This window comes from Callithrix jacchus, chromosome X (assembly GCF_049354715.1).
Source record: "Callithrix jacchus isolate 240 chromosome X, calJac240_pri, whole genome shotgun sequence".
NCBI classification, from domain to species: Eukaryota; Metazoa; Chordata; class Mammalia; order Primates; family Cebidae; genus Callithrix; species Callithrix jacchus.
This window is the reverse complement of record NC_133524.1, coordinates 53,000,457-53,072,545: the sequence shown is the minus strand read 5'-3', so window position 1 is coordinate 53,072,545 and position 72,089 is coordinate 53,000,457. Positions and strand designations below refer to the sequence as shown.

Here is a 72,089-nt window from a genome sequence, read left to right as displayed (position 1 = left end):
ATGGCTTTGACACAACTTCTGTCTGTATCTGATAGTGTTTCAGTTTTGCAGTCAGGCTTCTGGGGTCTGAACTACCTTCCAAAGAAAGTCTGCATTTGAACTCTGTTTCTCAAGGGGCAGTAATGCTCTTTTTATTATCAAAAGTAAAATATTGTGTAATACAGAAAGCACCTAATTTTGAATCTTAATGGATAACATACCTCCTTCTGGCATTTTGTATTGCTCTGATTTTGGTACACTCTTTCCCTCTACATCAGGACCAACTCTGCATTCATCCTCAGTCTTTGACTGAGACAACTCCTGGAGATCAGGTTCCAGGCCAGGCACTAAAAAATATGAAGGATACAGATTGGATCACCCAAACAAGAATGATAAATAAGGAAATAAACCTATTCATTTCCTCAGTGTTATGAAATAAAAGCCTGTAGGCTACTGTGGTAATAAATGTGATGCAAAGATGTCCCGCCTTTGCCTTCCTGTATTATGGTATCTTATCTTAAATGACAATCTGAAGATAAATCACACCACACCTACATTTCCCATACTTTACCATTGTTTATTATAAACACATAGCGACCTAGGAAATCTGAAGTAATTCAGCTACCTAGGAAACCTGAAGACTGCCCCATGGATAGCATTCTAATTAAAACTTAAATGTAACTTTCTGAAGGAGTACATCAGTGTATTGGTGGTCCTATGAGAAATCTTATAGTCATGACACTCATCCCCTGTTGAGGTACCTTGAAAATGTTGGGATTAAACTTAAAGTAATGTTTAGGTCCAAATGCCCTATGTGTGACTTTCCAAACATAAACGTCATTAAGAAAATGTAAGAAATACAACAGCAAATACTGTCTTCCAACGAGAGTATGGTAACTGAAGTGCAGAGAAATTAACGGGCATTGTTGATAGTCATATTCTAGAACTCCTTTGGCAAGGAATTGCTAAAATAATCCATGGCCCAAATTCTGTCTGTCTTCATTTTGAAAACACTATCTATTGAAGAAACAATTTGTTTCATGATAATCTAATCAGACTTTGAGTTTTCTAATTATAAAAATAGTTAAATGACTTTTAAAAGCCCCTTCAAAATCCTACTAATACAGTTACCTGTATGCCAGTGTACTGAATTATTCATCTTTTACCAAACACACCATCAAAAAATACACATCAAAGGAAACAGTGGCTGTCATTCATTGGCCTCTTTTCTGGGGTTGCTATCCTGCTTCACTGAACTGCATTTAGTCCTCAGCCAATACTGACATATGTTAAAGTACAGACACATTTGAGTATTAAGCATTTTTAAGCAAAATCATTCACATTTTCTAACATAGATGGTGGGAAGAATGTAAACCTTGGCACAAAATATAAATTCTTTCTCCATGAGTCAAGTGTTCTTGGTAAGTCTCAATCTCTGAGCCTCAGTTTTCTTATTCATTTATTTATTTAGAGATGTAGTCTCACTCTGTCTCCCAGGCTGGAATACAGTGGTGTGATCTCACCTCACTGTGACCTCCTCCACCTGGGCTCAAGAGATTCTCCTGTCTCAGCAGGCTTAGCTGGGATTACAGACATGTGCCATAATGCCCAGATACATTTTGGATGTTTAGTAGAGATGGGTTTTCACCTTATTGGCCAGGCTGTTCTCAGACATTTGACCTCAGGTGGTCTGTCTGCCTCGGCCTCCCGGAATGCTGGGATTACGTGTGAGACACTGTGCCTGGCCGCAGTTTTCTTATTTACAAAATGAGGTTAACATCCCTTTGCAAATGGGCTTTATTCAGGGTGTTATAAGGTAGGGTGATTTGGCACACCACATACTATTAAAGGGTGCTTACAACACTTACAACACTGGACATATGTCTGAGAAGATCACACTGCAACATCCTAGAAGATCAAATTAAATTTCTGCAATAATGTACATTTTTATACAACCAATTAAATGGTTTCATCTGATTTAGGAAGGAGTGTATTTTCAAGCATACGAAATACATCTTGAAGAAAAAGAGAAGATTCTTCACACCCAGGGACTGCAGGAAGCTGCAAACTATACCCATCACGTTTCTAGCCAACTCTCAATAAATGTTTTAGATTCTTTCCCAATGTTTTCTTTCCTCCTGTTACTGGTCATGGCATAAGGCATGATGCACACATAGGCCTCCTCCCCCCATATACATTCTTTCTTACCCTTCCAAGCACCTTGAATCTCAGCTACACCCTGATCTTCTTCACTCTTCTGACCAGGTGTATGATCGTGACTTTCAGCTGGTGTTTCTTCTCGTTGAGGCTTTGGCACACTGGGTTCCTGGGAAAAGGGGTGTGTGTGTGTGTGTGTGTGTGTGTGTGTGCAGATAAAATAATTTCTTATCAATAATGTGAATATGCACATTACATAGATACTTCTGATCATACGCATGTTTAAAGACATGCTCCAACACTATCCCAATACTATTCCACATATTTATTCTTCATAAAGTCACTCTTCCCATAGAGAGATAACTCTAAGACTGTTACCCTCAGTGGCTTCGGAAACCATTTTAATTTACGTTGAGTTGAATGTGTACAATGTGCTATACATAAGCATGAGGAGGAAATCACTAGTTAAATCTGGGAAACACAAGATCACACATCCGGACAAAACTAGTATGTAGTCCTCTGGGTTACTCTTTCCTTCATGAACTGCCATGATCACTTCTTATCAACATGGGAGAACTTTATCAGTATATCTAAACTAATTCTACAACACAACAACAACAACAACAAAATTCTGCTAGTAGAAAACATCAAATGTTAAGTCACTCACGTCAGGCCTGGTCAGCTGAACAAGTCGCACATGTCGCATTGGTCTATGTTTTCTTTCTCTCCCACTCATACTTCACTCTGCAAATAGAACAGTGTGCACTTTAGGAGGCCGAAGCAGATGGACGACCTGACGTCAGGAGTTCAAGGCCAGTCTGGCCAACATGGTCAAACCCTGTCTCTACTAAAAATACAAAAACAGCCAGGCTTGCTGGAAGCTGCCTGTAATCCCAGCTAGTAGGGAGTCAGAGGCAGGAGAATCACTTGAACTCCGGAGGCGAGGGTTGCAGGCAGCCAAGATTGCGCCATTGCATTCCAGCCTGGGCAATAAGAGCAAAACTCTGTCTTAAAAAAATCAAACCAAACCAAACCAAAACAAAAACAAAAAAACCCCTGAATACTGTGATTGGAAAAACGCACGTGAGAGGATACTATATTTGAGCACTTCCAAGGCCATATGTTAACTTGCAATTTTAAAAAATTTGGTAATACATTGAAAAGTCAGTCAGAGGGCATGTATGAGTGTGTATGCCTTCTGAATCGAATACTTGCACAACCAGCTAAGCTTATCAAGCTAGCTGAGCTTAGGGCTCACGGTAAGAGACACACGGCATTTCCAATGAGGGTTCGTTTCATAACTGGTCTCTTTTTAGTGAGACAATTAAGAAAATACAGCTTGAGAATTAAAATTTAAGTGCCCACAGCTTTTGTCACACAGGCATTTGCTAGGCCCATTTCCCTTCCAAAATGAAGTTTTGTTGGAATGGTAAGCCCCACCCATCCACTCGAACTTCCAAGATGGAGTTGAGAAGTTGCCACACAGTTGTGGGGGGTCCTCACCGGGCTGGCACCTCTGAAGTTCGCTATACAAACCCTGGGGCTGCGAACACCAGCCCAGAGTGTTCCCGCTTTCCAGGCCCCTTCCTTACCACCCACGCCATCGCAGCCCTGATCCCCCTTGAGGAGTATGGAATCTGTCCTCTGGAAGGGGTTCCAGGCGTTTCTGAGACTTGGATACTGCCAACAGAAGCCCAGCATCGCCACAGCTTCACCTAACTGCCGCCCCCCGGCCCCTGCCGCCCACTCCAAGGCCCTTCTTCTTGGTACTTTCTGACTCCCACAACACAAGAAGGCCCATAGCCATGGAGCCGCATGAGAAGGACGACAGCCTCAAGGCCCTTCTCCCTTGGAGTCACCGACCAAGAGGCACGACCCTCGGAAGCCTGCTGTCACCTCCTCACCCTCACTCACACTTCAGCTTCCAGTGGGATGGGCCCGTGGGCCTAACCCGCTGAGTCCACTGTACATATCGCCCCGGTATAGGCCTATCTTGATCTTCCTTGCCAATTCATATTTCATAATGCAAATGGAAAGCTGCGATTCGGAAAATGCACTTGACAGGGTAGGTATATCTGACCACTTCCATAGTGAAATGCCAACTTGCAATTTTTACAAAACATTTGGTAATACTTTGGAAGTAAGTCTCGGGGCAAGTGAGTGTGTGTGCCTTCTGAATCGAATGCGTGCACACTCCCTTAAATTGGTCAAGCTACCTAAGCAATGTCTTAAGGCTCCTGGCCAATGACACAGGGTTATTTCCGATGAGGTTGGTTTCACAACTGGACTCTTCATAGTGGAGATCTTTAAAAAATACAGCTGGTGAATTAAAACTGCAGTGACCATGGCTTTTGTTACACACCCATCTGATAAGCCCATTTCCCACCTAAAATCAAGTTTTGTTGGAACGCATGGTCCCACTCATTCAAACCTCCACTGCAGAACTGAGACATCGAGACGAAGCCCTGGGCGCTCCTCACTGGACACCTGTGCCAAGCGTTCGATATACCTGTGAGCTCCCGTCTCTAACCCACTGCGTTCAAGAACCTCTCCTTACCTCCCACCCAGCCCTTTCCCAAGTCCTTACGAAGGAGTCTGGAATATGTCCTCTCTCTGGGGTTCCAAGCCCTTTCAAGACGTGGATACCTCCAACAGCACCCCTAGCACTCTCCCCGTCTTCACTTGACCCTGCAACTCCACAGCACAACTTCCTCCCTCATTCGGAACCCTCTACAAGGCCCAAGATGGTGCCCTGGCATGAGGAGGACTATCACCTCAAGATTCTTTACGTGGGAGGCCATGGACCACGCTGTCCCATGCCCTGGAAAGCCACAAGCTCCTCCTCACACTCACTCACACTTCCACTCCTGTGAGGACTGGTCTGCAGACCTACCTGTTGAGTATCAGCAGTGGGAGAAAGGGTCTGAACTGCAGTAAAGTAACCCTCACACCCTCACAGCTCCACGACGTTCACCACATGGTGAAGGGGCCGATGGGAAGACGCCCAGTGAACATGCCCACTGAGGCAGGTGGGCGCACCAACAGCATGCACAGTGAAGTTGGTGCCCGCCTTGTGGGCTGTGGCCCCACCTCCTTGCCACACCTGGCTGTGGCCCGCCTACTGCACCCCACGTGCACCTAGCAGTTCTGCGCCCTGTCCCAGGTCCCCACTGAGGACTTCAGGATGTGCCCTCTCTGGGTGGTTTCCTGTGCCTCTGGGACTCAAATACCACAAAGAGTTTCCCCTTCAAAACTCACTCTATGTTCATGACACCCTCTTCTGCTCTATGGACCTGCTACCTTCCCTGTCCAGGACCCCCACTACAGCAAGGACAATGCTGCATCTTGGCCTGCTAGGAGAAAGACAGGGACAGCAAGGTCCTTTCCCCTAGGAGGCCGTGGATGGCGCCCACGGGCTCCTCCTCACACTCTCCCACACTTCAACTCTGGGAGGACTGATCTGCGAACCTACTGGCTGAGTCCTAGTGGGCACTGCAGAAGGAAGTCACTGCGTCTCCTTGCACAACTCTGCAGAGACAGAAGGCAGACAGACAAAGTGCATGCCCACAAAGGGACTTGTGCAGCAAGGGGCATGCACACTGAGGCACATGCAGGTCTGGCCAGGATTTTCCCTCTGTTCCCTCACCGAATCCCCGCTTGTTTATAGTAGAAAGAAAGGGATGTGAGAGACTTTTTTTTGTCTTTTGCCCACCTATTCATGGATTCAGAAACGTTGAGAACAGAGAGTTGTATGTCACCCTTAGTAGGGGGTGTGTCTTAGAAAGGCCTTTTGTGACAGAAATAAAGAATCTTATGTCTATATTTACACATGCTTTTTTCTCAGGGTGTTTTTCTGTTGCCCATGGTGGAGGGCTGTGGCATGACCATGCTTCACTGCAGCCTCCATCTCTTGGACTCAAGCAATCCTCCTCACACTGTAACCTCCCGTGTAGCTTAGAGGGCAGGTGACCACCACAACACCCACCTAATATATTTAGTGTATTTAATATATATATATTTTTAGATGTGGAGTGTCAATGTGTTTATCAGGCTGCTTTCAAACACATGGCCTCAGGTGATCTTTCCATCTCTGCCAATATTTATACATGCTTTTTATGCATGCTGTAGACTCCATTAATTCACACCTGTATGCTTTTTAAAGGTTGTATTATTGTACATTTATAAGTCTCGACTGGTATAAATGTGCCAGTCCTAAATACCTGTAAGGTAATCCTAGAATTTTCCCTGAATACCTGTAAGGTAATCACTGGCTCACCCATGAGTGTGATTTTACCATTGGCTCCCTGTGTCTTGGAAAGCCTGCATGGGAAGTATTTCTTGAGGAAAAGTGCAGTTTCCAGGAACAGTTTTGAAAAACAGTGACAATCGGTGTCTTCCTTCCCTCCCTTGCCTCTCCTCATGTGCCAGGTTTTCTGTTTTCTCCGCTATTCAAAATCAGCATATAGTATTCTGTGATGAAAAGTTTTTATCTTTTTAATCATCCCATTTTGTTCTTTTTTTTTGGAAGGTTGTAAGCAGCAGGGTCAAAACATCTTCCAAGAAATGCATTAAAATATAAATTTAGTTAAAATATTTATTATATTTATGAAATGGACAGGATGAAATCCTGAATTTCAAAAAAATTTTAAAAGTCGGTTTACGTAACATCCATTTCTTTTGACTCTATCAGTTATCCTGTGAGAGTTGTAGAAAAGATGAATTCCTTGCTTGTGGCAACTGCCTTAAGTAGTCAAACTGCTGGACCTTTTCCATTAATATCACACATCCAGATGTAATAACCACAAAATGCAAAGCCATTTTACAACTGTACCCATTTTTGGCTGGGCATGATGGCTCATGCCTGTAATCCCAGCACTTTGGGAGGCTGAGGCAGGTCGATCACCTGAGGTCAGGAGTTTGAGACCAGCCTGCCTAACATGGTGAAACCTCATCTCTACTAAAAATACAAAAAATATCCAGGCATGGTGGTGTGTGCCTGTAATCCAAGCTACTTGGGAGGCTGAAGCAGGAGAATCGATTGAAACTGGGAGGTGGAGGTTGCACTGTGCTGAGATAGCGTCATTGCACTCCATACCAGGAGACAGAGCAAAACTCCATCTCAAAGACAAACAAACAAACAAACTGTATCTGTTTTTTTTTTAATCTCATTGTAATTTCCATCAAACCCCTAGCACTAAATTCAACATTCACAGACTTACAAGTAGCATGGCCAAAAGAGATCCTGCCTCAAATGTTGGGATAGGGATGCTGCAGTGGCAGCCCAGCTGTAGAGAAGGCTGGAATTTGTCTTCACATACCCCACCCCCTTTTTGAGACAGGGTTTCTCTCCTTTTCCCAGGCTGGAGTACACTGGAGGACTTATAGATCACCACAACCTAGGACTCCTAGGTGCAAACAATCCTCCTGCCTTACTTTCCTGAGTGGATGGGACTACAGACACGTGCCACAATGTCCAGCTAATATTAAAAAAATGTGTAGAGCAGGGGTCTCACTATTTTGCCCAGGCTGGTCTTGAACTCCTGGCTTCAAGTAATTCTCCTCCCTCAGCCTCCCAAAATACAGGATTACAGGTGTGAGTCCCTGCATATGGCCCTTTTTCTCACTTTTTTCCTTTATCTAAGGCTTTGCTCCAGTCCAGGAAACTGACTTTTTCCCTCCCACTTGGAGAAAACAGCAATTACAACAATCAGGATTTTTGGCCTACCGAAAGTTCATTGGCAACTATTGTGCTCTGTCTCTACCTTCTTGCAGGAGAAAACTAAAATTACAGTCAGCACCAGGCTGCACTGTCCCCCCATACATTATCCTGTGCAGAACAGTGGTTGAGACATTCAGTGAGCCAGTTCTCTTGCAGTTGGAGGGATTATTGTTAAATGCTGTGAGTACATGTATTTTTCATAATAGACAACAGCTCGGCTATTGCTTCATACTATAGGGGAATCCATAGTCTCCCAGGAGTGACAACTTCATGATCTCTATGCCTTGGCTCTTCCTTTATTCAAAGAAAGCTTTCACCATATTTTAGTGAGTCAGGGTCTTGTTGGTGAATCACACTGTTGCTGCCACTGTGACAGGGATCCCCAAGGCCACACTGACCTTCAGTGTTTCACAGACACTCTCTGCTGCCCTTCTGCATACGATACTCCTATCTCAAGCCAGCCCCCTCACTTTAGTCAGTATACCATGCCTCCCACCTTGTCATGGGCTTTGCTCCTACAATGATCACTCATGCCGTGTGAACCATCAACTGCTCCATCTACATTGGATCATTTCTCAAACTAAGGGAAAACTCACCTTCCCTCATGTCCTCCTGTAGCTACTAACACATTTATCAACTGTCTGGCAGAGGAAAACAGCACGAACTTATGCAACACACTTCATTACTGACCATTTTCAAAATTATCTACAAAAGATATTGAAGCAGAATATCCAAACTTTGGGGAATTCAGCCTACATGGTGTCAAGATTCACATTAATTCTATTTTATTTATTTATTGATTATGTTATCAATGAATTGCAAGAAGGTGAGATCCCCCTTGGATTGGGGATTGATCCCATTTAGAGGGAGCTGTTGATGGTTCAAGAGAGAGGAGTGATCATGCAGGAGCAAAGCCCATGAGAGGGTGGGAGGCATGGGATCCTCAGCTGAGGTGAGGGCGCTACCTAGTGTTAGGAGCATTGTATGAAGCTACTGATTCTGATTTTTAATCATCCAGCCCCATAAGGCAATTGTGTTACTTCTCCAGTGTTCACGACAGTGTGGTATTGGGGAAAGATCAACAGATCAAAATGGAGTCCAGCAACAGACTCACAGACATAAGAAGCTGATTTTCAGAAAAGGGGCAAAGGCAATGGATAAAGATTTTTGAAAAACTTGTGTGGTTTGCTCCTGCCTCATGGCCACTACATTAACTGTTTTTTATTCCTCTGGTTCCCCTCCCTGTGTTTCTCCTCTGCACTTCAACTGCTCTTCTGCTTGTCTGTCTGCCCCACCACAGTGCAGTATTTTCCACAGCAAGTACCAAGTGTCTCTGTGGTATCTGATACGTCCGTCCCATCAGTGATAAACTAGATCAAGAAAATGGGGTACATATATACCATGGAATACTATGCAGCCATAAGAGAGTGAGATCATGTCCTTGGCAGGGACACGGATGGTGGCGGTGGCAAACTAACGAGAAACAGAAAACCAAATACCAGATGTTCCCACTTATAAGTGGGAGCTAAATGAGAAAACACATGGACACATGGGAGAAGCATCACACACTGGGGCCTACTGGAGTGCAGGGTGGGAGGAGGGAGAAGATCATGAAGAACAGCTTGTGGATGCTGGACTTAATACTGGGGTCATGTGATGATCTGTGCAATAAATCACCATGGCACACATTTACCTATGTAACAAACTTGCACATCCTGCACATGTACCCTTGAACTTAAAGTAAAATTTGGAAATAAAAAATGTCAGTATCTCAGAATCCTTCGTTCTATGTCTTGGTCATTGTGTCATTTACCTAAGCATTGTGGTGACATAAAAGCTAAGGCATAACAACAGTTTGTATGATTAGCAACTTAGCAGGATTATAGCTCAGTATGATCTAACATCAACTACTAATATTGAATTGCATTCGACTCCTTGAAGTACTTAAGGAAAGTTGATAAGAAAAAATAATCATTCTTGAAAATATTTAAAAAATTTATGTAAAGCGGATCAACACTGTTTACCGCATATATCACTGTCACTGAATGCTGATGAATTACAAATAGAACCATAAGATACAATCAATAATAAATGTAGAAATAAAAGGGAACATATTAAAGTACCATCAGACGAGTACAGAAGCACACACATGAACACACCCTGCAGCTAATCAGTCTTCCTTCTCACTAACTCATCAGTTCACAAATGAGTTTGCTGAGGGTCAAATACCCACAGAAAAACTGACCAATTTAAACATCACTGAGTGCTATTTCAAGCATTATACAGAAAGCTATAGACAACAGTGAACTTATTCTGCGCAAGTCTTAATCCATAATCTCCACAGATGGCTAGAGAAATGCCTGGTAAACATTTTTTTCTGATAACCCCTCAGGTAGTGATGTTCAAACTCTTTTATGATAGTGTTTGAGAAATACACAGTTTGTATGTAGTCGATAGGTAAATAAATATATGTATGTGCATGGGGATGTGCAGTATGTTTGTATATTCTATATGCAGTGAATTCTATTTAGTAATTTATTTTATCTCCGTTCTTTAAAATGCTGTTTGTGGTGACAACACTAATATTATGATCCACTATGGATTAAAACCCAATTTAGAAATGATCAAAGCCTTTTCAGAGAACATCCTCAATTGTTGATAAATGTCACTATAGAATATATACAAATACAGTTGAGAATCCAGTTTTGCCCACCACCTTAGACATTCAGTGTTTCTTGACAAAAATATCGTCTTTGATATGGGCAACAAAGGCTAATACAAAATATACTAAATAAATTGTACTAAAATATACAATTACTGATGAAAAATGTGTTTCATCTGAAGATATCAGTGTTTGCTGAAATCTTACTTGGACAGACAAGAACTCACAGGTAAAAGGGACAAAAGCTCATGTGACCTCTTGTCCTTTTTTTTTTCTTTTTTTTTTTTAAATTTTTTATTGCATTTTAGGTTTGGGGGTACATGTGCAGAACATGCAAGACAGTTGCATAGGTACACACATGGCAGTGTGTTTTGCTTCCTTTCTCCCCTTCACCCACATTTGGCATTTCTCCCCAGGCTATGCCTCCCCAGCTCCGCCCCCACTGTCCCTTCCCATTCCCCCCAATAGACCCCAGTGTGTAGTACTCCTTTTCCTGTGTCCACATGTTCTTATTTTTCCTCATCCACCTATGAGTGAGAATATGTGGTATTTCATTTTCTGTTCTTGTGTCAGTTTGCTGAGGATGATGTTCTCCAGATTCATCCATGTCCCTACAAACGACACAAACTCATCATTTCTGATTGCTGCATAATATTCCATGGTGTATATGTGCCACATTTTTCCAATCCAGTCTATCATCAGTGGGCATTTAGGTTGATTCCAAGTCTTTGCTATTGTAAACAGTGCTGCAATGAACATTCGTGTACATGTGTCCTTATAGTAGAATGACTTATAGTCTTTTGGATATATACCCAGTAATGGGATTGCTGGGTCAAATGGAATTTCTATTTCTAAGGCCTTGAGGAATCGCCACACTGTCTTCCACAATGGTTGAACTAATGTACACTCCCACCAACAGTGTAAAAGTGTTCCTTTTTCACCACATCCTCTCCAGCATCTGTTGTCTCCAGATTTTTTAATGATCGCCATTCTAACTGGCGTGAGATGGTATCTCAATGTGGTTTTGATTTGTATCTCTCTGATGACCAGTGACAATGAGCATTTTTTCATATGATTGTTGGCCTCATATATGTCTTCTTTCGTAAAGTGTCTGTTCATATCCTTTGCCCACTTTTGAATGGGCTTGTTTGTTTTTTTCCTGTAAATCTGTTTGAGTTCTTTGTAAATTCTGGATATCAGCCCTTTGTCAGATGGGTAAACTGCAAAAATTTTTTCCCATTCTGTTGGTTGCCGATCCACTCTAGTGACTGTTTCTTTTGCCGTGCAGAAGCTGTGGAGTTTCATTAGGTCCCATTTGTCTATTTTGGCTTTTGTTGCCAATGCTTTTGGTGTTTTGTTCATAAAGTCCTTGCCTACTCCTATGTCCTGGATAGTTTTGCCTAGATTTCCTTCTAGGGTTTTTATCGTGCCAGGTCTTATGTTTAAGTCTTTAATCCATCTGGAGTTAATTTTAGTGTAAGGTGTCAGGAAGGGGTCCAGTTTCTGCTTTCTGCACATGGCTAGCCAGTTTTCCCAACACCATTTGTTAAACAGGGAATCCTTTCCCCCTTGCTTGTTTTTCTCAGGTTTATCAAAGATTGTATAGTTGTAGATATGTTGTGTTGCCTCCGGTGCCTCTGTTTTGTTCCATTGGTCGATATCTCTGTTTTGGTACCAGTACCATGCTGTTTTGATTACTGTAGCCTTGTAGTATAGTTTGAAATCCGGTAGTGTGATGCCCCCCGCTGTGTTCTTTTTGCTTAGAATTGACTTGGCTATGCGGGCTCTCTTTTGGTTCCATATGAAGTTCATGGTGGTTTTTTCCAGTTCTGTGAAGAAAGTCAATGGTAGCTTGATGAGGATAGCGTTGATTCTGTAAATTACTTTGGGCAGTATAGCCATTTTCACGATATTAATTCTTCCTAACCATGAACATGGAATGTTTCCCCATCTGTTTGTGTCCTCTCTGATTTCGTTGAGCAGTGGTTTGTAGTTCTCCTTGAAGAGGTCCCTTACGTTCCTTGTGAGTTGTATTCCAAGGTATTTTATTCTTTTTGTAGCAATTGCGAATGGCAGTTCGCTCTTGATTTGGCTTTCTTTAAGTCTGCTTTTGGTGTAGACGAATGCTTGTGATTTTTGCACATTGATTTTATATCCTGAGACTTTGCTGAAGTTGTTTATCAGTTTCAGGAGTTTTTGGGCTGAGGCGATGGGGTCTTCTAGGTATACTATCATGTCGTCTGCAAATAGAGACAATTTGGCTTCCACCTTTCCTATTTGAATACCCTTTATTTCTTTTTCTTGCCTGATTGCTCTGGCTAGAACTTCCAGAACTATATTGAATAGGAGTGTTGAGAGAGGGCATCCTTGTCTAGTGCCAGCTTTCAAAGGGAATGCTTCCAGTTTTTGCCCATTCAGTATGATATTGGCTGTTGGTTTGTCATAAATAGCTTTTATTACTTTGAGATACGTTCCATCGATACCGAGTTTATTGAGGGTTTTTAGCATAAAGGGCTGTTGAATTTTGTCAAATGCCTTCTCTGCGTCAATTGAGATAATCATGTGGTTTTTGTTTTGGGTTCTGTTTATGTGGTGAATTACGTTGATAGACTTGCATATGTTGAACCAGCCTTGCATCCCCGGGATGAATCCTACTTGATCATGATGAATAAGTTTTTTGATTTGCTGTTGCAATCGGCTTGCCAATATTTTATTGAAGATTTTTGCATCTATGTTCATCATGGATATTGGCCTGAAGTTTTCTTTTCTCGTTGGGTCTCTGCCGGGTTTTGGTATTAGGATGATGTTGGTCTCATAAAATGATTTGGGAAGGATTCCCTCTTTTTGGATTGTTTGAAATAGTTTTAGAAGGAATGGTACCAGCTCCTCTTTGTGTGTCTGGTAGAATTCGGCTGTGAACCTGTCTGGATCTGGGCTTTTTTTGTGTGGTAGGCTCTTAATTGCTGCCTCAACTTCAGACCTTGTTATTGGTCTATTCATAGTTTCAGCTTCCTCCTGGTTTAGGCTTGGAAGGACACAGGAGTCCAGGAATTTATCCATTTCTTCCAGGTTTACTAGTTTATGCGCATATAGTTGTTTGTAATATTCTCTGATGATGGTTTGAATTTCTGTGGAATCTGTGGTGATTTCCCCTTTATCATTTTTTATTGCATCTATTTGGTTGTTCTCTCTTTTCTTTTTAATCAATCTGGCTAGTGGTCTGTCTATTTTGTTGATCTTTTCAAAAAACCAGCTCTTGGATTTATTGATTTTTTGAAGGGTTTTTCGTGTCTCAATCTCCTTCAGCTCATCTCTGATCTTAGTAATTTCTTGTCTTCTGCTGGGTTTTGAGTTTTTTTGATCTTGCTCCTCTAGCTCTTTCAATTTTGACGATAGGGTGTCAATTTTGGATCTCTCCATTCTCCTCATATGGGCACTTATTGCTATATACTTTCCTCTAGAGACTGCTTTAAATGTGTCCCAGAGGTTCTGGCACGTTGTGTCTTCGTTCTCATTGGTTTCGAAGAACTTCTTTATTTCTGCCTTCATTTCGTTGTTTACCCAGTCAACATTCAAGAGCCAGTTGTTCAGTTTCCATGAAGCTGTGCGGTTCTGGGTCGGTTTCTGAATTCTGAGTTCTAACTTGATTGCACTATGGTCTGAGAGGCTGTTTTTTATGATTTCAGTTGTTTTGCATTTGTTGAGCAGTGCTTTACTTCCAATTATGTGGTCAATTTTAGAGTAGGTGTGATGTGGTGCTGAGAAGAATGTGTATTCTGTGGATTTGGGGTGGAGAGTTCTGTAAATGTCCACCAGGTTTGCTTGCTCCAGGTCTGAGTTCAAGCCCTGGGTATCCTTGTTGATTTTCTGTCTGGTTGATCTGTCTAGTATTGACAGTGGAGTGTTAAAGTCTCCCACTATTATTGTGTGGGAGTCTAAGTCCTTTTGTGAGTCATTAAGAACTTGCCTTATGTATCTGGGTGCTCCTGTGTTGGGTCCATATATGTTTAGGATCGTTAGCTCTTCTTGTTGTATCGATCCTTTTACCATTATGTAATGGCCTTCTTTGTCTCTTTTGATCTTTGTTGCTTTAAAGTCTATTTTATCAGAGATGAGAATTGCAACTCCTGCTTTTTTTTGCTTTCCATTTGCTTGGTAAATCTTCCTCCATCCCTTTATTTTGAGCCTTTGTGTATCCTTGCATGTGAGATGGGTTTCCTGGATACAGCACACTGATGGGTTTTGGATTTTTATCCAATTTGCCAGTCTGTGTCTTTTGATTGGTGCATTTAGTCCATTTACATTTAGGGTTAATATTGTTATGTGTGAATTTGATACTGCCATTTTGATGCTAAGTGGCTGTTTTGCCTGTTAGTTGTTGTAGATTCTTCATTATGTTGAAGCTCTTTAGCATTCAGTGTGATTTTGGAATGGCTGGTACTGATTGATCCTTTCTATGTGTAGTGCCTCTTTTAGGAGCTCTTGTAAAGCAGGCCTGGTGGTGACAAAATCTCTGAGTACTTGCTTGTTCGCAAAGGATTTTATTCTTCCTTCACTTCTGAAGCTCAGTTTGGCTGGATATGAAATTCTGGGTTGAAAGTTCTTTTCTTTAAGAATGTTGAATATTGGCCCCCACTCTCTTCTGGCTTGTAGTGTTTCTGCCGAGAGATCTGCTGTGAGTCTGATGGGCTTCCCTTCGTGGGTGACCCGACCTTTCTCTCTGGCTGCCCTTAGTATTCTCTCCTTTATTTCAACCCTGTTGAATCTGACGATTATGTGCCTTGGGGTTGCTCTTCTTGCGGAATATCTTTGTGGTGTTCTCTGTATTTCCTGCAATTGAGTGTTGGCTTGTCTTGCTAGGTGGGGGAAATTTTCCTGGATGATGTCCTGAAGAGTATTTTCCAGCTTGGATTCATTCTCTTTGTCCCCTTCTCGTACACCTATCAAACGTAGGTTAGGTCTTTTCACATAGTCCCACATTTCTTGGAGACTTTGTTCATTCCTTTTTGCGCTTTTTTCTCTGATCTTGGTTTCTCGTTTTATTTCATTGAGTTGGTCTTCGACTTCAGATATTCTTTCTTCTGCTTGGTCAATTCGGCTATTGAAACTTGTGTTTGCTTCGCGAAGTTCTCGTATTGTGTTTTTCAGCTCCTTTAATTCATTCATATTCCTCTCTAAGTTATCCATTCTTGTTATCATTTCCTCGAATCTTTTTTCAAATCTTTTTTCAAGGTTCTTAGTTTCTTTGCATTGATTTAATACATGATCTTTTAGCTCACAAAAGTTTCTCATTATCCATCTTCTGAAGTCTAATTCCGTCATTTCGTCACAGTCATTCTCCGTCCAGCTTTGCTCCCTTGCTGGTGAGGAGTTTTGCTCCTTTCTAGGAGGCGAGGTGTTCTGGTTTCGGGTGTTTTCCTCCTTTTTGCGCTGGTTTCTTCCCATCTTTGTGGATTTGTCCGCTGGTCGTCTGCGTAGTTGCTGACTTTTTGTTTGGGTCTCTGAGTGGACACCCAGAATATTGATGATGAAGTATTTCTGTTGCTTGGTTTTCCTTCTACCAGTCTAGCCCCTTCGCTGTACGACTGCTGAGGTCCACCTCAGACCCTGCTTGTCTGGGGTGCACCTTTAGTAGCTGTGGCACAGCGAGGGATGCTACCAGTTTCTTTTTCTGCTCTCTTTGTCCCAGGATGATGCCTGCCTAATGTCAGTCTTTTGTATATAGAGGGGTCAGGGAGCTGCTTGAGGAGACAGTTTGTACTTTATAGGGGTTTAATTGCTGAGCTGTGCACTCTGTTGTTCATTCAGGGCTGTTAGGCTGCTATGTTTTATTCTGCTGCAACAGAGCTCATTAAAAAACCCCCCCTTTTTTTTTTCTCAAATGCTCTGTATTGAGTGGTTTGGGCTTTATTTTTGGATGTCCGATCAGGTGTCCTGCCCAGCTAGAAGGCAGACTAGCCACTGTTTGGCTGTCGAGGCTCCGCCCTGCTGTTGTGTGATTCGCGCTGTTCCTGCCGGCTCTGCTGTGGTCTCCGCCACGCCCTGCGGCTGAGTCTCTTCGTTGTAGCGTGTTGCCTCAGCAATGGCAGGCTGCGTCAGCAGTGGGCGTGTACCTCAGTAGGGACGGGTTGCCTCGGCAACGGCTGGCTGCGTCAGCAATGGGCGTGTATCTCAGTTGGGGCGGGTTGCCTCGGCAACGGCTGGCTGCGTCAGCAGTGGGCGTGTATCTCAGTTGGGGCAGGTTGCCTCGGCAACGGCTGGCTGCGTCAGCAGTGGGCGTGTATCTCAGTTGGGGCGGGTTGCCTCGGTAGTGGTGGACGCCCCTCCCCCGCAGAGCATCTTGGACCGTCTGCTTGGGATAGTTTGAATTCGCGGTTTTGTTCGTCCCACTGGGTATCCCAATCCCTGCAATCCCCTGGGCTGGCCTACTGTCCAAGTCTCGTTCAGTCTCAAGTCCAGCCCTCTCAAGTCTCAGGTTGCCGGTTCAACAGGGCACCCGGACAAGCGCGCCCTGTGGGGATTGCTGGGTAGGGCCGGCCGCCGCCGACCCGGCTGCCAGCTTCGCCAGGCAGACCTACTGCCTGGCGTCCTGTGTCTTTTTTATACTTGGGAGTTTCCCCGTTCTGTGGGCAACAAAGATCAGTCTGGAAATGCCACTCTGACTCACCGTTTGCGGATTCAACGAGAAGAGCTCCAATCCTGGGTTGTTCTCACAGCACCATCTTGAGTCGCCATCGCCAAAAAGCCATTGTAATTTTTTGAATTGCATAATTCAATTCAATTTTGTCATAATTCTAAGAAATTGCCTCCAGAGAAATTAACTCCTTTTAAGACTAAAATAGTCATTAAAAAGATGGATGTGACTTTTACCCAGGGCAGCAGATCCAAGATGGCCAAATAGGAGCAGCTCTGGAGTGCAGTTCCCAGCAAGAACAATGCAGAGGGTGAATGATCACTGCATTTCCAAAGGAGTTATTACTGCCCACAGACCAGGAGATTCCTGGGCTCAAAAGCACCATGAGTTTCCAGCACAACTGTGGTGCAGCGAATCACCATGCAAAAACTCACACAAATCTGGGAAGCTGTTTCAACTGGAGCCTGGAATGCCTGGGAGACAGAGCTGCCCATTCAGCTGAAAAAAAGGGGGCTGAAGCATGGAGCCAGGTGATCTGGCTCAGCAGGTCCCACCCTCACAAAGACCAGCAATCTGAAACGCTCTGGATTGAGAGTTTCACAGCAAGCACAGCTGGACCTGGGACGGTCCAGCTCTGTCGGGGGAAGGGCATCTGCATTACCGATGCAGTCCACCGCTACTGAGGCAGTCCACCATTACCGAGGCAGTCCACCATTGCTGAGGCAGTCTGCCATTACAGAGGCAGTCTGCCATTACTGAGGCAGTTCTAACTATACCTCTATAAACAAAACCGCAAGGAAGTTCACACAGCAGCTGGGCAGAGCCCATGGTAGCTCAGCACACCTCTGCTGGCAGACTGTGACTAGGCTACCTCCTTGCTTGGCAGGGCATCTCTGAAAAATGGCAGCAGCAAAGCAGGAACTTATAAATAAAGGCCCACTTCCCAGGACAGAGCACCTGGGAAAAAAAGGCAGTTATGAGTTCCACTGCAGCAGACTTAAACGTACCTGCCCAGTAGCTCTGCATGGAACAATTGAGGTCACAGCTCACCACTTGAGCTCCTATAAGGGACAGACTGTCTACTCAAAGAGCTTCCTGATCCCTGTATAACCAAAGAGACACCTCATAAAGTAGAGCTCAGGCTGACATCTGGCGAGTATCCATCTGGGATGAAGATAACAGAAGAAGAAATTGGCAAAAACCCTTACTGTTCTGCAGCTGCCACAGGTGATTCCCAGGCAAACAGGGTCTGGAGTGGACCTCCAGTAGTCATATAGGAGTGGGGCCTAACTGTTAGAAGGAAAACTAAAAAACAGAAATAAATAGCACTGTAATCAACAAAAAGGACATCCACTCAGAGAACCCATCCAAAAGTCACCAACTACAAAGACCACAGGTAGATAAATCCACAAAGATGGGAAGAAACCTGCGCAAAACTGACGACAACACCCAAAACCATAACACCTCTACTCCTCCAAGGGATAACAACTCCTCACCAGCAAGGGAAGAAAGCTGGATGGAGAATGAATCTGATGAATTGACAGAAACAGGTTTCAGAAGGTGGGTAATAACAAACTTCTCTGACCTAAAAGAACATGTTCTAACCCAATGCAAAGAAACTAAGAACGTGGAAAAAGGGTTAGACAAAATGCTAACTAGAATAACCAGCTTAGAGAAGAATATAAATGACTTATTGGAGCTGAAAAACACAACACGTGAACTTCGTGAAGCATACACAAGTTTCAATAGCTGAATCGACAAAGCAGAAGAAAGGATATTGGAGATTGAAGATCAACTCAATGAAGTAAAATGAAAAGGCAAGATTAGAGAAAAAAGAGTGAAAAGAAATGAACAAAGCCTCCATGAAATATGGGATTATGCTGGTCTTTGTGGGGGTGGGATCCACCGAGCCAGATCGCCTGGCTCCCTGTTTTAGCCCCCTCTTTTTCAGTTGAGTGGGCAACTCTGTCTCCTAGGTATTCCAGGTGCCAGTTGAAATGGCTGCCCAGGTTTGTGAGTTTTTGTGTGGAGACCCACTGTGCTGGCTGAAACAGCTGTGTTGGAAATTCATGGTGCTTTTCAGCCTGGGAATTCCTCGTCTGTGGTCAGTAAAAACTCCTTTGGAAATGTGATCACTCACCCTCTGTTGTTCTCGCTGGGAACTGCACTCCAGAGATGTTTTGATTTGGCCATCTTGGATCTTGATCCTGGTTTTTTTCTTTTCCTTTTTTATTTTATTATTTATTATTATTATTATTTACTTGTCCACTCTTTATTCATTGGAAGGAAGGCCCACTCCTAGGTAGACTCAACCTCTCCTGAGGAACCATTGAGCCAAAGACTGGAGGCTTCAAGATTGCTTAGTCTCTGATCCCTGTTACTGTGACGCTGAGGCCTGTCCCATGAAAGCATTCTTTTGTCCATACATGTCTCATTGGATCTACAAGGGAATCCCCCCACGAGTATGGGGTCCAGTGTGTTCACTCCTGGCGGATGTCAAGGAACCATCCATCCTGGAAGGCCAGGAACCCAGGAAAACACCACGTCTGGCCCCACCACACATGGCCAGAGCAGGACAGACAGGCTATGCTCTGTCAGTACCCCAGTTATCCAGATGGAGGGAAAGTCAGTGGTGAGGGGGTAGAAAAGCTCAGTCACAAATCCTGGGCAGACATTGACCTGGGCTCTGTGGGTGAACTGGACTCTGATGACTTTCCCTGCCTTTGGAAACAAGGAGGAGTTTTCTGCAGAAAAAGTATTCTTTTCTTGCAGAACTGCTGTCTTATGACAGCTGTTTTGGCAGTGAGTCTTGTGTCTGTTACAAAGCTGGTTCCTCCTCTTGGCCCTGCTCTACAGAAAATGATGGAGGAGAGCAAGATGTCCTCAGTGTATGTGTACCAGAATGAACAGATGTGAGCCACGCCTTCAGAAACCATGTGTGTTTTGAGAGCTCTACAGCATCAAGGAAGGCCTATGGAAGGTCCCCATCTGAGGGGGACTGCGGAGATTTCTGGATTGAAGTAGGCATCTTAGAGAAGATAGGGACAGCCCAGCCTACTGCCTGGAGTTCTGGCCTTGGGAAAGGACTGCATAGAGGCCTGGAATAGGGAGGCTTTCAGGGCAGTCCAAGGGGCTCTGAACACCTCTGCTCCATCCCTGAGGCCGAGGAAATGTTGTGCGCCCAGATTGCCATCTTAATATGCTTCCCACAGCACTCAATTGATGGGGGCAGGGATGCACACCCTCAGGCCAGAGACCCTGTTGCCCACAATGCCTGGCTCCCCTGCGGCAGAGTTCTGTCTCCTCCAGAAGGATCCAGCTCCTCTCCTCTGCCCACGAGGCAGCACATCCCTGTAGGGCACAGAAAACATGCCCTGCCTGAGAGGGTACATCCCATGGCTGGGGCTGGGGCTTAGGGTCAGCATCGTGTGCAGACTGGGCCAGGACTCACCTTGGGAGAGAACTTGGAGAGCCCCTTCTTCCAGAGCCCACATCCCACTGAGATGAATCCACCCCAATGAGGACCTGCAGGACCTTGTCTGATGTAGCCTCAATGGGAAAGAGTGTCTTATCCTGTGCAGTGGGGGCCCCAGGCACTATAGACTGAGGCCCTAATAGGCTCTGCTCACTCCACAAGCTCTCAGCCTTGAAGGGCCAGGTCCTCCCATGCCTGCTGTCCCCACAGACCACTTTTGGACTCATCCTGAGGCTCTGGGATGTCTGCCTTCTACAGGGCGAGCACATGCGCACAGCCAGGACATAAGCAGCATTCAAAGTACACAGAAGTTGGTCTCTATGTGCCCTAGGGTGTCAGGGAGAGCACACAAAACAGACCCCAAATGGCCTGGGGGCAACACTTGCACTGTTCACCTGACCCTCTGCTCTGGCTCAGAGGGAAGGCCAAGCCAAGCCAGGCCTGGTGGACTGCAAAGTGCACCATGAGTCCTGAAAACTCAGCCCATCCCTGACACAACTCACATGAAAGACAGGAGTGTGGTGAGCACTTCCCTGCCCAGGTCTTCCCCATATCCATTGCCTCGAGTGCACAGCTGGATCCCGGTGGCATCCAAAAAGGGCCCAGCACTGCCCAGTGGGAGGTGCCCAGGGCAGAAACAGGGTGAACACAGAGATCTCTCCCAGGAGACCTCACCTGGCCTGATGCCCAGTCCCATCCCTAGACCTTCTTCTGAAGCTGTCCCTGTTTGGCCTATCGGAGCTCCTTCAGGACACACTGTCTCAGGTCTGGGCTCTTGAGGACCACATGATGCTCAGGTACCTTCAGGCCTCCAGGCACAAGTTAAGAGGGTCATACTATGACCTGCTCCCCATGTGCACTCCAGCCTATTGAGTCACCCTCTGAGACAGTAAATCGTGGGAATTGCCAAGGACCCTCCATCCCTACTCCAAGGTCTTCCTCCTTTTCCTTTTCCTTCTCAAGGAAGTTTCTGAAAACAGGCCAGCTGGGCCTCAGGGCATGTGCTGGACTTGACTCAGTGACAGGGCATGGGATGAGGGCAAGACTCCTCCAAGTCCCTCCCCCACAACCTTTCCCTCCTGGCCTTGAAGAACCCTGGTGAGGACTGGCAGGTTTGGTCCCATGTGTGGGAGCCAACACTCACATCTGGAGCACTAACAGTATCAGAGAATAGCAGGGGCCCCTCACTCACAAGTACCCTTCCATGCATGTCAGGACAGCAAGCCTTGAGCCAGGGAGTGGAGAGAATCAGTGTCTCAGACACAGAGAGAATCCAGGGAAAGGGTGCAGCAGGAATTGTAGTGTGTGAACTCATGGCATGGGATGGATTGTCTGGGATGGCAGAGGGTCCCATTGCCCAGGAGCATCTCACACGCTATGGAGACAGATCCTCATTTTAGGTGGCAAGGGGACCAGGTGACAGGTAAGGCCTCTCCATCTGAGTTCTGGACCAGGGTTGAAGCACACAGCAAGCAGCCCAGGGGTGAAGGTGTGAGGTAGGGATCCCCGAACCAGCCTGAACCTTGAGGGGCTATCTCAGGAGCAGCCTTAGGTGCCCTGAGAGGAACCATCTCCCAGGCTGCACACACCCCTCACTGTTGGCTCAGCAGTCTGTGGTGTTTTGTCAATGTCAGACCAGATGGGCCACTAGAGACCCCAAAAGCTCCAGGGGCTCAGGTTCATGGGGCCCAACATTGCAAGGAAACAAATGGGCTTGGGGGAGAAGTGGACCAAATCTGCTTTCCTCTCAGCCAAACATGCAAAGATCCCTAGGAAGGTCCTGGGCCTGGAGCAAGTGTCCTGTCACCCAGGTCTCTGCGGGCATCCCTCAGCATGGAGACCCTTTCCAATTGGGGATGGGCTGGCCATCCATCAACCACCAGCCCAGTGCCAGGAGTCTCGAAGCTGACCCTGAGGCCATAACCCAGCAGCATGAGGGGAATTCTAAATAGGCCAGGGCAGCAGGACACTCTTGGGGTTTAGCAGCCCAGCGTTCAGCAAGTCTGTTCCTATCTCAGTATAGACCACGGGATTTTGGGTGATTTCTGTGTTGCCATTTTCTCCCAAAACTCTCCATGTACTTGGACATCCAGGGATCAGGCTTTTCACAGTGCAGTTTTGAGCAGGGATGCTGAACTCATATTCCTTCCACCTATGCCCAGGACAGCCCCAGGACCAATGGCCAGGCCAAACCCTGCCACCAAATCAGGACTCCAACAACCAGACCCTCTCCTGCCCAGTAAAAACCCTGAGATAGGACCACAGACACTTCCCTTGCATGGTGGCACCTGGAACTGACATTTTTCAGGGGACAGCAAACTGTACAGCTCCAGAATAGCCAGGAGAGCTACTAGGCCATATGAGATCAACATCAGTTGGTAAGCTTGGACCTCAGAGGCTGCTGGATGTAGAATGCCTGGAATCTGCACAGCGCCAGCCAGCACCACGTCACATGTCCTCATGTCTGCTTACTTGTGTGACAGAACTTCTCTCATCAGTATGTGTAGTACATGCTAGTGCACAGCATGAACCTTAAAGGAAGATTTCTAGATTGAGATGTGAAATGCATTATGAGCTTGTATGGAGTTAATAAAGCTACTCTACTTCTATGGGTATCAGTTTCCTCACCCATGAAATAGGGATCACATGATGACATCGTCAACTTATTTCCAGAGTTAAATTCACCGGGATATGTAAAATCACCTGTTAGCGCAAGGGTCCACATCATTAACAAAATAGCATCAGACTTCAAAGTACACAAAAAGAATAAAGTACTGTGTCCAAAGATGAGATGGTCGGCTTTCCAAGCAGCCTAATGAGCATCAGAATGAGATCTATACTTAAGTGGAATTCTTCACAGCTCCACTGAAGAGGACACACATGGGGGCTCCAAGAAGGTAAGTATGTGACCATCAGAGAGGAACTGGTATAGTGAGGGTGGAATCCCTAAAGGCCCTCTGAAATGTGGATACACAACTGGCTTTCAGGGAACACTGGAACAAAACAGGCAACTCAGCAGATGCTACCAGGAATGGGGTGAGCAGAGGGGAGTCAAGGCCGCAAATCTAAGCAGAAGACACAAAAACACAAAGTGTTCCTGGCTCTGCAACAGCAGCTGTGGTGGCAACAGGACCAACATTCTGAGACAGCTGCTGTGTGACTGCTGAGAGCCACACACCCAAAAACAGTACATTTAACAACAGATCATAAAACTCTCCACTTCATTCATCTTTTGTTTTAAGATGACTGATGATGGATACCCTCAAGTTGCAACATCCCCACCAACACTTGATGACAATACTATTTAGAAAATCCCACCTAAAGAGGGAACAGTCAGGAGTAGGATGAGAATATTGATGGAAGAGGGAGGGATGTGGGTACTTCACCACATAGATTCTATTTGAAACAAGAGGAGCGCCATCGTGCTGTGGTCTCCCTGTACTTCCTGATCTTTCCACTTCGTAGATGCCATGTGATTTTTTCCCCCTTTATTTACAAAGGTGCTGATGAGCCCATGGGTAATTAATCCTGAAAGAATAAATTGTCACTAAGTACACAAAGTACACTAACAGTCTAATTTCAATGGCCACATTATTAAGGTCTTTTTTCATAATACCCCACTTTCTACAACTAATTTTTATTTCAATTATTTTTGGTTATAGAACATGATTTATAACATTTCCTTCCTTTTGAATTTGTCGATATCCGTTTTTTGGTCCACAATATGGTCTATCTTGGTGAACATTCCATGAGCACTAGAGAAGAATGTGCATGCTGCTGTTGGTCTAAGAATATCAAGTAGGCCATGTTGTTTGATAGTGTTGTTCAAGCCTTCTGCATTTATACGTCCTGATTGTTTTGTATACTTTTCCTACCAATTGCTGGGAGTAATGTTGAAGTTTTCTCCTAAATGTACATGTGTTTATTTCTTTTTTGTAATGTATCAGTTTTCTCTCATGCATTTTGAGGCGCACACATATTCATGGCTCTTCTGTCATCTGTATCATAGCACTTCTCTACGATTCTTATGTAATATCCCACTTTGTCCCTTGTAATAAACAGTTAGAACACATGGACACAGGAAGGGGAGCATCACACACTTTGGTCAGTAGGGGAAGGCTAGGAGAGGGACAGCAGGGTGTGGGGAGGTTGGGGAGGGATAATGAGGGGAGAAATAGCAGATATAGGTGATGGGGGGATGAAGGCAGCAAACCACCTTGCCATATATGTACCTATGCAACAATCCTGCATGATCTGCACATGTATCCCAGAACCTAAATTACAAAAAAAATCTCTACTATAAATTGTGCTTTGTGAGGTGTTAATCTGACACTTTTTGTTTATGTGATTACTATTTGCAGGATAAATCTTCCATCATTTACTTACAACTTATTTATTTTTACAGTGTGGTTCTTTTTTTCTAGATGTAGATTACGGATAAACATATTGCAAAAATCAACATCTTCTTGCAACTGTGCCACAACAATAGAAATGCCAAAAAATTAGATGCAGAAGTTAATATAGAACTAAAGTGTTATGCAGAAATCCACAGAATAATTTGCCAGGTTCTTCAAAAGAACCTCAATCAAACTCTTTGACAGCTTTCATAGAACATATCTTGAAACTAAAGTGGTACATTTATATGAAAAATATATTTTATCCCTCCATTTTTTACACTAGGGGTTTGGATAAACGTCCATTACACAAAAGTATTCTGTTGCTAAAAATTCTTTGAAAAACAATCATGTAGGATGAGCTCTCAGAGCTCTCGTATCTTTGAAATTTGGGGATTCCAATATCCTTCTGTGGAATAAGGAAGAAAAGTAAAGAAAACAATATTATGGGGGAGGAAATGTTGGTCTCCTGCATTTTTCTTTTTTTTTCTTCCCAAACTAACCAGTCTGTGTTGGTCCTCAGCTGGGCTGTTAATCCAGGGGAGAGGTGCCCTTCTGAATACATGGATTCAGTGGAGCCCAAGGCAGGTTTTAATTACTTAGAAACAACAGCTGGAATAAATTTTGAAAGGCTGTATGTGGAGATGACTAAAATCCTCCGAGTTATGTTATTTGTCACTTAAGTGGCTAAAGTGTACTTAGCCGTTTGGCCAGAGACGGAAATGTTTGTTCAGCCCTACTTTTCCTCCCTTCCTTCCTTTCCTTCCTTCCTTCCTTCCTAATTTTTCCTCCTTCCCTCTCTTCCTCCCTCCGTCCCTTCCTCTCTGCCTCCATCCCTGCCTTCCTTCTTTCCTCCCTCTCTCACTTTCTCCCTTTGTCCTTCTTTCTCTCTCCCTCCCTCACTCCCTTCCTCCCTCTCTCCCTTCCTACTTTCCTCATTTTTATAAAAAGAAATGAATTGATAATTTTTAAGTAGAAAGGTCAGAATAGTTCACTTTTTTTGTGACTTTTCTTTTAACTTTTATTTTAGGTTCGAGGGTGCATGTGCAGGTTTGTAATATAGGTAAACTCATGTCACGGGGCTGTACAGATTATTTTGTCACCCAGGTATTAAGGTCAGTACCAATTACTTATTTTTCCTGATCCTCTCCCTCCTCCCAGCATCCACCCTCTTATAGGCCTTGGTGTGGTGGCCCTCTCTGGGTGTCCGTGTGTACTCATCTGTTAGCTCCCACTTATAAGTGAGTTTATGTGGTACTGGGTTTTCTATTCCTGCATTAGTTTGCTAAGGATAAGGGCCTACAGCTCCATCCATGTTCCTGCAAAGCACATGATCTCACTCTTTTTATAGCTGTATAGTATTCCACGCTGTATATGTACCACATTTTAAAAAGTTGAGCCGATAACTGATTGACATTTAGGTGGGTTCCGTGACTTTGCTATCGTGAAAAGCGCTGTAATGACCATATGCGTGCACGTGTCTTTTTAATAGAAAGGTTTATGTTGCTTTGTGTACAGTCACAGCAATCGGATTGCTGGGTCAAATGGTAGTTTTGTTCTTAGGTCTGTGAGGAATTGCCACACTCCTGTCCAAAACTGTTGAACTTATTTATATTTATACTCCAACCAACAGGGTGCAAGAGTTGCCTTTTCTACACAAACTCAGCAGCATCTGTTATTTTCGTTCTTGCTTTTTATTTCTTAAAGACTCCGATGATGTTTTCAGAGAGAATCTTTTTCTGTCTGTGAACGTGAATTCCACGTGTGTCTGAGACCTCCCAGGATTCCAGCTCTCTCAATTCCCTGTGTTTGAACTTTATGAATGTGTAACATATTCAGTGATTTCCTTCTTAGCCCTTCTTAAGACTGTCACCTCCACACATGCTCTGCCAGAGGTAATGCGGTTTGTGTGTCTCATGTCTCCTCAGAGGGACTGGTCACCCTTTTGTATCAGTTTCCAAGGCTGCCTGGTTACCTAGGTCGCTCATGATCTAAAAACAAATCAAAGCAAAAGATAAACTTATAGATTATTAGGCTTTTTCTCATCCTCAGGGCTACAGTGACTTTCTCTCGAGGTTTTCTAAGTCTCATCTGGTGGTAGATCTCTCCTTTGTTGCTCTTTTGACTACTGGTACAAAAATACAGCATTCAAATATTTGAAGTAAAACATAATCCAGGGGCTTGAGTACAGCTTGAGCTCTAAATACATCCCATGTGTTGTTTTGCATAGTCATTGAGATAAACACATTTTTTTTCTATTTAAAAGTATTATTTCTAACAACATGTCACAAAAACTACAGGACCTACAAGGAATGAAATATTTACGACCAGACCTGTGAAAGCAAAATTTGGTGACCCTGTATTAATTAAATTCCTACTGTTCTGCTTTACATTATTGCATACATTTTTTTCATCCATTAATTATTTGTGCAGCGTTTGAAAATATGGATGTTACTCCATCCCCTCAAGAAAGCATCTGGCTTTACGATACCATGGTTTCAGTCTGGGAAACTTGTCCTAGGGATCAGGTCAATACACAAACACATATTTGAGGTAGGAGACTGGCAGGACTTGGTTTCTGGTCATAACTGAGCCTAGAGCCTACAATCAGAATCTCTGGGTATTGCTGAAACATACACTGTCTGAAGGACCTACAGGTATATTCAGGCAAATCGGTTACCAGTCCAGAGATTTATATGTGAAGTAACACAACCTAAAAAAAAAAAAAAAGAAAAGAAAAAGAGGAAACAGGTGTGAATGTATTTAGTCTGCAGAAAATGTATTCGATTACATCCATTGGAAGCATGGCAGAAAACCCAGAACCAGAGAACAAAGTGATTAATAAAAGCATTTATAAAACTGGCCAAGGATCACTTGAACCCGGGATATTGAGACCAGCATAGGCAAGGTAGTGAGACCACTACGTAAACAATAAATAAAGCAATTACCCAGATGTGGTGTCTGCACCTGTAGTAGCAGGGACTGCGGAGGCTACATTGGGAGGATTGTTTGAGCCAGGAGATAGAGGCTTCAGTGAGGTATGGTCATGCCACTGCCCTCCAGCCTGAGTGAGAGACTGACACCCTGTCTGAAAGAAAAAAATAGGATTTATAAATGAAGACATGAAAATAATTTCTTTCTTCCACAAAAGGTCTTTCTGAGACACATCCTCCACTAAGGACTGTCTGTTCCCAACGTTTCTGAATACAAGACAAAGGGAAACAATAGCTCTTAAGTCTCTTCTACTACAAATGTCTTGTGGATGTGGGTCTGGGAGCAGCGGAACACCCTACCCTGACCTGCAAAGTCCCTGGCTCAATTTGCATGTCCCTTTCTGTTCACATTCCTTGCTGCCCATGCACCTTGCTGTGTGCCTTCTGTCCCTGCACAGCTGTGAAAGGAGATGTCATGACTTCCTTCTTTCTTGCTGACTACGACGTAGCCATTATGTCTACAGATTAGTCCTATCAGAAGTTGAACTGTGAGTGAGTGTAAGGGGGAGTGGGAGGGCTTCCTGTGGGTCCATGGCCTCTGAGGTCATCGTCTTTCTGCTAAAAGTCAGTGATACCGCCATGGCCTTGCCGTTGTGGGGTCCCAGGCATGGTAAGAAGGAGGGCCACAGATAGGAGGAGGGTCAGGTTAACATGGAGTGAGTTTTGAAGGGTGACATTATATCAAGTATTTGAGTCCTGGAGGCAAAGAAACAAAGCAAACCAAAAAAAACCTCACACACAGAGAGGAGGGATTCCAAAGTCATTAGAGAGGACCTGGGAAGGAGCACAGGACAGAGTGAGGCAGGACAAGGAGGGGGCACCATAGCCCTTAAGGCAAGAGGGGACCTCACTGCGCATGCTCCTGGGACTCCCGACTCAGTGCGCATGCTCACTGAGCGTCTTCCCATAGGCCCCTTTGCCCATTTGGTGAAGACCGCGTAAGACTGCAGCTCGGGTCCCTGAGGTGTGGATTCTTTCTCTCTTACTGCGACGCAGCTGGTAGGTCCACAAACTGATCCAACTGAGAGTTGAAGTGTGAGTGAGAGTGAGGAGGAGCCAGCAGGCTTCGGGAGGAGGGTCGAGCAGAGTGGTTGGTGACTCCGAATGAGAAGGGCCTCAAAGTCGTCGTCCTTCTGTTGCGGCGCCATGGCCATGGGCTTGTGTTGTCTTGTCTGGGCCGTAACTAAGGAGGAAGGAGGGCCGAGGAGTGGAGGGGTTCAGGTGAAGCTGGGGTGCTGTTGGGGTGCTGCTGGAGGTATCTGAATCCCGGAAGCTCCTGGAACCGTCACAGAAGATTCTAGACTTCTCAGAGGTGACCGGGGAGGGTGAGTGGTATGGAACGGACCTGGAGACGGGTAATGCTGGGGCTAGTGACTGCAGCCCCGAGGTCTGTAGAGTGCCTGGCGTAGGTATGCTGTGTGGCAGCTTGTCAACTCCGCTGTGGAGATTCTAGTGGGTGGGACTCTGAGTTCCTGAAAATGTGATTTTTGTGGGGAAGTAGGCCTAGAAAATGAGTGTGTGACAAAATTCGTGGTCACTGCAGGTTTTTTTTTTTTTTTTGAGACGGAGTCTCGCTCTGTGGCCAGGCTGGAGTGCAGTGGCGCGATCTCGGCTCACTGCAACCTCCGCCTCCCGGGTTCAAGCAATTCTCCTGCCTCAGCCTCCCCAGTGGCTGGGATTACAGTCACACGCCCGGTCACTGCAGTTTTAATTGTCTAACTCTGATTTCCTACTTGTTTCCCTGAGGAAGTGTCCAGTTGTGAAACCAACCTCGTGGGAAACACCCTGTGTCTTTTGCCAGGAGCCTTAAGACGTTACTCATCTAGCTGGACCAACTTCAGTGACTTTGCACGCATTGGATTTGAAAGTCACACACACTTGGACTTTCAGAGTGTTTCTAAATTTTTTAAAAAAATGACCAGGTTAACATTTGACCATGAAATTTGTCAAATACAGTTGTCCTGTCATGTGCATTTTCCCATTGACACTGTTCTGCTTGCAGAGTGAAATATGTGTTGGTGAGGAAGATCAACATATAGGCCTATACTCAGAAGAAGTCCACAGCCTCCTGATCTCACTGTACCTCTACTTGTGAATGTCTTAACCTTTGGTGTTTTTCTTAGCAGGAAGTGATTTTTCTGATCTGTTGTTAGATTAGTACAGATACACTGATAATGGTCTTTCATGCTGATAAAAAATGATCATGGCATCTCATGAAGGAAAGACTAGTCCAGAGGATTATATTTGAGTTTTGTGTGGATGGATGATCTTGTGTTCCCAGATTTTGTCCATAACTTCTTCCTCATGCTTATTCATAACAGGTTACACACATTCATCCCAACATAGATTAAAACAGCTTCCAAAGTCCTTGAGGATAACTGCCTTGGTGTAACCTCTCTGAGGAAAGAATAACATTATGAAGAACAAGTATATGGGGTAGTGTTGGAGAAATGTCTGTAGATGTACTTACAATAAGCAATATCTATGTATTCTGTATATTTATATTATTGACATGTTTTAGTAACAAAACTTTTTTATCAGCACACACAGAGACACCAAATCCCAGAAGCCCAGTAATGGAGACCCCCAAGAAGAGGAACCACCAACGGAAAGTTGGGATCCTACGCCTGATCAGGAGAGATAAAACGATCAGGATTTCCCTTCCCAAGGTGCTGTGAAGGGAAAGAAAGAATGTCTATGGGGCAGGAGACGGTGGATGTGTGCCTCATGCCTTATGCCATGAGCAGTAACAGGAGGAAATAAAACATTAGGAAAAGATAGCAAACATTTGCTCAAAGTTGGCTGGAAAGGGGAGATTATAGTTTGCAGCTTCATGCAGTTTCTGGATATAATGAATCTTCTCTTTTTCTTCAAGGTGGATTTTGTATGCTTGAAAATAGAGTTCTTTTTTTTATTGCATTTTAGGTTTCAGGGTACATGTGCAGAACATGCAAGATAGTTATCGCTTAAAATCATTTAAAATGGTGTATAAGAATGTACATTATTTCACTAGTTTAATTTGATCTCCTTGGAATGTCACCGTATGATCTTCTCAGCCATAGTATCCACAGTGTTGTGAGTACCCTTTAATAGCCCGTGGAGTGCCAAGTCACCCAACTTTGTAACACTGTGAATGTGTCCCATTTGCAAAGGGATGTTAGCCTAATTTTATAAATAAGAAAATGGGGGCTCAGAGATTGAGGCTTACACAGAACACTTGACTCATGGAGAAGGAATTCATATTTTGTTGAAAGGTTTCTTCTGTTCTTCCTACAATCCATGCTGTAATAATTGAAAGTGAGTGGTTTGCTTAAGATGCATAATACTTTATTGTGTCTGTGCTGTCAGTACTTCAGTATTGGCTTAGGGCAAAACAGTTCAGTGAAGCAGGATAGTATGAGTAAAGTACACTGACACACAGATATTATGCTTTGCCAGTTCAGCTGAGGGCCCCTGGCCGCCTACAGGCACCCTGGAGTGTGCTGTAAAGAGATAGCAGCCACCGGTCCCTACCAGGGAGAGAGACTTGCATTTAGTCAGTAAAGTTTAATTGACAAAGACTTGAGTCAACACCAATCTCTTGAGTGAAGAGATTAAAGGACAGATTTGGACGCACAAACCAAACACCATCAGAGGGTAAAATCCCTGGTTGACCTCTCCTGAGAGGGCCATCCGGCTCGAAGGTTAGTTTTAAGACCACATGGGCAAACAAGTTAGTTAACTCCCGCACATACCCTAGCTATTTGCTTTACTTATTAACCAACTGTGAAGGGGATTTAGGCTGCCTTCAGCCAAGAAGTATAGAAAAAACCCTTAGGCCTTCCAAAAGGGAATGAGACTATGTTCTATTACTTTCTCTAATATTTTTTTCCATAATTCCCACAATAGTAACTCTAGAAAAGAGCTCAATGAATGACAGCCACTGTTTCCTTTGATCCGTCCTTTGACAGTATGTTTGATAAAAGTTGGATAATTCAAGACACTGGCATACAAGGACTTATATTAGCATGATTTTCAAGGGGGTTCCCACAGTTGTTTAAATACTTTTATATTTAGAAGATAAGATCATCCTGAACCGGAAAATGTATCCTCAACAGATAGCATTTTCAAGCTAAACATTGACAGAATTTGGGCCATCGATCATTTTAGCAATTCACCGTTAAGATGTTTCCCGATAGGACTGTCAACAATGCCCATGAATTTCTTTGCACTCAAGTTTCCGTACTCTCACTGCAAGACAGTGGTTTTGCTTGTATTTCTGGTACATTTTTGTGAATGAGATTCATTTATATAGACTTACATATATGGTTCTTGGACCTAAGCATAGCATAAAGTTAATTATTAAGTATCCAAATAATTCCAGGTTACCTCAACAATGGATGGGTCTCACAAGTGTAAGATTTGTCTAGGCACACCAATACATTGATCTAATTCTTTGGAAAATTACATCTCATTTACGACTAAAATGGTATTCACGTGGCTGACTTTCAGATTTCATAGTTGATACACGCTGTTCATAATACACAATGGTAAAGTACGGGAAATTTAGGTGTAGCGTGATTTACATTTAGATTGTTATTTAAAATAAGGCATTAGACCAGGAGCGGTTGCTCATGAATGTAATCCAAAAATTTTGGGAGGCTGAGTGGGGCAAATCCCTTGATCCCAGGAGTCCAGCAACAGCCTGGACAACACTGAGAAGTCCTGTCTTGAATCAACCAACCAACCGACCAACCAACCAAACAAACATACATTAGCCTTGGCAGTGGGGGACACCTGTAGGCTCAGCTACCTGGGACGCTGAGACAGGAGGTTCTGTTTAGCCTGAGACGTTGGGCTCACAGTGGGCCTTGATTGTGCCACAGCACTCCAGCCTGGATGACAGTGAGTCCCTGACTGAAAAAACAATTAAAATAAAATCAGGTATTATAAAACAGAAAGAAAAAGGTGTAACAGCTTTGCACGACATTCATTACAATGCTAACCGACAGAGTTATTTTTTCTTTTCATTTTTTTCTTGTTGTGAAACAGAATCTCATCTGTCAGCCAGCCTAGATTGCTATGGCATGATCTTGGCTCACTGCAACCTCCACCTCTTGGGTTCAAGTGACCTTGGCCTCCCAAAGTGCCGAGATTACAGGCATGAGCCGCCATGCCCAGCCTATGCTTTGTTTCATAATGCTATGGAAAACAATATTATCATTTCCTTATTTGTATTTCATGTTGGACTGCTTAAATCGATAACCTTTGTGTTTTGAAGTGCGTGAAATGGAAGGTGATCTGCAAGGGCTGTGGCAGTCAAACACCTGGGATGAATCTGAGGTTTGGTCCTGGCATCAAGTTGAAGATTCTATCAAAAGCAGAACCCTGTGAAATGCCAGACACAGGTATGTTATTCATCAAGATGCAAGGTTATGTGCTTTCTCATTTACAAAATATTATACTTTTGATAATAGAGGCATAACATTGCTGTCATTTTAAAAACACACTTCGAATGCAAACTTACTTTGAAACGTCTTTCAGACCCAAAGGCCAGATTGCAAGACTTAAACACTGTCAGATACAGAAACAAACTGGGTCAAAGCCATATTCAATCATCAAATGTGACTACATTTTCTTAGTTTGTGTATAACCAACAGCTAATAATTTTCAGATACTTTTCTAATTTCTGCTTTTAACAAATGCATAACGCATTTGCAATACCAGTTTGTGTGAGATACGCTGAGCCCTGAAGCAGATTCTAACACCAGCTCTAATATAACTTGTGAGACCCTGGATGAATCGTATCAATTCCACACACATCCTTGGTCTTATTGAAAAGAGTGAATGCACATCAGCTAGATTAAAATCCATTTCAGTGCTGATTTCTGCATGCTCTGGTTCTGTTAGACACATGACAAAGATATTCTGATTTTCATGATTTGTTTATCATAACAAGCAACTTCAGTCCAATTCTAGTATGTGACTTGAGATTTCATGGCCCTTAGGGGCCATGGAAAATGAGCGGGCACTCTGCTTGATGTTTGTTTTCCTGTATGGAGCCCTGTACGAGTGATCTTGAATTTTGTCAAATTCTGAATTCTCAGACTCTTAAAGAATAATTGCACTTTAAAGGCATCCCACAGTGAAGTCTTGAATGACTGAATAAGAAAATGGCAAGAGATCCTCAGGTTTCTGTGGCCAATGAAGTAGACAGAATGCATGTAGGTCAGTGATGCTCAAGGTGGCTGTAAGATGCTTCTGCTAAGCACGCTCCCTGCCCTCCTGTCAGTCTTCATGAGCTACTGCGTGTAACTAGATTGAAGACTCATCCAGTAGAGTCACCTCTAACCACACCATAGGTTACATATTGGAGGTTTCTGCCTTGAGACATTAGATGATAGGGTTTAAAGTTCAACAACAGTAATGTGCGAGTTCCTGAATAGTTGACATAAGTCTGTTTTACACATATTTCCCAAATGGGAGACTGTTAATTAAGATACCTGTTGAAGTTAAAGGAAACACTCTATGTTTAAAGGAGAAAATACCTAAATGTTTTTACGGTACTCTGCTGAACCATTCCATTAGACTATTTACATTAAAAGGCAGTTCTCAGACAATTTCCCAGAGCCTATTGAACAAGCCTCAGTCGTAGTCTTGGGAGATCATAGCTTTAAATGCAAAATAAAATGCACATTACATGATCAAGAAAATAATACTACGAAATAATAATGAAAGAGCCACAGAGTAAACTTAAGATTATACGAAAGAGGTAGTGAATAAAAGACAGGTATGAATCATTAGTAAAAGGAAAAGTAATTCAAATGTAATAAATTTAAAAGATTGGTCTTTTGAAAAAGTAGCTATGAATAGAGTATTCAATAGTTCTATATAATCTTGAAGAAAATGGAAAAAGCAAAACATGGAATATGAAGAAGACAGAGTGATCTAATGAAGGGCATTATTGAAAGTGAATGCAATCTTGAATTCACCAGAGTGTGGATGAAATGGTTGATAAGCTAGGAAGGCGTACATCATTTAATATATTTCTGTAATACCTGATTAAGCATCACAAAGCCTCTGGAAGAAACTGTGAAATTTGCCAGGTGTCCCTCAAAAACATTTACTTTTAGAAACAAATTTTGGCTTTTTCAGATATCTCACTCTTGTTTCCCATTTGCATATCCCTCCATTTGGTCGTGCGTGACACAGTTCACAATGCTATCACATATAGATGACAAAACTGATAGTGATAGCTTACGAGTAATGTGACCATGTATGTAATTATACAAACGGGAATACTTTCACGTGTAAAAAGAAGCATTATTCATGTTGACAGCATGGTAGAAAACTTAGTACAAATGGTGCCCATACCTTAAAAAGTACAGAAGGGTAAACTCTCCCAGATAAATATATTTGCCTTTCTGCACAGTAGAGTAAAACTAAGGCAATACTGGCCCTTCTATTCACTTCATATCTGCAGTTCCTAAGGTGATATTAACCATTTTCTTTGGAGATAGTTTTCAGATTATTTCCAGGAGCCCATTTGGCATCCAGACCATAGTTTCAAGCCAGAACATTAAAAAAAACATTTGCAAAATATTGTACATGTCTTTGTACGTTTCCTTTTTTGTTTCTTAGGTTTTTTTGTGTGGTGCTGATATTTTGAGTAGAGGTATGCCCGGTGTTTGCTTTCTACTTTAAACCCCTTTTTAGTGGGTTCACCTCACTTAATGTGTTCAGTGGTACCAGCTCTATCACAGAGTAATGTGTTCAATGCAATCCGTGGGGCAGTCCTCAGATTTCCTAGGTAGCTGTGTGTTTATAATATACAATGTTAAACTATGGGAAATGTAGGTGTGGTGTGATTTGTCTCAGATTGTCATTTAAGATAAGATATAATACAGGAAAGCAAAGGTGGGACATCTTTGCATCACATTTATTACCACAGTAGCCTACAGGCTTTTATGGCATAACGCTGAGGAAAAGAATATGATCATTTCTTTCTTTATCATTCTTGTTTGGCTGCTCTAGTCTATATCCTTTGAATTTTTTAGTGCCTGACCTGGAAGCTGATCTCCAGGAGCTGTCTGAGTCAGAGACTGGGGATGAATATGAAGATGGTCCTGTGGTCCAGGGAAACGGTATGCCAAAATCAGAGCAGTTTAAAATGCCAGAAGGAGGTATGTTATCCATTAAGATTCAAACTTACATGCTGTCTGTATTACACAGTACTACACTTTTGATAACAGAAAGAGAGAACATTACTGTCCCTTGAAAAACAGAGTTCAAATACAGACTTTCTCTGGAAGGTAGTTCAGACCCCAGAAGCCTGACTGCAAAACGGAAACATCATCAGCTACAGCAGAAATTGGGTCAAAGTCATATTGAATCATCAAATAGAAAAGTATTTTCTTCTGAGTATAACCAACAGCTAACAGTTTTCAGAATATTTTCTAAGCTCTGCTTTTCTCAAATGCATAATACATTTGTAATATCACCTTGTATGAAATATGCTGACCCTGAAGGAGATTCTAGTACCAGCTCTGGACAAATCACATAAATCCTACACCCGTTTTTACTTTTATTGAAAGTACTGAATGCACATCAGGTAGATTAAAATCCACTTCATTGCTGGTTTCTGTATGCTCTGATTCTCTTGGAGAGAACACAAAGATATTCTGATGTTCATGATTTGTTTATCATAACAGTCAGCTTCAGTCCAATTTTAATATCCAAGTTGAGATTTCATTGCTCCTAAGATAATGAGCAGAAACTCTGCTTGATGTTGTTTACCTGCATGGAGACCTTCATGAGTTTTCTTGGATTTTGTCAAATCCTGAATTCTCTCAGGCTCTTAAACAATGATTGCATTGTTTTTCACATGGAGTCTCAGTCTGTCACCCAGGGTGGAATGCAGTGGTCCAATATTTGTTCACTGTGACCTCCACCTCCCGAGTTCAAGCGGTTCTCCTGCCTTAGCCTCCTGTGTAGCTGGGAATACAGGTGTGTGCTACCACGGCCGACTAATTTCTGTATATTTAGTGGAGACGGGGTTTCACCATGTTGGCCAGATTGGCATCAAACTCCTGATCTCAAGTGATCCACCCGCCTTGGCCTCCCAAAGTGCTGGGATTATAGGCGTGAGCCACTTCCCTTGCAGGACCCAATGATTGCATTTTAAAGTCTTCTTGCAGTGAAGCCTGGAATGACTGAATAATGAAATGGAAGAGACAGTCACGTTTTGTGGCCCATGAAGTAAGGATCATGCATGTAAATCAGTGATGTTCAAGCTGGTTGTGAGATGCCTGTGCTAGGCATGCTCGCTGCCCTCCTGTCAGTCTTCATGAGCTATTGTGTTGTGTGTAATTAGATCGAAGACACATATGGTAACCTCGAACCGTATCAGAGGTAATATATTACAGATTTCTGCCTTGAGTCTTCAAATGATACGATTTAAACTTCAAAGACTATGATGTACTAAGTCCTGAGAAGTCAACATAGGTATCTTTACACATCTTTTCCAAATTGCTGACTTAATTAGAAGAACTTCTGAATTTAAAGGGAGCACTGCATGTTTAGGGGAGAAGTTACCTAAACGTTTGTATTCCACACTGCTGAACAACTCCATTAGACTATTTGCATTAAAAGATTGGTTTCAGACAATTTCCGGGAGCCCACTGGACAAGCCTCAGTTGGATTCTTAGGACAGTCATAGCATTAATTATATGTCTTATTAAAATAGATAGCAAATTACATGATACAACAGCATAATATTAAGAAAGAAAAAATAATAAATGAGTCACAGAATAAACTTAAGGGAAAAGGAAACAGACAATAAATGAAAGGTTTGAACCATTAACAAAAGGAAAACTAATCTGAAAGTCATAAATTTAATAGATATTTTTTAGAAATAGCTAGGAAGAGAGCATCCAGTAGATTAAACAATCTTGAAGAAAATGGAAAAGGCACAACATGGAATATGAACAAGACACAGGTGTTGAATGTAGGGCGTCATTGAAAGGGAATACATTCTTGAACACTAATATTTTCAGAGTGTGTGGATGAAATGGTTGATATGCTAGGAACACATACATTATTTAATATATTCATGTAATGCCCGAATTTCTGAGCATCGCAAAGACTGTGGAAGAGCTTGTGAAATTTGCCAGTTGTCCCTCAAAAGCAGTTACTTTCAGAAGGAAATATTTAGCTTTTCCAGACGCCTAACTCTTCTTTTTTGTTTCGGTCTCCATTACTGTTCTTTCCACACTGGTTATGATAACTCATTCACATTTTAATATCAGTCACAATAGTGATACCTTAAAACTTGTATGATCATTTTATTAATTATACAAACTGGAATACTTTTCGGTGACAAGTGTGTCATTATTCATATTGACATGAGGACTATAGGTGAAAACCGGTTGCAAATGGTTAGTGTACATTAAAAAAGAACAAAAAAGGGGAAACTGGTTCAAGGCAATATTATGCACTTCTGCACCATAGAGAAAAAACAAACACGATACTGTCCTTTCTGTTCACTTCACTTATTTATTTCCTAATGTGACATGAACTGTTTTCTCAAAAGATAGTTTTCAGACTATTTGCAGGAGCCTATTGGACATCCAGACCATAGTTTCAAGCCAAAACCTTAAATTATACATTTCTTCTGAAGGAGTTCTTTCAGAAATTCCTTCTGTTTCTTATGTTTTCTTTGTGTTCTGGTTGTATTCTGAGTATAATTCCACACAATGTTTGCTATCTACTTTAAGCCCCTTTTAATAGGTTCACTTGATTTAATGTGCTCTGACTTGAACTGTCTTTTGGTTTCATTCTAGCACTAAAAGCAGGGTGTGTTTTAAAACTGTTTCTAATTTATCTGCTTGGAAGTGCATCTTCAAGCTCTCTATGGAGGTCTAGTCGAATGTTAGCCGTAGGGTGACTCTTAGGCTTCTGGTTTTAGTCCATTCTATAAAACTAAAACTTTGGTGTCCGTTGCATACCTTTAATTTCATCTGAATACAGTTAAGCTAGTAATGTTCCCTCCTGTTGTGTTTCTGTTGTAGGGGAGGGGAAACCACAGGACTAAACGAAGACAAGCTGAAAGAATGCAAACTGAATTCATCCGAGATATTTTACTTTAAAAAAATCTCCATAAATCTTTCCAGTTTTCGTCAAAGAAGTATTGCACATCTTTTGTTCATTTATTCTCATATATTAGACACTATTGGAATTTTTGGCCAGATGCAGTGGCTCACGCCTGTAGTCCAAGCTTATTGGGATGTGGAGGCAGGAGGATGGTTTACGCCTGGGAGATTGAGATGTGCCTGGGCGACATGGAAAAACCCCCTCTCAACGAAAATAAATGAATGAATGCATGCATGTTATGCATGTATGTATGTAGGTGTAGTTCCAGCTACTCTAGTAGTTGAGGTGGGAGGATTCCTTGAGCCTAGGGAGTCGAGGATGCAGGTAGTCAGGTTCCCATTACCGCAACTCCAGCCTGGGTGGATGAGACTTTGTCTGAATAAAAAAATAGTATCATTTTTACAACTTTGCATTCTGATTGAGCTGGTATACACATGTGTGATATTGTGAAATAAATACTTGGTCCTGGAACCTGCTTACCATCACACAACTCCTACAATTTTTAGTATGTTTGCATAGTGATGTCTTTTTGTATGCTAGTGAGTTGACAGATGGCTGTGACCTCCTAGGTAGCTCTAGGATGGGGGGTTAGAGGATTGGGACTTTCATTCCCATCCTCAAACTTCAGAACAGGTAGAGGGGCTGGGGTTAAGTTGATTTCTAATGGCAGGCGAACAGGTTAACCAATCACACCTGTAGAATGAAAACCTCCATCAAAACCCCCAAAAACAGGGTTCCGAGAGCTTCTGCCTAGCCAAACACCTGGAGGATAACATGCCCATAGAGGCCATGGAAGCGCCCATGCCTCTTCCTTCATTCCTTCCGCTATGTATGTCTTTATCTGCATCCTTTGTTAAGATAACGCCATTTGCCACAAAATATGTGAGATTATCTAGGTTATAGACCTGGATGAAGGAACTAGGGCTTAGGTAGAAGAAAGGGGAAAGCAACCAGGGAAACTTGCTGAAGCAAAATTACTTGGATCCTACCTACGCTGTCTCCTTACAGGCTATGGCATGACACAGCCATGGGATTCCATCGTGCCTCTCACACACTGGCTTTGAGACGATGGGCAAGACACTTACATCCTGTCAGACTGTTTCCCCGTTTCTAAAGTAGAAATTAGAGTATTTACACTACTTGCCGTGAATAATAAATGAAATAACATAGGAAGCAGGCATTACATTGCAGATAAATTTACGAGTCATGTTTCCTTAATCTCTTTAACATTTCAAATATTTTCATTGAATATTTTTACAACTATATCTCTAGTATGTCGTAACTGCTTTGGAATTTCAAGTAGGAATATCCAGCTACCTTTTTAAATGCCTTTGACTTCAGAAACTTATTTGATTCAAATATGTAAATTAAATAGTAGTGTAGCTGGTGTCAGACAGGGCATGGATTCTGAAGTTGATTTGTAAGTAACCGAGCTGTGACAAGGCCAACCCTATGTCAGCAGTATGTACCAAAAGTTGTTTGGTGTGTGTGATGCTATGAATAATAAGTATATTCCGGCAAGGCGACACCACACAACTCAGTATCATAGTGTGTCAAGGGCTCACGCAGTCCCTGAGCAACCCTGTGGTAGCTAACATGGCCACAAGGATGGCCAGGGCAGTTGTTATTTGGGCTTGTCTTATATTCTTAAATTCGGCGGGTAGGAAGAGTGAGCCCAAATGGAACGAGGTGGTTGACTACTTGCAGACACAGCAAAGGCAAGATCAGCATTGTGTCAGCACAGTGTCTTAGTCCCATAGGACCACAGTGAATCGGAGATACTCAGTGATAGTACAGATGGTGGGTTTCTCCGTCCGTGAGGAGTCTGCAGTCTCACCCTAAGGCCCATTTTGAAACCACACTGAATCCTGAACCCAAGATCACACCTGACAGAGCTGGGACTATGGGACAGGAGGGGTGACCCAGCTTCTAAGCATCCCACACAGAACACCCAGTAATGCCATCCATGCTTGTGAAGAGGAGGAACCCATGTCAATGACTATTCTGAAATGACGGCCTTCTGACAGTTTTCCTAAACCAAAGGTGCAAATCACTTGTTTGGACTGGACAAGGATCCCTAGAGGGAAAGGTCCCTCAGTAGGAGGCCACACTGGGATCATTGGCCAGCTCCTGCCTGACGACCGTATGTCCTGCTGGGGGTGCCCTAACAAGGGTAAAGTCTTCGTGTCCAGGGGCATCACCTGTGCCCTCTGGGACTGTTCTTACACAAACATCCTAACTATACCGCTATGCCTCATCCCTGGAAGGCATCCACATCAGCTTCAGCTTCCTAACCAGACTTGTGCTGCGTGTGAAATGGTCACTTGGGCAGGACAAAAATAGACAACAAAGAATCTTAGGAAGTCGCCTATCTTTGTTGGATAGGCCTTCATCATTAATAAAATTTGTATAAAATGGCTATGTTGAGATAGCTGATGTGTCAACTTTGGTAGGTGACAACACATGAGAAATGTTCACTAGACCAGGGTAAATGTCTCCGTGAAGGGTTTTCTTTCCGTGTGAACTAGCACTGAAATCAGCAGACTTTGGGTAAACATAATTACCCTCCCCAATGTGGGTGGGCCTCATCCCATCCCTTGAAGGCCTTCAGAGAAGAAGACTGGGGTCCTCCTCAAGATGAAGAAGTTCTTCCTGTACACTGCCCTTGAATTTCAGCTCTCATGTCACCTGTTTCCTGGGTCTCCAGCCTGACATCCTGCTCTCTGAGATGTTGACTTGCTAGTCACAACACTTCCATGATCTAGGACTTCAAACTCAATCTATCACTCTCTCTCTCTCCACACACACACACACACACACACACACACACACACACACACACACACACACACACAGTGGATCCCTAACCAGTAGACTACTTATATCTGGGACCTTAAAGTGCATAACTGAGATCAGTATTGCCGGTTGTTCTCACTCTGCTGCACAGCTCGTGATGCAGAGGATTGTGGCATTCCCCTCACATCCACTGACATCCATGTTGCTCATCACTGTAACTCAGGGTTTTGCCATCGAACAATGTAGAGACCACTACAGTTCCACAAGTGTTCCCTGCCCTCCTTCTGTATGTGAGGTTTTCTGTTCCAACCCGAGGACACAGAGATCCACTGGGTATTTTTTCCAAACTTCCAGGAAGGACCTGGGAGCCTGATGAGGGAGATACATCTGTAACAGCAATAATAACTATGGGCACAGCCAGTGTGTTCACCAACTTATGAGAGATCACATTACCAACACCTCCCACTTAAGTTTCCCCGTCAACTAACAGCTTATCCTGGAAGTGAGCACATTTGTGGATCACTTGGATTCCCCTTATTCTGTTTTCCCCAGGAATTCACAGATACAAAGCAAACTGATGGTGGAATGTTGTGATGGAGGGGAATCCACGAATGGAATGCCCTGAATTGGTGTGATTTCCAAAGTAGTCAATAAGGCTTTATAATTTCCCAGATGAAGCAACATACGGGCCTCCCTCCGTTTACAGGGAGTGACATGTATAGAAACTCCAGTTTATTGAAGACTCTGGAAAAAGACATTTGCCTGCCTATAGCACTCAGTCCCCAAATGGAAGTAGCTCCTGCTACTTGCATTCCATCAATGTAGAAATTTCCAAAACACCCCAAAGTGGGCGAAGATATTATGGCCATAAACCACAGTTTAGGATTGAAGAGAAGTATCCTCAAACTTCTTATTTACATCAAAAGAATAAGAATGTTGCAGTTGGTACAGAGGAAATAGCAGGGTGGCATGGAGAAGGACACAGTGTTCCCCAGGAGGGCTTGCAGGCACCTTCCTCCTCTGTCCGGCTTTCTGTGATAAGAAAGTGGTTCAGGGATTGGCGAGGTGGCTCCTGCCTCTAATCCCAGCACATTGAGAGTTCGAGGTGTGAGTATTGCTTGAACCCAGAGTTTCAGATCAGCCTGGGAAACATAAGGACACCCCACCTCTAAAAGAAAATTGGCCAGGGGTGGTGGAGCCTGCATGTTGTCCCAGGTACTTGCGAGGCTGAGATGGACGGATCCCTTCAGCCTGGGAGGTCAGGGCTGCAGTCAGCCATGATTTCTCCACTGTACTCCAGGCTGAGCAACAGACCCCGTCTGAAACAGCAACAACAGCGAGTGCTTTGGGGCCAGCTGGGGTGTGCGGTAAAGCTTATTCCAGAAAAGATGCTGTTTCTGGGTGAGTTGGATTCCCCTCATTGTTTCCCCCAGGCATGCAGAGCTACAGCGAAAACTGATACTGGAATGTTGTGTCAGAGTGGGATCCAAGAATGGGATGGGCTGCAGTCATGTGATTTTCCAAAGCAGTCAACAAATCTTTCATGACTTCCCAGATGAAGCAACATTCCAGCCTCCCTCGGTTTATAGAGAAGTGACATGTGTGGAAAATCCAGTTTATTAAAGACTGGAAAAAGATGTTTGCCTCCCTGTAACAGTCCCCAAATGCCAGTAGCTCCTACCAATCATTCCAGCAAACACTACTGCACTTGGGAAAGCCCAAAATATCCCAAAGTAGGTTATGACATTGTCGTGATAAACCACGAGTTTAGGATGGAAAAGAAGTATCCTCGAACTTCTTATTTACCTTAAAAGAATAGGAATATTGCGTTCGCTACAAAGGAAATAACGTGGCACCAAGGAGGAGGACACAATGTTTCCCGGGAGCAGTTACAGGCACCTTCCTCCTCTGTCTTGTTCTCCTTTCTGTGATAAAAAAAAAAAGTGGTTCAGGGATAGGCATGGGGGCTTAAGCCAGCCTGGGATACATAGGGAGATCCCGTCTCAACAAAAAATTTTAAAAACAACCGTGCATGGTGGAGCATGCCTGTACTCTCAGCTACTTGGGAGTCTGAGATGGAAGCATTGCTCCAGCTTGGGAGTGAGCCACAAATTGTCCGCTGCTCTCCAGGCCGAGCAACAGAGTGAGACCCCATCCCAAATAAAACAAAAATAAAAGAAAGTCTTTCAGAGCCAGCTCGGGTGTGTGGTGAAGCTTCATTTCAAAGGCCAGTCACTGCCATGGGACATTGATGGTCAGGATGTTTCTATGGTACTCATGGCTCTGAGATCCTGGGACTGGTGCCTTTCTCAGCGAAGACAGCCCTCTCCAGGATAGGACACAGGAGGAAGGGGCCAGGCTAGGTCCTCAGGCTACCAGGGACAGCTGTCTGCTGTGGGATCACCGACGCCATCAGAAGAAGGGCAGCTGAAAGGAGGAGACAGGAGATCACCTTCGTAGGCAAGGGGCAGGTGTCTGTCAGTGAAGGCAAGACATTGGCTCTATGTCCCGGCATTGCTCTAAGCTCCTGTGGAAGGACATGATGGTGTCAGGAAGAATCCAGGGCTTGTGGGAGGAGCAGAATAGCTGGTATCACCTCTCATCCTGTGTGTTCAATGGTCTCTGAGAGGAGCCCATGCTATTTTGGGATCTAAAAGGTTATTTTCTGACATTCCCTCCATTCACCACCCATGAAGAGAAGGGACTTGAGATACATTGACGCCTTCAGGGAGAAAGGCCAGATGGAGTTGTGAGGCCTTCTCAAAAGTCCCTCTGCCCTACACTTACGGTGAGTCTCACACTAGTTCGTCATTACCTGTGTTCTTGTGTGGTCTGATATCACTCTTGTCAACCTCATGTCTGTCCTGGGAAGAGTGGGTATACTGCAGACAGTCCTGCTACCTAAGGGATTCAATAAGGCTTCTGAAAGTTCCGTGGGCTGGCCAGTAAGTTCCCAGATCCTAGGGCACCATTCTTCCCATGCTACATGAGATTCACAGGGTGTGAATCGTGGAATCTTCACTTTTAAAGGATCCTGGGTTCCAACTTTCATGGAAACATGTCTGAGAACTAGTAGAGGAGGGGAATAGTCTCCTTTCCCTGCTACACAGTTTCTTTCTCCTTTGTGAAGCTGTAGAAGGGACAGGTTTGGTGTGTTCTGTGATGTACGGACCCAAGACCTTCAGGTGAGGAGACTGACACTGACATGCTGCCTGTTATAATAATGATGCACTCAGGGCACCGTCTCCAAACAATACCCAGGCCAATCCTTTCAAGTCTTCATCTCTTAAATATTACTGAAGAAATCAAGTGTCTCTTGCCTGTGCAGTCTCATGCTGCAAAATTCCAAATATTTTGCAATAGCATTTGGCTCTTACCCTTGATTACACAATTATGCAGCACAGTAGAGTTTTTCATGATGCCTCTGACCTGTGGCTCCACCACTGCTGGGCGACACTGAGAAAGTTACTTGACATCTCTGTGACGCCCTTCTCCATTAGTCCCATGGAAATACTGCTAGCAAATTCATCTACTTCTTGGGGCAGTTTAGAGCACTGACTGTGTGAAGACATGCACAGTTGTCAGGACAGTCCCTGGCATATGGTCAGTTTCGAATCAATTCCAGCTGTTACCGTTTTGCCGTTAATATTGTTACTGCTCCCACATTTCCCTGGAGCACATTGTAGAGATACAATGTCACGACTACCTTTGACCCATTGGATGATCTTTGGATTCTCACTTCATTTCTTCAGGGACTCAAGGACTGAGTGTGTGGGGCAGGTGGAGGACTTATTTTATTAGCATAATGAATATTCAGCTCTCCTTACAGGGTATTGTGGAGCCTAAATGTAATGCTGGTGTTTCATCATCGTGAGCTGGTATGAAAAATTTGAACGGAAATTTCTCTAGGAAATCAGAACTCTGATGACCTCTTCATGTGATTTGTATAATGCTTGGAAAAGTAACTAATGACTGGATAAGGATAGAACATAAGTATATAACAATTTAAAAGTTTATGAATTTTCTGTTTCATAATTTCTGCTTTTTGTACCTATCTGCCTTTGTTGACACGATGACATGGATTCTCCTACATTGCCTTCTAGAGGTGTCATAACATTAGCCTTTACTTTAAGTTCTGAGATGCATTTTGAGTTAACTTTTATATATGGTGTGAGATAAAGGCTGAGTTTCATTTGTTTGCATGTCAATGTCTAATTGTTCCACCATCACTCTCTGAATACCACATCCTTTCTCACTAAATTATCTTGGGACTTTACGGAAAAAATCAATTTAACATGACTACATGGGTTTAGTTTTGGATGCTTATTTCTTTTCTTATGCCAATATCACAGTGTCCTGATTACCACAGTTATAAAATATGTATTGGAAACAGGTAATGAGTCCTCCAACATTCTTTGTTCTTTGTAAAGTTGTTAGACTGTTCTAGTCCCTTTGCTTTTCCTTATAGATTTTGAGGTCAGCTTGCCAATTTATAGGAACAAAAGGCTGCATGGATTTGATTGTGTTTACACTGAGTGTATAGTTCATTTGGGAGAAACTGACATATTCACAATCTTGAGTGTTGCAATCCATAAACGTGGTATATATCTCCATCAATTTCAGCCAGCTTTAATATTTCACAGCAGTGTTTTTTAGGTTTCTGAGTAAATGTCGTGCACGTATTTGGTTAAATTTTACCACTAAATATTTCATGGGTTTTTTTTTTTTTTTGCTGTTATAGTGAGTGGTATTGATTTTCAATTTTCAATTGTTTGTTGCTGATATATAAGGATTGCATTGAGTTTTCCATACTTATTTTGTACCATATCACTCTGGTAAACTGACATATATATGTTCAAGTCATGGGGTAAATCTCACTTGGCTGTGATGTTGCAAAGTTTTAATATATTCCTAGCTTTAAACTGCTATAATTATAGCATAAACATACACCTATGCTTTTATGAACATGAGTTATATTAGTCTGTCATGTTATTTTCTTATAATGTTTGTCTGGTTTTGATACCAGGCCGATGCGGGCTCTGTGAAATGCTTTGAAAGTGTGATCTCTTTTCAATTATCGTAAAGAATTTGTGTAGAATGGATGTTACTTCTTCCACAAATGTTTCACGGAATTATCCAGTGAAATCTCCATAAATGTGAGATTTATCTGAGTAAAAACATTTTGTTTCATTTCTTTGTGGGTTTTAGTGCATATAATTTCTTTTGTCTTTTTTTTTTTTTTTTCTTATAGGGTTTCCCTAAAGCATAGGTAGTGGAAAGGATACAAAATCTAGATTGGGTTTCAAACCACAACTCTGACATAGTTTCACTGAAAAAAATTATTTCTGATCATTTGTAAATTGAAAGTAATCAGAAACCTACTGTGACACACAGACTTATTTATGATACTCAAGTGAGGTGGGTTATTGAAAGTTCTTTTTTTCCTTTTAAGTTATAAAGCATTGTAGTATAAAATGGTGGTGGTACCGGATTCAGTGTATAGGTTTCTAATCCTATACACTGGGCACAGAGGGCACGTTGGCAAAGCTGAGCTTCTTTTTTTTTTTTTTAGAAAAAATTAAGAGAAGGAGAGGAAAAAAGACTTGAGACATTTCTTCCTTTCTGATGTAAGTACTGAATGCTATACATTATCCTCTTTGTACTGCTTTAGGGTGTCATCTTGAATTTCTTGACATGCTGTTTTCATTTTAAAGTTTTCCCTACAATTTCTTCTTTCATCCCTGCATTACTTAAAAGCGCTGTTTAAATTTCCAATATTTAATGGATTCCAGATATCTTTCTACAGCTGATTTCTGTTTCAATTCTTTGTGGTCACCAAATATGTTTTATAACATTTCGTTCCTGTAGAGCTTGTTGAGATTTGTTTATTTGGCCCAGAATATGGTCTATCTTGGCGCACAGTCCATGTGTACTTGTGGAGAATGTATATTCTGCTGTTCTGTAAATATCCCTTAGGCCAAGTTGGTTGATACAGTTGTTCAAGCCTTCTGCATACATGCATCCTGATTTTGTTGTACACTTTTTCTACCAATTGCTGGGAGGAATGTTGAAGTCTTCTGTTGTATGTGCAGATGTGTTTGTATCTTCTTTCGCATGTATGGGTGTTTCCCTCATGTATTTTTGAAATAATATATAATTAAATGCACCCTATCACTTTATGTATTATTAATACGCCTAATGTATTTAATTCTTTTTCCAGATGTGGGGTGTTACTGTGTTGCTCAGGCTGCATTCAAACACATGAGCTCCAGTCATTTCCCCATCTCGGCCAATTTTTGTACGTGCTTTCATTAAACACTCCCTTCTCTGGTTCTGGGTTTCCTACTGTATGTACAATTAACTTAACTACTTCTGTAGACTCAATCGTATCACACTCTACCTTTTTTATTTTTATTTTTTAGGTTGTGTTATTGCACATTTAAACCTCTCGACTGGTAATTCATTTCCCTGAATACCTGCAAGGTGACTGTGGGCTCAGTGGTCGGTGTGATTTCAACACTGGCTCACAACAGGTTGGAAAGCTTGCATGGGGTGTATTTCTTGAGGAAAAGTGAAGAGTTTCTAGGAACAGTTTTGAAAAGCAGGAAAAACCGATGTCATCCTTCCCTCCCTTGCCTCTCCTCATGTGCCAGGTTTTCTGTTTCCTCCAACTGTTTGAAAACAGCATCAAGTATTTTGTGATGAAAAGTTTTTATCTCTTTAATTGTCCTGAGTTTTTCCTCCAGGCCTTTTTTTTTTTTTTTTTTCCTGGAAGGGTGGTATGCCGAAGGGACAAAAGCATTTTCAGAAAAACACCTGATAATATAAATTTAGTGAAAAGTTTCATCATGTTTAAGAAATGGTCAGGATGAAATCCTGAATTTGGAAAAATTGTAAAATCAGGTTACATAACCTCCATCCCTTTTGTCTCTATCACTTATCCAGTGAGAAGCATGGAAAAGATGAACCCCTTACTCGTAGCTGCCGCATTAAGTAGTCAAACTGCTGACCCCTTCCATCAATATCATACATCCACAGTTAACAGCCACAAAAGGCAAGGCCAGTTTAAAACGTTCCCTGATTGCATCTATCTCGTTGAAATTTCCATCAAACTCCTAGCAGTAAATTCAGCATGCAAAGATTTAAAGCACTGTGTCCAACAGAGATCCTGGCTCAAATGTTGGAAGGGGGCTGCAGCAGTGGCAGCCCAGCTGAGGAGGAGGCTGGAATGTGTTATCACATGCCCCTCCCCCCTTTCAGATAGGGTTTGTCTCTGTTGCCCAGGCTGGAGTACACTGGAGGACTCACAGCTCACCATAACATCCAAATCCTGAGCTAAAGTGATCCATCCTCCTGCCCTACCTTCCTGAGTAGATGGGACTACAGGCACGTGCCACCATGCCCAGATGACTTTAAATTGTGTAGAGCAAGGGTCTCTCTATGTTGCCAAGGCTGGTCTTGAACTGCTGGCCTCAAGTGTTGCTCCTGCCTCAGACTCCAAAAATGCTGGGATTACTGGTGTGAGCCAATGCATGTGGCTATTTTTACCCCCTTTTTAAATCTAAGACTTAAGGTTGGTCTGCGGCTTTGCTCCAGCCCAGGAAGCTGATAAGTTTCCTCCCACTTAGAGGAAACAGCAATTCAAACATTCAGGATTTCTGGCCTATGCAAAGCTCTTTGGCAGTGACAGAGTCCTATCTCTACCTGCCTGCAGGAGAAAACAAAAATTAACGTTAGCATGAGCCTGCACCTTTCCCCAAAAAGTATCCAGAGCAGAACAGTTGTTAAGGGATCCCGGGATCCAGCTCTGTAGTAGTTGGGGGGATTAGTGTTAAAGGCTGTGAGTACACATATTTTTCATAAATAGACAACAGCTTCGGATGCTTCTTCATATTATGGTGAAATCCATGGTCTCCCAGGCATGACAGCTTCAAAATGTCTACCCCTTCACTCTTCCTTTATTCAAACAAGGCTTTCATCATATGGCATGAAGTTCCTAATGGGACATTAACTGATTTCTCCAAAGATGCTTTTCAGGCTATTTCCAGGAGCTTACTAAGCATCCAGACCAGAGTTTGAAGCCAAAACATTAAAAGCGAGTTTACAAAAAAAATTACACGTTGTTTGCAAATTCCGTTAGTTTCTTAGATATTTTGTGTGGTGGTGATATTTTGAGTAAAACTATGCACAACGTGTTCGGGCCTTGGACTATCTTTCGGTTTCCTTGTAGCTCTAGAAAGCACGGTGTGCTTCAGAAATATCTTTAATGCATACGCTTGGACGTCTATCATCAAAGTCTGTACTGAAGCCTACCTGAATGTAAGCAAAAGGGGGACTCTTAGGCTTCTGGCTTTTGTCCCTCGTGTAAAACTAAAACTTTGCTGTCCTTCCCAACAGAGTCTTGCACATCTTTTGTTCATGTAATTGCCAGGTATTTGATACTATTGAAAACTGTGGCTTGATGTGGCAGCCCAAGCCTCTAATCCCAGCACTTTGGGATGCTGAGGCAGAAGGATTGCTTGAACATAGGAGTTGAAACCAGCCTGGGCAACACAAAGAGACCCCCTTAAAAAAAAAAAGGATTAAATGCATGACTGTATGCATGTATGTGTGTTGCTGTAGTCCCAGCTACTCTGGACGCTAAGGTGGTTCCTCTTGGGCTCAAGGCCAAGGAGGAGGTTATTTGTTTTTGAAATGGAGACTCTAGGTTGGAGAAAAAGAGCGTTGGGCCTTTCAGCCCCACCCCCAACCTTCAGGGAAGGGAGAAGGGCTGAAGGTTAAGTTGTTCACCAATGGCAGGCCAACAGTTTAACCAATCACACCTACATAATGAAAACCTCCATGAAAACAGAAAAGGACAGGTTTCAGAGAGCTTCCCACTAGTTGAACACATGGTGGGTAGCATGCCCATAGAGGGCATGGAAGCTCCCTGACCCTTCCCCCATACCTCACCTTGTGTGTCTCTTCATCTGCTTCCTTTGTTAGGATATTCAATTTGCTACAAAATATGTGAGAAGTCCCTAGGCTGTAGAACTGGATGGAGGAATTAGGGCATAGGTAGAAGAAAGGGAAAAGAAACCAGGACAACTTGCTGAAGCAAGGTGACTTGGGTCCTACCTACACTGTCTCTTTATAGGCTACGGCATGAAATAGCCATGGGTTTCCATCCTGCCTCTCACACACTGGCCTTGAGATGGTGGGCAAATTACTGGCAACCTTTGGGACTGTTTCCTCATGTCTAAAGTCAAAATTACAGTATTTACCCTACATACTTGCTAAGAAGAATCAATGAAATAACATACCAAGTCGGCATTGCTCTGCAGATACATTTGGTTTACTATTTAGATTTCCTTTTTTCCTTTAAAATTTCAGACTTTTTCATTTCATATTTCTTTAAAACTACATCTCTAGTATGTGGTAACTGCTGTTGAATTTCAAGTTGGAATGTCGAGTTACCGTCTAAAATGCATTTGACTTCATAAAATGATTTGATTTAAATAAATATGTTAACGAATTAACAGTGTAGCTGGTGTCAGACTTGGCATTGATTCTATTGTGGGTTTCCAAATAACCGAGGTATGACAAGGCCAAACCTAAGTCAATAGTCTATGCGGAGAACTTGTTTTCTGTGTGTGCTGCCATGAAGAATAAATCGATATTCTGGCCATGCAATGCCGCACAACTCAACACAGTAGTGTGTCAAGTGCTCAAGCAGTCACTAAGCCGCCCTGTCACGGCTAACAGGGCCACAAGGATCACCACTGCAGTTGCTAGTTTGCCAAGTCACATATTCCTAGATTTGGCCAATAAGGAGACACTGAGCCCAAATGGATCCAAGTGGTTGATTGCTTGCAGACACAGCAGAAGCAAGATCAGCATTGTGTAGGCACCATGTTCCTAGTCCCACAATACAACACTGAATCGCAGGTACTCAGTGGCAGCACAGATGGTGGGTCTCTCTGCCTGTGAGGAGCCCACAGCCATAGCCTAAGGCAGTGAGCAGTTTTTTACCCCACAGCTGTACCCTAACATGTAGAAAGACCTGTTGTTTTGTTTTCTGAAACTTGGACAATGGATAAAGAATGGCCTCGTGTCGGCCTCCAATCATATAGGGAGCTGGTGCGAATATACCTGTGGCAGCTCTCACCATGGTGCCTATCTGCCCTTGCTTCAAAGGGATTCAAGGTATTCTGCCAAGGCTCAGGTTAGTCTGCAGTCTAACTTTGCCTACATACCCTATGTGGTGACATGTGGGACCTCTAGGGCACCGTGGAAGAGCCATTACCCTAGAGTGCTTGGCACAAAATCAAAGACCATATGTTTGGTGCCTGGAAACACATCACGAACTATAATTAGTCCCAAACAGAGCACTGTTTTGAATTGATACCTGCAATGTTACAGGAAATATCTGGGATCCTGGAAATGAGATGACCAATCAACAACACATGGTACTTGCTGTGGGGGCTGTCACTCTGTGGTGAGGCAGAGAGACACTTAAGAACAGAAGAGCTGCAGAAGTGCAAAGGACAAACACAGGAAAGGACCCGGGGGATAAAAAGACAGTGGATGTAGTGGCCAGGAAGCTGGAGAAAAGCAAAGCAGTTACTTGAAAGACAACATTTCTCCATTGCCTTTGCACCTTTTTTGAAAATCCTGTATATCGCGTCTGTGAGTCTATTGTTGGATTCTCTTCAGATCTGTTGATTCTCCCCCAATACCACATTCTCCTGATCACTATAGAATTAACGTGACTCTTGATATTAGGCAGTGCACGTTCCCCAAAGCTATGGTTCAGAATAGTTTTGGCTGTTCTGGTTCTAGAAAATTTTGGAAAATGGGCTCCAAGGAACTGGAATTGTAAATTTCATGCAGTTTTGATGTGAAGGGCAGCAGATAAATGTGTTAGTAGCTACAGAGGGACACGTGGGAAGAAGGTGAGTTCCCCTGTAGCTTGGGGAATAATTCCACCTTAGTTTGGGGCATAATTCAGTACAGAGGGAGCCGTTGATGGTTCAGGGGCAGGAGTGATCATTGCAGGGTCAAAGCCCCTGGGAAAGTAGGAGTTAAAGGATCCTGAGCTGAGTTGAGGGCCTGGCTTTAGTCAGGAGCACTACATGCAGAGGGCAGCAGAGAATGCCAGGGCAGGCACAGGTAGACTGGGTTTGGGAAGCTCTGAGACTTCCAGCAGATTACTTATGTCCTCTGAATGAATCACTAGGATTAGGGGAAGTCATTCAAGTGGAGGAGGGTTTTCTGGCATTTTGTGAGTACTGTAGCAGTGGAAGTAGGAAGAGCATGAAAGGGAGAAAATTCTCTGGTGTTTATGGAATTAAGGTAAAACAATTCAGAAGGTTTTGAAGTTTTCTCATCATTGCTCAGCTGCTCAGATACAGGCATCATGATGTGGTCATTATATTAGTAGGAGGAGCAGGAGTGCTAGCTCATAAAAAAGACATGATAATGCTTGCCTCCTGAGGGGCACTGAAACGATTTCTAGTCGGTTGTTAAGGCTGCCATCAAGAACTACCACTGACTGGGTGGCTTAAACAACAGAAATGTATTTTCTCACAATTCTGGAGGCTACACCTCTGAGATGCAGGTGTCAGTAGATTTGGTTTCTTCTAAGGCCTCCCTCCTTGCCTGTAGTCGGCTGTTTTCTCCCTGTGTCTGCCTTAGTCCTCCCTCTGTACATGTCTGTGTCCCCATTTCCTCTTCTTATAAGGGCACCAGGCACACTGCCGTAGGCCCCACTCTAATGATCCCGTTTCACTTAATTACCTCTTTAAATACCCCACCTATGTCACATACAGTTACATTCTGAGGCGCTAGGGGTTAAGCCTTCACCCTATGAATTTTGAGCAGATGCAATTTGGCCCATAACCGTATTCCTGTTAGCTTTATCTCAATACTGTTTTTTATTTATCAGACAGGGTCTCACTCTGTTGCCCAGGTTGGAGTGCAGTGACGTTAACATGGATCACTGCAGCCTGCAACTCCTGCGCTCCAGGATCCTGCCATGTCGCACTCCCCAGTAGCTGGCAGTATAGGCCTGTGACAGCACACCAGGCTAATGGTTTATTTTATCTTATTGTTTTAGAGATGGGACATCCCACTATATTTCCCAGGCGAAATCTGGAACTCCTGTACTCAAGCGATCCTTCTGTCTCTGCCTCCCAAAGTGCTGGGATTACAAGCATGAGCCATTGAGCTCAGCCGTATTTAAATTCTATCTTCACTACTATTGCCACTATAATTTGTTTCATTCTTCCAATTACCCTGCAAGGTAGGAGGTAGTCACTGAAGCTCAGAAGCTCATCTCTTGCTGATCCTCACCAGGAATGGAAGTGCTAGTCAAACAGGCAAAACTCTTGTGTTTTTGAGTGGAGTGTAACTGAGAAAGTCAGATTCGTTAGATTTCTTATCATGAGTTTATTTGTTATGGTGAAATTCCACATGCTCAGCACCAGGAAAGAAAATAGTAATGAAGAATCATTAAGCCCAGAGGTAAATCCACACACTTATACTCTATTGGTTTTTGACAAAGGTGCCAAGCACAGACAGTGAGGGGAGGGCAGCCTTCAATAAACTGTATTGGGGAAATTGTACATCCACCTGCAAATGAATGAAATTTGACCCTCATTTCTCACAACATACAAATCATAACTGAGGGAGGCTGGTATGTTGCTTCATCTGGGAACTTTTAAAGACGTATTGACTGCTTTGGAAAATTACATCATTGCAGGGCATTCGATTCCTGGACTCCACTCTCACGCAACAGTCCAGTGTCACTTTACTTTGTAGTTGTGCATGCCTGGGAGAAAGAATTACAGGAATCCAACTTCCCTACCAACATGATGTTTTCCAGGATCAGCTTCACTGTTTTCCTTTTTTTAAAAAAATTAAGTATTGTCTACTTTGATGGGGAAAATTTTAATCTCAATTTTGACTTATTTTTCATTCTAAAATTACTAGAGTGTATAACTGTTACATAGCTTTGTACTTTGAATTGTTTTAGTACGAATTTTTTACTTTATTGTATTATTTATTTATCTTGCTATTTCCATACCACTTAAAGGTTTTTTCATTTCAAGGGTGTTTTTTGTCTGTGCAAAGAATGTGAACTCTACATATTATTTAAGGACTATTTTCTCTGTGTATATGTTATTTCAAGGTTGTTGACTCATTATTTTTTCTTCTTTAAAACCTGTTTAACTAACTATTATATGTATTTACAGAGTACAATGTGATGTGTTGACATATGGATACGATTTAAGAGATGCATCAGTTATAAAAGGTACTCGATAGAAGTGCAGCACATTGTTTACCTCAGACTGGAGAAACTGTGGTGGTTAGTGTTTAGTCTCCTATTCCATATTTTACAGGTTTCTATAAAAGGTATCTACTATTTTTTATCAGAAAAAATATTATTTCACGTCAAGAAAATCAATATTAAATTCCCTTAGAGAGAATATCCAATTGCAAATCTTTGATAGAATAAATAGCAGTGTACTATCTTGAATACAATTCCTTGGCATAGTAGTTGGGGTTTTCTAGAGGGTCAGAACTAATAGGACATTATATATATATATATATATATATATATATATATATATATATATGTGTGTGTGTGTATATATATATATATATGAGTTTATTAAGTATTAGATCACAGGATCACAAGGTCCCAAAACACACCGTCTGCATGCAGAGGAGCAAGGAAAGCCATTTTGAGTCCCAAAACTGAAGAACTTGGAGTCGGATATTCAAGGGCAGGGAGGTTCCAGTATGGGAGAAAGATGTAGGTGGGAAGGCTAGGTCGGTCTAGTCTTTTCATAGTTTTCTGCCTGCTGTAGGTATTCCAGTGGTACTGGCAAGTGATTAGGTGGTACCCATCCAGATTAAGGGTGGGTCTGCCTTTCCCAGCCCACTTACTCAAATGTTAATCTCCTTGGGCAGCATCCTCAGAGACACACACAGGATCAATAATTTGCATCCTTCAATCCAATCAAGTTGACACTCATTATTAACATCACATTTGATTATGTCAATTTTCCTTTTTAGGTATCATTTGTGGAGGGGTGGATAGAGAGGACTCTAGTTTTCATATTTTCTTGGATAAAATTACTGGAATGTTGCTTTCTGTGTGAGAAAGAAGGCTACAATATTTGCTCTAATAGTATTTCCTGACATCAATACCATCTTTATCTTTATTTCTTTCATCATTACAGGAAAGGGAAAGAATCATGGTGTTCGGTCATCAGACAAGAAGCAAAAGTCCGTCAGTGTGAATGCCCAAGGATAACTCGGTTTCTCAGAGAAGCAGTTTAGCAGTCTGTCAGTTGTAAATTTGCCTTTGCCTCTTCCAAATATTTCCTCATCTAACATCATTTACGGGTTCAGAAAGTGGCCATTTTTGTGGGATTTTTGGTCCAAAACTTACTTAGGTTGGCTCTTTTATTAACTCCTAGTCCTGTCTATGGTCATGACTCTGGAGCCAGTCCTTTTTCTGTGAAAGCAGCATCAGTGACATTGATTCTTCTGCTAATGGGTTCTCTGTGTTTAGCTACTACATGATCTTGAAGGAACTAAAAGCCTATAGCACATCTCTTAGTGGGCACTCGCCTAAGACATGAAAGCAGTTCCCTCCTCTGTTTTTCTACCTCAGACCCCCTGGATAACAAAATTAATGAAATTTTTAGAAATTAAAATTGGAATAAAAACATTATACAACTAGCAATGGCTAAATTATGTAACTCTAAGCAGTTAACAATTAAGAGAAACTTTGTCCCTCAAAAAGTGAAAATTACCTTCTTCACTTTGATTTATTTCAGATTTTTTTTCTGAACTGAAATGTAACAAATTCGTAAAGGCCAAACATGGGGAAATTGTCTACTTTTTTAATTTTTAATTTTTACAAGTATAGAGTAGGTGTATATATTTATGGGCATATGAAATATTTTGACACCGGCATATAATGCACAATAATCACATCAGAGCAAACGATGACTCTATCTCCTCATGTGCTTTTAAAATCCAAGTTGTTAAATCTGCCTTAAACCTTTTTTTCATTTTTGTAGCATCCATCTTCTTTCTTTCTTTCTTTTTTTTTTTAGATAGAGTCTCACTCGGTCACCGGGGCAGGAGTTCAGTGGTGCAGTCAGCTCACTGCAACCTCTGCCTCCCAGGTTCAAGTGATTCTAGCTGTCTCAGCCTTCTAAATAGCTGGGATTGCAGGCACCCACCTCCACACCTGGCTAATTTTTGTAGTTTTAGTAGAGAAGAGGTGTCACCACGTTGGCCAGGCTGATCTAGAGCTCCTGACCTCAAGTGATCTGCCTGCCTCAGCCTCCCAAAGTGCTGGGATTACAGACATGAGCCACTGTGCCCAGCCAGCATCCGTTTTTTAATAAGTATTTTAGTTTTAAAAAGGATGAACTTCTCCGGACGCAATTCCCTTGAAAGAATTGTGACGAAATTAAACTTAATTATGCAATTAAAAAGATTACAGTGATAAATATACAGGTCTCTGGGCTGGATTTGAAGGGTCATACTTGTTTTTCTTTTGTTTTGTTTTGATGGTTCACACTGGTAATCCCAGTCCCATGGGAGGTCAAGATAAGAGGATCACTTGTGTCCAGGAGCTCAAGGCTACAGTGAGGTAGCAATACACCACTGCAGTCCAGCCTGGGCAACAAAGCTAGACATGGTCTCAAAACCAAACAGAAAAGCTTCAATTAATTTATGTGTGTCCTTAAAAAAATTGCATACCCTTTGAGGAAAGAGTGCATTGAGCATCCTTTTACCTCCTCATGACTCCTAACACCTAAATGTATGATGATAGATCAATTCTCCAAAGGACAGAATTCAGAGCAAAGCCAAGGAATACATGAAAACTGACAGAGATGAGCAAGGACAACAAAATCGGAGTATATGAATCCAGAAAAAGAACTGAAGTACTGGGGCATCCCCAAAATAGACACATGGTCCAATGGAACAGAATAGAGAACCCGGAAGTACATCCATGCACTTATGGTCAAGTGGTTTTTGACAGAGGTTCCAAGAACACACAGTGAGGGAAGGGCATCCTTTAATAAATGGCATTTGGAGAATGGTGTATCCACATGGGGAGGAATTAGAATCCATCCTCATCTCTCACCATATACAAAAGTCAACTTAAAATGAATTAATATCTTATAATGTAAGACCCCAATCCATGAAACGACCAGAAGAAAACATAGGGTGATAACTTCATGGGATTGGTCTGGGCAATGATTTTTTTGGATACGATACCCAGAACACAGTGAACAAAAGCAAGAGTAAATGAACGAGGTTATCTCAAACTCGAAAACTTCTGCACAGCAAAAGAAGCAGCAGTACAAAGACAACCTATGGAATGAGAGAATATACTTGCAAACCATACATGTGAGAAGGGGTGAAAGTCCAAAATATGTAAGGAACTCAACCGTAAGAAAACAGATAACCTGATTAAAAACTGAGCAAAAACCCCAGCACAGTGGCCCATGCCTGTAATCCCAGCACTTTGGGAGGCCTGGGGTTTGAGACCAGTCCTGGAAACATAGTGAGACCCTGATTCTACAAAAAGTAAAAATAGAAATAAATTAGCTGAGCTAAGAAGGCAGCCATGGGAGCTGATACAAACGGGTGACTAGGCCCTCTAAGGAGAGATGAGACAGACAAACTGTGTCACCTCTGGTAGAGCATGTGTGGTAGAAGCGACAGTCGTAGGAGGGGGTAAGAAGGAAACAAAATGGAACAAACTCATAAAGGCCAAACTCAGGCAATTGTGTGAGCTGGAATCCCTGAAAGTCTCCACATTCCACGAGTGGAATCCACACTCACTTGCCAACCTTTTCCTGCACACTTCCATCTGGCATTCATGAGGAAGACTGAGGGAATCCACAGAGGCCTGCGGGCATCCTCAGTGGCAGGAAACCTTGATTGCTTCCAAATCTCGTCCCTTTTCTAAAATATAATTTTCATTGTGTATATTTGAGGTTAACAACTTGATGCTCTGGCATACATAAAGATAGTAACATGGCTACTGTAGTGAAGCAAATTAACCTACTGCATCATCTCACAGTGACTTTTATGTGACAAGAACAGCTAACCTCTACTTATTTAACCAAAGTGCCTAATATAATACATAAACAGCAGTCATTGTGTCGTTTGTAGGGACATGGATGAATCTGGAGAACATCATTCTCAGCAAACTGACACAAGAACAGAAAATGAAACACCGCATATTCTCACTCATAGGCGGGTGATGAAAAATGAGAACACATGGACACAGAGACGGGAGTACTAAACACTGGGGTCTATTGGGGGGAAAAGGGGAGGGCCAGTGGGAGGGGGAGGTGGGGAGGGATAGCCTGGGGAGAAATGCCAAATGTGGGTGAAGGGGAGAAAGCAAACAAAACACACTGCCATGTGTGTACCTATGCAACTATATTGCATGCTCTGCACATGTACCCCAAAACCTAAAATGCAATAAAAAAAGAAACAAACAACAAAAAAAAAAACAGTCATCCTGTTGTATCCTAGATCTCTAGACTTGTTCATCCTACATATCTGCGATTTTGTATCCTTGGACCTTCCTCTCCCCATTTCCTCCCCCATCTTCCCCTGTCCCGGCTCATCACCAATTTATTCTCTATCTCCCTATACTCTACCTTTTTCTCCCTCTCATTCTCCTTCTTCTCTCTTCTTTCTTCCTTCTTTTCATTCTTTCTTTCTCTTTCTTTCCCTCTCTCTCTTATTCTCTTTCTCCCCCACTTTCTTTCTGATTGCACACATAAGTGAGATCATGCAATATTTTTCTTTCTGTATCTAGCTTATTTCACTTGGCAGAATGGCCTCCACATCCATCCATATTATGGAAAATGGCAGGATCTCATCCCTATTTACTCCTGAATAACATTCTATTGTGTAAATACACCACTGAAATCTTCTCTTGCAGAAGCAATGTCACCAGTCATTGAAGAGGGACAGGAAATTCCCTCAACATAAGTCCCTAACGAAAGTCTAAGGAGAAATGGAAGGAAAGATGTTTGAGTCTGGAGATAGGGAAGGAAACCCAGATTATCCCACTAACTCACACTGATATAAAGCAGAAGTCTGATATTTTGGGACAAGAAAAGCAAAACTCCCACACAAGTTACCCCAGTGAAACAGGAACGAATTCGTCCAACACAATGGGAGGCTGACAGGAATGCTGAGAACGTCCTGCCCCTGAGGGTTAAGCATTAAGGACTTGCCTAAGACTGAGGTTGAGCAGGAAAACTGGGAAGCCCCTGCCTCCACCAAGAGCAGCAGCAGTCACCCACTGGGAGAGAGTCTGTGGTGGCCCAGCTGTGTATGCCATGCTGAGTGCCACATCAGGAGTAGGATTGTAAGGGGTGGAAGTATCCGAGTTACCAGTGGCAAATCCATATGGATCTGTAGCAACATCAATGCTTTCCTCCTTACAAGAAAGAGTTCTACTGAGGGGCAAAAGGCAGAAGGAGAGACTGAGGCAAGTTTCAGAGCAGGAGTGAAAGGTTATTAGAAAGCTTTAGAGCAGTGAGGAAGGAAACAAGAGAAAGGAAGAAAAGTACAGTTGAAAGAGGGCAAAGTAGGCAACTCAAAAGGCCAAATGCGTGGCATAAGCACTTGACTTGGAGTTTTCTACGTTGGCATACTTCCAGAATCGGGGGTTACTTCTCCCCACTCCTGAGATCTTACTGGGAAGCTGCTGATCAGTATCAGGTGGTTTCTATCTACTGGGAGACTGCCTTTCCCTAGTGCCGGCTGTGACCACTTATTACTTTAGAGAAAAAATTAACAGCTGCTCGACCATCACCTGATGGTTTCTCAACACTCCTGGTGTGTGTGTTGGGGAGAGAATACAACTGATACCAAGCTCAGCTACTGACATGATTGGCTCAAACACCAATGCTAATGCCCAGGAGAAAGGAAAACAAGAGACAAGTTACATACAGAAAAACAAACTTAAGAAGGGCAGTAGACTTCTTCTCAGAAGCTATACAACCAAGGATTCACTAATCAATTCTAACAATTTCCAATACATAAAAGTAAAACAAAAGCTTTAAGCATGCAAGCAAACAAGCAAAAAGCTGACATTATTCATTGTCAACAGATCTGCCCTACAAAATGCATTAAAGGAAGTTCTTCAGGCAGACTGAAAATTATATCAGAACGAAATTTGGAACCACAGAAAGGACTGAATAGAGGAGGAAGTGATAAAATTGTGGCTAAATCAGAATGCTTTTCTTACATTTAATCTCTTTAAAAGGTCATTGGCAGCTTACAGCACAAATAGTGATGATGTAATATGAGGTTTTTCACATGTGTAGAATTAAAATGTAGGACAACGAAAGTGTACAGAACAGAAGGAAGGAAAGGGAAATAAGATATTGCACTGTACTTGTAGTGGTGTAATATTACTTGAAAGCTTACTGTGACTTAGAGATATATATAGTAATCCTTAGAGCAATCCCTAGAAGACAAAGGTATGTAACTAGTAAGCCAACAGTGGAGATGGAAATGGTGTAGAACAAAATGTTAAACTGGTCTAAAGGAAGGGAAGAAACAGGGAAAACAATAAAAAACAGATATGATAAATCAAAATATTCTGAAATTTTAAGGTAAACTATTTCCATGTTAATCTGCTTACACTTGTCTATTACAAGTCAGAGTTTGGCTGGGCCCGGTGACTCATGCCTCTAATCCCAGCCCTCTAATTCCAGCACTTTGGGAGGCCAAGGCAGGTGGCTCCCTTGAGGCCAGGAGTTCAAGAAGATCCCGGGCAAAATAGTGAGACCTTGTCTCTAGAAATATAAAAAATTCTAGGCAAGTGTGGTGATGCACAACTCTAGTTCAGCTCCTCTGTGGACTGAGGTGGGAGAATCACTTGAGCCCAGGAGGTCGAGGCTGTAGTGAGCTATGATAACACCACTGCACTTCAGTCTGGGTGACAGAATGAGACCCTGTCTCAAATGTAAAAAGTTAGAGATTGTAAGCCTGGATAAAAAGAACAAGAAAGGGGTGGAGCAAGATGGGCCAAATAGGAACAGCTCTGGAATGCCGTTCCCCATGAAAGTGGTGCAGAGGGTGAGTTATTTCTGCATTCCCAAATGAGGTACCAGGTGCATCTCAATGGGACTGGTGGCACAGTGGGTGTAGCCCAGGAACAGCGAGTAGAGGCAGGGTGGGGCACTGCCTCACCTGGGAAGTGCAATCCCTGGAGGACCCCCCCTCCCTACCTAACAGAGGCCGTTGGGGGCTTTTCCATCCACTCCAGCTCTCCAGTTTAGATACTGCTCCTCTCCTACAGTTTTTACCACCCACTGACCATTAGATTCCCAGGCTGAAAAGCGCCACGAGTTTTCAGCATGGCTGTTTCAGCCAGTGCCGTGGGTTTTGCACAAAAACTCACACAATTCTGGGTGGCCAAAACTCACACAACTGGCGCCTGGAAGGCCTGGGAGACAGAGCCACCCATTCAACTGAAAAAGAGGGGGCCAAAAACAGGGAGCCAGGTGATCTGGCTCAGCGGGTCCCACCCCCACAAAGACCAGCAATCTGAAACGCTCTGACTTGAGAGTTATGCAGCAGACACAGCTGGACCCTGACGGTCGAGCTCTGTAGGGGGATGGACGTCTGCCATTATGAGGCAGTCCCCCACTACCAAGGCAGTCCACCATTACTGAGGCAATCTGCCATCACCCCGGCAATCCACCATTACTGAGGCACACACCACCACTACCGAGGCAGTTCTAACTGTACCTCTGTAAACAAAACTGCAAGGAAGTTTACACAGCAGTTGGGAAGGGCCCGCAGCAGCTCAGCAATGCCTCTGCTGGCAGACTGTGACTAGACTACCTCCATGCTTGTCAGGGCATCTCTGAAAAGGGCTGCAGCACGTGAGGAACTTATAAATAAAGCCCCGCCATCCCAGGACAGAGCACCTGGGAAAAGAGGCACTTATGAGCTCTGCTGCAGCAGACTTAAACATATCTGCCCAGCAGCTCTGAATGGAACAACAGAGCTCCCACCACAGCACCTGGGTTCTAATAAGGGACAAACTGTCTCTTCAAGCAGCTCCCTGACCCCTGTATATGCAAAAAGGCACCTCATAAAGGAGAGCTCTGGCTGACATCTGATGGATACCCTTCTGGGATGAAGGTAACAGAAAAAAAAAAAAAACTGGCAGCAACCCTTGCTGTTCTGCAGCCCCTGCTGGTGATTCCCAGGCAAGCAGGGTCTGAAGCAGACCTCCAGCAGTCCTGCAGCAAAGGGGCCTGACTGTTAGAAGGAAAACTAAAAAAACAAAGAAATCGCTTCACCATCAACAAAAAGGTCATCCACTCAGAGACCCCATCCAAAAGCCACCAACTACAAAGACCACAGGTAGATAAATCCATGAAGATGGAAAGAAACCAGGGCAAAAAGGATGAAAACATCAAAAACCAGAATGCCTCTCCTTCCCCAAGGGATCACAACTCCTCACCAACAAGGGAACAAAACTGGATGGAGAATGAGTCTGATGAACTGACAGAAGCAGGCTTCAGAAGGTGGGTAATAACAAACTTCTCTGAGGTAAAAGAACATGCTCTAACCCAATGCAGAGAAACTAAGAACCTGGGGAAAAGGTTAGATGAAATGCTAACTAGAATAACCAGCTTAGAGAAGAACATAAATGACTTGATGGAGCTGAAAAACACAACATGAGAACTTTGCAAAGCATACCCAAGTTTCAACAGCTGAATCAACCAAGCAGAAGAAAGGATATCAGAGATTGAAGATCAACTCAATGAAATAAAATGAGAAGGCAAGATTTGAGAAAAAAGAGTGAAAAGAAATGAACAAAGCCTCCAAGAAATATGGGATTATGTCAGAAGACCTAATCTACGTTTGATAGGTGTACCTGAATGTGACAGGGAGAACAAATCCAAGCTGGAAAACACTCTTCAGGATATCAACCAGGAGACCTTCCCCAACCTAGCAAGGCAGGCTAACATTCAAGTCCAGGAAATACAGAGAACACCACAAAGATACTCAAGAAGAGCAACCCCAAGGCACAAATTTGTCAGATTCGCCAGGGCTGAAATAAAGGAAAAAATGCTAGGAGCAGCCAGAGAGAAATGTCAGGTTACCCACAAAGGGAAGCCCACCAGACTCACAGCAGATCTCTCGGCAGAAACCCTACAAGCCATAAGAGAGGGAGGACCAATATTCAACATCATTAACGAAAAGAAATTTCAACCTAGAATGCCATATCCAGCCAAACTAAGCTTCATAAGCGAAGGAGAAATAAAATCTTTTACAGACAAGCAAATGCTGAGAGATTTCTTATAAGGCCTGCCTTATAAGAGCTCCTGAAAGAATCACTAAACATGGAAAGGAACAACCAGTACCAGCCACTCACAAATGTACCAAATGGTAAAGACCATCGACACAATGAAGAAACTGCATCAACCAACGGGCAAAACAACCAGCTAGCACCAAAATGGCAGGATCGAATTCACACATAACAATATTAACCTTAAATGTAAATGGGCTAAATGCCCAATCAAAAGACACAGACTGGCAAATTGGATAAAATGTCAGGAAACCCATCTCATGCGCAAGGACACACATAGGCTCAAAAATAAAGGGACGGAGGAAGATTTACCAAGCAAATAGAGAGAAAAAAAAAAGCAAGAGTTGCAATCCTAGTCTCTGATAAAGTAGACTTTAAACCAACAAAGATCAAAAGAGACAAAGAAGGGCATTACATAATGGTAAAAGGATCAGTGCAACAAGAGGAGCTAACGATTCTAAATAGATATGCACCCAATACAGGAGCACCCAGATACATAAAGCAAGTTCTTAACGACCTACAAAGAGACATAGATTCCCACACAATAATAGTGGGAGACTTTTTAACACTCAACTGTCCATATTAGACAGGTCAATGAGACAGAAAACTAACAAGGATACCCAGGACTTGAAATCAGATCTGGAACAAGCAGACCTAATAGACATCTACAGAACTCTCCACCCCAAATCCACAGGTTATACATTCTTCTGAGCACCACATTGCACCTACTCTAAAACCGACCACATAATTGGAAGTAAATCACTCCTCAGCAAATGCAAAAGAACGGAAATTGTTACAAACGGTCTCTCACCCACAGTACAATCTAATTAGAGCTCAGGATTAGGAAACTATTTCAGAACCATGCAACTTCTTGGAAACTGAACATCTGGCTCCTGAATCTTGACTGGATAAACAATGAAATGAAGGCAGAAATAAAGATGCTCTCAGAAACCAACGAGAGCAAAGACACAACATACGAGAATCTCTGGGACACATTTAAAGCAGTGTCTAGAGGGAAATTTATAGCACTAAATGCCCACATGAGAAGCCAGGAAAGATCTGAAATCGACACTCTATCGTCAAAATTGAAAGAGCTAGAGGCGCAAGATCACGAAACCTCAAAAGCTAGCAGAAGACAAGAAATAACTAAGATCAGAGCAGAACTAAAGGAGATAGAGACACAAAAAACCCTTCAAAAAATCAATAAATCCAGGAGCTGGTTTTTTGAAAAGATCAACAAAATAGGCCACTAGCCAGATTAATAAAAAAGAAAAGAGAGGAGAATCAAATAGATGCAACAAAAAATGATAAAGGGGACATCATCACTGATTCTTCAGAATACAACCTACCATCAGAGATTACTACAAACAACTCTATGCACAAAAAACAGTAAACCTGGAAGAAATGGACAAATTCCGGGACACTTGCACACTCCCAAGACTAACCAGGTCAAATGTCCACAATAAAACTGACCAATTTAGACATCACTGAGTGCTATTTCAAGCATTATGTAGAAAACTAAAGACAACAGCAAACTTATTCTGAGCAAGACTTCATCCATCCTCTTCACAGATGGCTAAAGAAATGGCCTGCAAACAATTCGTCTGATAACTGCTAAAGTAGTGACATTGAAACTCTTTTATGACAATGTGTGAGAAATATGTAGTTTGTATGTCATCGTCTAGGCAAATAAATATATGTAAGTGTATGGGGATGTGCAGTGTGTTTGTATATTCTATATGCAGTAAATGCTATTTAGTAACTTATTTTATATCCATTCCTTAAAATGCTGTTTGTGACTGACAACATTAACCTTGTGATCCACGATGGATTAAAAACCCAGTTTAGAAATCATTAAAGTCTTTTCAGAGAACATCCCCAATGGTTCATAAATGTTGCTATAGAATATATGCAAATACAGGTGAGAACCCAATTTTGTCCACCTCCTTAGCAATTCAATGTTGTTAGACAAAAAGGTCGTCTTTGATATGGGCCACAAAGGCTACTGCAAAAATATACAATTACTGAAGAAATGTGTGTTTCATCTGCAGATATCAGTGTCTGTTTTGTACAGGTGAAGTCTTACTTGGATAGGCAGGAACTCACAGGCAAGGGACAGCAAGTACATGTGACTGCTTGTCCTCTTGGTATCATCTGGAGGCTTTGCTTGGCCTGCAGCATAGGTGAATGTCATGCATTGCATGCATTCACTGGGACCTCCCTGCGAATGCACAGGGACCTGCATTCCTCTAGTGTGCTCCCATTTTTATGAGGCAAGTAGGAGAGTTGCACTGAACCTGGTAGGTACTAAATAATTTTGCCTCAACCACCAAGCAATCTGAGCCCAGGTGACAGTGTTTACTCTGGTACTCTGAAACTTGCCAGCTGCCCAGAATCTGCAGACTTTGTTCCACCCATCCACCATCCTGTGGAAATCTTTGTTTGGTCACAGATTCCCATGAATGGAAGATGGGAAGTTCTGGTCATGTGGGAAATTGAGTACTCCCACAGGTAGAGTGGCTGTGTTGGACCCAGCTCCGATTCTTCCCTTAGCAGTCAGAGAGTTGCTAGGGTCATGTATCAGGTAACTCTTCTTGTCTCTCCAGTGTCTTTCATACTTTCTGCTGCTTCCTGTTTGTCACAACTGCTTCTTCACAACTTTCCCAATCCCAATGCAAGTATGATCCTTTGAACTCATCCAGCAAGTCTGGAGTTATAGTCAATGGATCTGTATGCCTGTTTTAATGCCAGTACCATGCTGTTTTGGTTACTATCTCTCTGTAGTATGTTTTGAAGTCAAGTCATGTGATTCTTCCAGATTTGTTCTTTTTGTTTAGTATAGCCTGGCCATTCTGGGTTGTTTGTGGTTCCATATGAATTTTATGATTGTCTTTTCTACTTCCATGAGAAATATCCTGTCATTTTTTAAAGGGATTGCATTCAACCTGTAGATTGCTTGCATATGTACCTTTTAGAATGAGTTTTCCTAGTGAGTGGCCTTCAAATAATTTTTTCATTCAATACGAATATCAGTTTTTGAATAATATTTCATGTAATGTTCCCTGTTGTACATGTAATATCTGAAGGATCTGTACTGAGTTAATCAACCTCTGAGTATACTGATATTGATAATGTGTAGTCTCTGTGTCTCCCTCTCTCTCATCAGTCTGGATAGAGGTTTATTAATTTCACTTGTTTTCTCAAAGAAATGATTTCTGGTTTCACTGATATGTTCTACAGATTTTATTATTTTTATTTAATTAATTTTTCCTCATGTCTTAAAAATTTTTTTTTGATGGAGTCTCCCCTCGTCACCCAGGCTGGAGTGCAGTGGTGTGATCTCAGCTCACTGCAGCCTCTGCCTCCCAGGTTTAGGTGATTCTCCTGCCTCTGACTTCCAAGTAGCTGGGATTATAGGCGTGCACTACCATGCCCATCTAATTTTTTTATTTTTCACAGAGACAGGGCTCCACCATGTCAGCCAGGCTGGCCTCGAACTCCAGACCTCAAGTGATCCGTCTGCCTGGGCCTCCCAGAGTTCTGGAATTACAGGCCTGAGCCATCATGCCTGGCCTAAATTTTGTCCTTCGTGCTTTGGGTATAATTTGATTTCATTTTTCTAGTTACTTAATGTGGAAGCTTAGATAATTGATTTGAGATTTTCCTTCCTTTCTGACACAAGTATTGAAGGGTATAAATTTCCCTCTGCACTTTAGTTTCATCTTGCAATGTTTAATATGTTTTCATTTTAAATCTTTCCATGCAATTTCTTCTTTGATCTGCGAGTTACTTAAATGTGAAGTTTAATTTCCAATATTTAATGAATTGCAGACATCTTTTTGAAACTAATTTCAATTTCAATTTTTTTTGGTCATAGAACATGTTTTATAGTATTTCATTCTTTTGAATTTGTTAAGATTTGGTTTTTGGCCCACAATATGGTGTATCTCTGTGAACATTCCACAAGCATTTGAGAAGAATGTACATTCTGCTGTTGTTCTATAAATATCTATTAGTCCAAGTTGTTTGATAGAGTTGCTCAAGCCTTCTGCATTTATGTGTCTTGATCTTTTTTACACTTTTTCTAGTAATTGCTGGGAGGAATGTTGAAGTCTTCTAGTATAAGTGCACATGTGTTTATTGCTTCTTTGTGATGTATCAGTTTTCCCTCATGGGTTTTGAATGTGTATACATATTTATGATGTTTCTGTCTTCTGAATCAATACACCTCACTATGATTGTTATGCAATATCCCACTTTGTCCCTTGTAATGATCTCCTGTAGAAGGTGTGCTTTGTGAAGTATTAATTCGAGACCATGAGTTTACGTGATTCATATTTGCAGGATATATCTTCTTCCATCATTTACTTGTAACTTATTTATTTTTAAGCGTGGTTCTTTTTCTTTCAAGATACAGATTACTGATAAACATATTGTGAAGATCAAGATATTCTTTCAACTGTGCAACAACAGCAATAAAAATATCAAAAAATTAGATGCACAAGTTAATATAGAACTAAAGTGTTATGCAGAAATCCACAGAATAACTTGCTAGGTTTTTCAAAAGAACCACAATCAAACTCTTTGACAACCTTCATAGAAAGATATCTTGACACTAAAGTGATATATTTATATGAAAATTATGTTTTTATCTCTCCATTTTCAACACTAGGGGGTGGATACAATTCATTTCACAAAAGTGTTCTGTTTCTAAAACTTCCTTGAAAAACAACTATATAGGATAATCTCTCAGAGCCCTCGCATCTTTGAAATTTGGGGATTCAGACATCCTTTTGTACACTGTGGAGGAAAAGTAAAAACAGTTTCATAGGGGAGGAAATGTTGGTCTGCTGCATTTTCCTTTTCTTTTTCTTCCTAAACTAACCAGTCTGTGTTGGTCCTCAGCTGGACTGTTAATCCAGGTAAGAGTTGTCCTTCTGGAGAATACGTGGTTTCAACAGAGCCCAAGGCAGGTTTGAATCACTCAGAAACAACAGCCAGAATAATTTTTGAAAGGCTGTAAGTGGACATGATTAAAATCCTCTGATTTATGTTACTTCTCACTCAAGTTTCTAAAAGTGCCTTCCCATCAAGAGCTGTTTGGCTAGAGACAGAAACATTTGTTCAGCCCTATTTTCTTGCCTGCCTGCCTCCCTGCCTCCCTCCCTCCCTCCCTCCTTCTTTTCCTTCTCTCCTCCCTCCCTCTCTCGGTCTCTCCTTTCCTCCCTTCTTTTTTTCCTTATTTTTATAAGATGAAATGAACTGATATATTTTAAGTTGAAAGATCTGAATAATTCGCAAGTTTTTTTGTGAGTTTCCCTTTTATTTTGGGTTCAGGGGTGCATGTGCACGTTTGTAATATACTTAAACTTGGCTGGGGTGCAGTGGCTCATGCCTGTAATCCCAACGCTTTGGGAGGCCGAGGCGGGCAGATTACGAGGTCAGGAGTTCGAGACCAGCATGGCCAACATGGTGAAACCCCGTCTCTACTAAAAATACAAAAAAATTAGCCAGGCGTGGTGGCAGGCTCCTGTAATTCCAGCTACTCAGGAGGCTGAGGCAGGAGAATCCCTTGAACCCAAGAGTCGGAGGTTGCAGTGAGCTGAAACTGCACCACTGCACTCTGGCCTGGGAGACAGAGTGAGACTTTGTCTCAAAAAAAAAAAAGGTAAACTCATGTCACAGAGTTTCTTGTATATATTATTTCACCACCCTGGTATTAAGGCCAGTACCCATTAGTTACTTTTCCTGATCCACTCCCTCCTCTCAGCCTCCACCCTCTGATGGCCCCCAGTGTGTTGGCCCTCTCTAGGGGTCCGTGTGTTCTCAATTAGCTCCCACTGATAAGGGATTTCATGTGGTATTTGGTTTTCTGTTGCTGCATTAGTTTGCTAAGGATAATGGCCTCCAGCTCCATCCATGTTCCTGTGAAGCACATGATCTCCCTCTTTTTTATGGCTGCGTGGTATTCCATGGGGTGTATGTACCGCATTTTTAAAAATCCAGTCTACTATTGATGGGCATTTAGGTTGATTACACGTCTTTGCTATTGTGAATAGAGCTGCAATGACCATACCTGTGCATGTGTCTTTATAATAGAAAGATTTATATACCTTTGTGTATAGTCCCAGCAATGGGATTGCTGGGTCAAATGGTATTTCTGTTCTTAGGTCTCTGAGGAATCACCACACCCTTTCCACTATGGTTGAACCAATTTATATTCCAACCAACAAGGTGCAAGTGTTGCCTCTTCTACACAAACTCACCAGCATCTGCTATTTTTGTTCTTGCTTTTTATCCAGTCTTATAGACACTATGGTTTTTGAGACAGTATCCCCTTCTGTCTGCAAATGTAAATCCACTTGTGTCTGAGACTTCCTGAGCTTCCAGCTCTCTCAATTCCCTGTATTTAAACTTTCTAAATTTGCAACATTTTCAGTGGTTTCCTTCTAACCTCCTCTTATAACTGTCACTTCTTCCACACATGCTCTGCCAGAGGTGATGCAGTTTGTGTGTCTCATCTCACCTCAGAGGGACTAGTCACCCTTCTGTATCAGTCTCCAAGGCTGCCTTGTTACCTCAAGTCTCTCATGATCTAAAAACAAAACTAAACAAAACAAAAGATAACTTTATAGATTATTAAGCTTTTTCTCATTTTCAGGGCTAAAGTGACTTTGCTTGAGGCTTTCTAAGTCTCACCTGGTGGTAGAACTCTCCTTTGTTACTACTTTGACTAATGGTACAAAATACAGAATTCAAATATTTGAAGTAAATGATAATCCAGGGGCTAGATGACTATAGCTTGAGATCTAAATATAGCCCATGGCTTGTTTGGCATAGCCAATGAGAGAAGGTATTTTTTTTTTCCCATTTAAAAGTATTATTTCTAAACACCACAGCAATATGCCACAGAAACTATGTGACTCATACAGACTGAAATATTTATGATCAGGCCCGTTAAAACAAAATTTGGTGACTCCATATTAATCTAATGCCTATTATTCTGCTTTGCGTCATTGCATACATTTTTATTTATTAATTAATTGAATTATTCATGGATTGAAAATATGGATGTTACTCTACCCCCTCAGGAAAGCGTCCAGCTTTATGATACCATGGTTTCAGTCTGGGAAACTTGTCCCAGAGATCAGGTGAATATGCAAACATATATTTGAGGTAGTAGACTGGCAGGACTTGTTTTCTGGTCATAACTGAGCCTACAGCCTACGATCAGGATCTACGGGCGTTTCTGAAACACACACTGTCTGAATGACATACAGGTATATTCAGGCAAATTGGTTACCAGTCCAGAGACTTATATGTGAAGTAACACAACCTAAAAAAAAAAAAAAAAAAAAAAAAAAAACTGGTTTGAATGCATTTAGTCTGCAGAAGAAATTATTCAATTACATTCATTAGAAGCATGGCAGAAAACCCAGAACCAGAGAACAAAGGGATTAATGAAAGCATTTATAAAATTGGCCAAGGTAGGAGGATCCCTTCAGCCCAGAAAATTGAGACCAGCATGGGCAACGTAATGAGACCACTATCTAAAAATAAATAAACCAGTTACCCAGATGTGGTGTCTGCACCTGTAGTAGTGGGGGGGACTGGGGAGGCTTCATCGGGAGGATTGTTTGAGCCCAGGAGATGGAGCCTTCAGTGAGGTATGGTCACGCCACTGCCCTCCAGCCTGAGCAACAGAGTGACACCCTGTCTGAAAAAAAAAAGAGATTTATAAATAAAGACATGAAAAGAATTTATTTCTT

General features: G+C 42.5%; 1 protein-coding gene and 2 long non-coding RNA genes across 3 annotated transcripts in view; 2 read left to right on the top strand and 1 right to left on the bottom strand.

The window, feature by feature from the left end:
- Positions 1 to 3,057, bottom strand: part of LOC118150631 (uncharacterized) — a 6,259-nt gene extending 3,202 nt beyond the window's left edge. Inside the window, exons 1-3 of the long non-coding RNA XR_013531602.1 lie at positions 2,804 to 3,057; positions 2,188 to 2,305; positions 201 to 326 (exon numbers count right to left, since the gene is read on the bottom strand). This is a non-coding gene — a long non-coding RNA (uncharacterized LOC118150631). The remainder of the gene's footprint in view (positions 1 to 200; positions 327 to 2,187; positions 2,306 to 2,803) is intronic.
- Positions 3,058 to 28,931: 25,874 nt separating this feature from the next.
- LOC108589753 (X antigen family member 1-like) lies at positions 28,932 to 39,448 on the top strand. The gene is made up of 5 exons (XM_035288869.3): positions 28,932 to 29,012; positions 30,555 to 30,682; positions 33,274 to 33,400; positions 36,050 to 36,175; positions 39,062 to 39,448. The coding sequence occupies exons 2-5, from the start codon at positions 30,590 to 30,592 to the stop codon at positions 39,082 to 39,084; spliced, it is 369 nt and encodes a 122-aa protein (XP_035144760.1). The 5' UTR covers positions 28,932 to 29,012; positions 30,555 to 30,589; the 3' UTR covers positions 39,085 to 39,448.
- Positions 39,449 to 45,399: 5,951 nt separating this feature from the next.
- On the top strand, positions 45,400 to 59,261 carry LOC144581218 (uncharacterized). Its single transcript, XR_013531794.1, has 3 exons — positions 45,400 to 47,566; positions 55,175 to 55,233; positions 56,168 to 59,261. It is a non-coding gene; the product is annotated as an uncharacterized LOC144581218 (long non-coding RNA).
- Positions 59,262 to 72,089: the final 12,828 nt, after the last annotated feature.

Coding starts and splice junctions, on each gene's coding strand:
- LOC108589753 (XM_035288869.3), top strand. CDS start 30,590: ATGGAGACCCCCAAGAAGAGGAACCACCAACGGAAAGTTGGGATCCTA. Junction 33,401..36,049: donor CTGTGAAATGCCAGACACAG/GTATGTTATTCA, acceptor TGAATTTTTTAG/TGCCTGACCTGGAAGCTGAT. Junction 36,176..39,061: donor GTTTAAAATGCCAGAAGGAG/GTATGTTATCCA, acceptor TTTCTGTTGTAG/GGGAGGGGAAACCACAGGAC.